This window comes from Buceros rhinoceros, unplaced genomic scaffold (genome assembly GCF_000710305.1).
Source record: "Buceros rhinoceros silvestris isolate BGI_N320 unplaced genomic scaffold, ASM71030v1 scaffold12042, whole genome shotgun sequence".
Classification (NCBI taxonomy): domain Eukaryota; kingdom Metazoa; phylum Chordata; class Aves; order Bucerotiformes; family Bucerotidae; genus Buceros; species Buceros rhinoceros.
Window position 1 is genome coordinate 6,360 of NW_010399565.1, and position 71,185 is coordinate 77,544.

Below are 71,185 nucleotides of genomic sequence, written 5' to 3' on the forward strand. Positions count from 1 at the left end.
GTGGGACTCAGCCACTGTGGCCCAAGCGCAGCTTTGCCAGGGCTTATCCACCCATAAACACCCAGGAGGGAAGGGGATGCACACCCAGACTTTGCTGGGAAAATGGAGGCATAACACCTCTGTAGTTTGCACGTCTCTTAGTGGAGCAGGGGTAAAGCAGGAGCTGAGATCAGATCACTGTGGGAGACTGTAAACAGTCGCAACGCCAGCCTTGTCCCGTGGGTACGTACTATTGGCTGCATCTCCTCCCAGCGATTCGGTCATCCCTAGGAAATGCCGTGCTCCAGTAGCGCATGCTGAATCAGCATCCCTAGGCGAGATGTGCTGGTTGGAGGCCTGGAAAAGACACGGCCAATGCTCTGTAACGTCAGGCAGGGGCTCCCAGAGCTCCTGCCTCGCAGCCGGCAGACATATGCACTCCTGAGCCACAGCGCACTGCTGGGTGTCTCCTCCGAGCACATCTGCCATCACCTGGCTTCTCTTTGCCACCAGGCGAGGGAAGATTCAAGGTGCAGGCTCCGACCTTGCTGCTGGAGGACTGAGCTGCATTTAGTAGGTGCCTGCTTGAGCTCACACACCTCTGCAAGCAGCAACAAGGGACCTCCAGCAGCTACTGGCCTCACAGAGCAAAGGCAAGATGAGAAGGACAAAGACACCAGGTACACAAGCACAGGACACAGAGACTGGTGGCTTGGAAGGTTCCTGGAGCAGCTGGAAGCAGGCAGAGAACTGCCGGCACTTAGCGGCAGCAGTTAGTTCCCTCCACACCGTCCCACTCTTCAGGCACTCTGTGCATTCGAGTCCTGACAAGCAAAGGAGAATGGCACCCACAGTGACATCAGGCTGGAAACCTGCTGTGTACTGCCACAGCCCAGAATGGGGGTCAGAGCCCCCACTGCGCCGGGATTGCCTAACACAGAGAGCGTGGGAGCAACCACTACAGAAAGAAGCGTTTGAGGGAACCGAGCAAGAAGACCCTTGGCTCAGCTGTGTTGGTGACGTGCCCCAAGTGCTCCTGGCTAGGCTGTGGCCCCAGAAGTAGCTCCTGCACTTGGAGGTCTAGTTACCATGCAGGGCTGTTAGCCAGGACTCTGCATCCCATACAGAGGCCAAGGGCACGGAGCTGACACCCTCAGCCACCGAGAGCAGACGTGCTTTGCATCCAGCAGCAGGGACTCCCTGGTCTGGGGTTAGATACCTCGAACCTTTTCCAGCCCACTGTCACCCCAAGCCCAGCCTGGTGGTGAAGGTTGGGCAGTAGATCATGGAGGTGTGGGCTGCGGGGACTGGGAGAAATTTTGCCCATACACTGGTAATGTCAAACCACTGGTGCCTTGAGGTGGCAGCAAGACAACGCTGCTGAGAGAGAGTCTGAGGCGCAGATGCACTTTTCACCAGGAGCCCTCCTTACTGCCTGCCGCCTGTCACAGCCACCGTCACATCAACCTGGAAGACAGTCCCTTCTCCAGGAAAAACGGAGGTGGGATATAAATTAGCTTATCCTTGGATTTCCCAGGCCAGGGAGTTTTGCAGGAAGGGCTGAGCTCTGCTGGGCAACAAGCAATGAATCAGAGGCAGTTCAGAGGAAGAGTTAGTACAACACCCCAGGCCCTTATTGCTCCAGCCTTTTGTTGTCTGCTGACTTCACCTTCCTGTCTGGCTCAAGCGTGGGGAAAGCCCGATGACAGCATGTAAAGACGAATCACCCTCCTCATAGCACTTGACTGTACACAGCCGTGAGCCAAAGCCCCCACGTGCCAGAGCTCAGCAACTGTGGGACCGGCGCCAAAGGAGCAGCACCGAGCCCCAGCTGGCCCTGGTGCGGGGCTGGGGTGGCCAAAGGAGGGCTCAGGAAGATGGCAGCTGCTGCTAAGCCACTGCTCTTCCAGGGGCTGGACATCAGGGTGTCGTACGCCCATACGCTGACCGAACTGTTGCTTTTTCTTAGAAACCAGACAGCGTGCATCCAGTGCCCGTAGCCACAAGTGGACTTCTTCAGTGCCTTGCCGAGGAACACAACCCCCAGCACAGAACCGTTTCCTCCTTAGCCCAGATTATACTTATCTCCCGCCCGCTGCGAGCAGATGCTTGCGTGGCACCCGTACGACAGCACTGGAGCTGCCACAACACTAAGCGGTCATTACAGTTGTCCAACCAAGAACCTAAATTTGTAACAACTGCCGCCTTTTAAGCACTAGCAGGCAACCACCCAGAACCACCACCAAGAAAGCTTCATGTTGGTTTCGTGCTTCTCTCAAAACTATTGCAATAAATATTCCGGAGTTAATGAATCCACTGCCAGTTTGCTTTGCACTAGCTGAAATAACTTTTATTTTCTCCTTCTTTAGAGGTGGTTCTAACTACCATTTAAGCCAGGCTTGCTAAATTTTGTTAAACCAAGCAAAAAACCAAGTTAAACTAAGCAAGACAATGGTTTTTTTACATCAGAGAAGCACACTGTCTCTTTTCACAGCCTAAAAGAGAAATTCAAGTCCGGCAGAAGAGCACCCTGAAACAAAGCAGCCTGTCGTTTATTCTCATCGCCTAGAGTAACGCACAGCAGGAACAAGCCATAAACCTGCACCAAATGCAAGCTCTCCATCTCAGGCTTGTGCTGTGCTATTTCAAGGCCCTTCAGGAAAGATCTCAATAGTTAGAAAGTCAGTAAGGCTATGAAAGGACTCCTAGAGTATAGGGTCTGCTTCCCAAGGAGCCAGGGAACCACCGGAGGCTTTTGAACCATCCAGAGGCTTTTGAACACAACATCAGAGCTTTCAAAAACAGGCAAAGTCACATAGTTCAGATGAAACCCAATAGTTAAATCCAAGCGCTTCCAAAGCACAAGCAGTCTGACAGCTACCCGTCTACTTATAGGCCAAAATATTCACACGATTCAACATCTTAATGAACATCTCAGCATGAAGACCAAAACCCACACGACTACCTTGTAGTTGCCTTTGCATATCAACACTTGAAAGGGCTGGAAGTCAGGGAGTAATACTCTGTAATTAGGAAAGGTAAAAAGTCCCGAGACTGAACAGGCTGCTGCATATTGTAATTTGAGGAAGATGCGGATGTTCCCCAGCCAACTTCAAAAAAGGTGGTGACACAACAGGGCCCTCGCTTCAGGCAGGCTCCCTGCCGCTTTGCTGCACGCCTGTGCTTGGCTGCCAAGCCCAGGAGAGACCTTCCCTTTCTCTCCCAGCTCAGTCAAGACAAGTTCTCAAACCAGCTATGCTCCTGTGGCACCAAGCCTCAGTCCTGGGCATCCCCCTGGTACTCCAGGTCCAAGACTCACCGCATCATGCAGCCAGAACCACTTTGCTTCTTAGACCACTGGTCAAAGTTTAAGGATGAAGGTGTTTACTTGAAATGCAGAGTTGTGGTAATGTTACAAAGTTTTGAAGCAAACAAAGATCCAACAAAATACACCAAGATTATATTTCCTAGCCCAGCATCTTACTTACTTAACTCTGGTTAAGCCAGAGGAAAGCACTGCTGGCTTTAAATGGTGCCCCCCTTCCTCCCGCCACAGAAAGAGACTGACAACAGAAAGCAAAAACTAGGACACTTGCATCATACCATTTAAAAATGGGGCTGGGGGCGAAAAGGTCTTTTCCAGCATCTCCTCCCCCAATAACCATTGTTTTCTCACTGAGGAGACAAAACACTGCAGGCAGTACGAGGTACAGCAGCATCTGGAGTGCTGTGGGCAGCCTTTAGAGGACAGGTAAAGCTGTGTTCCTAAGCAGACTGCCCTACCCTGACGCTGCTCCTGAGCCGCGTGAGCGTGGCTCCACGCGGTGGAGTCTGGCCGGGCCAGGGCTGCAGTCCAAAGCAGGGAACTAGCAGTGCACGTGTAGATGTGGCCACAGATTTTCTTTCAGCTCTCCCTCCGGGTTCGTGCACCGAGTGCTGCAGCAGTACACAGTGACTACAACCACTTTTGGCAAAGGTTGTAAGGCACATAAAAGCACGTTTTCATTATGCTGTAAAAAGACAAGGTCTTTACGGTTCTTGCTATGAAGACTTGTAATCCATATCTGCATCAACTGACAGCTGCCCAAACGCTCAAAGTGCATCCGAACCAACGTTACCAAATCTTTCTTTGGCTGGTAGTCTCTATCTTCTTAGAAATTTTATCAGAACTACAGGCTGAGCAGCTGTATTTCTGGAGTGCAAGAGCTGCCTGGTTTTACCCACCACGTACAGACTGAGCACAGCGGTTACAGTCTGGAGGGCTAAAATCAAACTGTGAAGGCACAGGAATAGCTGACAATAAGCAACTCTGGTATTAAAATAGGGTTTAGCACTCCTGTGGGCTGGCAACTCCTCCCACCAGACAAGGGTAGTTAAATCTGTTCCTCTGACACCGTTGGTTTGTACTATGATGCTGGGAGAAGTTTGGGCTGGAACATCTGAGGAATGAAACCCAGGCTGTCCAACATCTCCAACATGTGAGATGGTGAAACCGGGAGTTGCAAGAGAAATTGCTGTGGGTGTGCTGGTATCCACATCGGACACCGCTGTTACGGTCGTCTCCCAAGATGGTGAGAAATGCTGCATCACAAGAGAAGCTGAAGTCTGGGAATAAGTTGAGCTGAACATCTGGTCTGGAATGGCTGTGGTTGGCAGGCACTTCAGGTGATCAACTGTTAGAGCCACGAGAGAAATATTCTGTAGTGCCAGCGGACTGTGACACATCAGGGATGGCACATTTTTAACTACGTCCATGCTCTTCTGGAGCCACTCTCGGAAGCCAAGAATTTGGCAATCGCATTTCCAAGGGTTGTCATCAAGGACGACTTCTTGCAGCTCAGGTAAAGCAGTAAAGAAGTCTCCAGGAAGAGACTGCAGCTTAGTACTATTCAGGTGAACTTTCTGAAGGTGCTTGAGATTATGAAAGAGGTTTCTAGGAAGGACCTCAAGCCTCTTGTCAAACAGGGAAACGTTCTGCAGTTTCTGAAGGCTCAGGAAGATGCCCTCTGGCAAACTGGAAATATTATTTGTATGCAAAGAAAGGCCCCGCAGTTCATTCAGACCGCTGAATACATTCTTGGGAAGAACACTAAGCTCTGGATTAAAAGTCAGCACAAGAAGCTCTAAATTCGTCAAGTTACTGAACACAAAATCCGGTATCGTTGAGAGCTTTGTGTTATACAGCCAAAGGCTACCAAGATGCCTCATTTCTCCAAACAATACTTCTGGAAGAGACTTCAGTGGGTTCTTGTACAAGGTCAGTTTAGACAGGTCATGCAAGTGCAGAAAGAGCCCAGGAGGCAAAACCTCAAGCTTGTTTCTGGAGAGTGTTAGACTTCTCAGCTTATGAAGACAATGAAATGCATCAGGGGCAATGGACTGGATGTTATTGCAATGCAGGAAGAGCTCCAGCAGCTCCTTCAGGCTATCGAACACACCAGACTCTATCGAAGGCAGCCTGTTAAAATACAGCGTCAGCTTCTCGAGCCGGGCTAATGCACTAAATATATTTCTAGGTAACGCTGCCAAATAATTTCTCGATAAGTTCAGTACTTTGAGTTTGGCAAGTTTCTTCAGCGCGCCACTGGGAAGTGCTGTTAGTTGGTTTTTGTTCAAGAAAAGCTCCTCCAAACTAGCTAGCTTGTCAAACAGATTTTCTTCGATGGATTTCAACCTGTTATTTTCAATGATTAATTGCTTAAGCTGTTCCATGTCAGCAAAGACTTCTAGGGGAAGTTCAACCAGCTTATTATGTAGCAGTTTGAGGGCTTTTAGCCTTCTCAAGCCTTTAAAAGCCATGGGTGAAATCAGAGAGATGTTGTTTGAAGACAAGATGAGATGCTGCAGTTCCTCCATCCTAGAGAAAACATCCCGCAAGTGTGTTACATTAGTGTGTGTTATGCGAATTTCTGTCACGTTGCAAGGCAGATTCAATGATTCCAGGTCTTTTATGTGGGGACCAGAGCAATGAATTGCATTTTTTGAAGGGCAGTCACACTTCTCAGGACAAACAGATGCATCCAACTGGAAGAAAAGCTTCATCATCACTGACAAATGAAACACCAGCATCCTTGTTGTGCCAGCAATATTAGCTGTTACAAGAGACAAGAGAGAGTCAGGATTTGGTCACGGGTAGTCAATAACCTAGCAGACAACGTTGTGTGAATGTATCATAAAAGCTGCGAAGTTATGTATGAAATTTCTCTTGGCCTGAAAGCAAACTCTATTTAATAACAAATAACAAAATCTCTATTACTGTTGACTGCAAATATTTCCAAGGTGCTCAGCTTACACCGAGAGGTACAGACGAAGTTTTTTTGTAAATCAAGCATTCCTTGTTTATATTTGTACCAGTCAAGTATAATAAAAGCGTATGAAAATCATGATGAAACTCTTAAGTAGTCATAAGGGAAGTATTTATTTGAAGAGAAAAGCATTATATGAAGTTACACACAGGAAGTCTTAAAGTTACTGAACGGTCCTGCACCCACAATATTTTAATTGTAGGTCACCTGAGGTTTCAAAATAAACTTTGGCCTGCAAAAACAGATAATGAAGTAAAAAAGGGTATCCTGTATTTTAAGTGGCCAAAAGCAAAACAACACACAGCTCTGTCAAATCGTCTCTCAGCATTTGCAAATGATCGCTTCTTGGAACAGCCCAAGAACACACAAGAAGCAACTGGCTATTTTCGGCATAGCCTGAAACACACGCAAGAGCTCATGTAGCACAGGACAGCAGTGAGCCTCTGATAACAAACAAGTCTCGTTCCAACAGCTTAACACAGTGCTGTGTTACCAGCGCTACTAAAAACACGGAGAAATGAGAGGGAAGAAGTGCTATGAAGTTAGCTAGAAAGCTGTAGCAAGAAAGGTAGATTTGCATGAAACGAAGCTGGAAGTTGTGCAGATTCCCAAAGAAAAAAAGGGCAAAGCAATTGGTGTCACTATAACGGTAATATTTAAAAGAGCAAGTCAAACAGAAATCAGTTTAGAAATGCCTCCTCGGTGAAATCAAGTCCAAGTGTATCAGAAACGGGGAAGTCAAGCACCTGGCTGAGCAGTAGAAGCAGCAGCTGGAACTGCTGGGACAGCTGGATGAGTTCAGCAGACTTAACTGGAACAGCCAACAACGTGTCGGTCTGCAGCACTGAGAACACTGGGGAGAGGAGAGCTCCACCCCAGCACACCCTTTTGCAGGGCAAGGATGAAGCTTTCCCACACCAGCCCCTCAAACACATGGATATAAACCCATCGCTTAAAAAGAAATCAGATGGGACAGCAGAGCTTCTTATGTACCTGAACTGCTGGCAAGAACATATCACCATGGTTCAAAAACAGCTGCTGCATCAAAAAAAAAAGGGAGTACTTTAATCTTTTTGTAAAAAGAAATTCTTGGTTAGGTTGAGTACTACCAGCAACGTGGTGCCGCAAAGCAAGCTCTCCCTGGGCTTTCTACAGCTCTTCGAATGAGACTGCAAGCCACCAAAAAAGGCCATGAGGTTTCACCTTTCCAAAGGACTTTCCCATGTCAAACAAGAATGTTTCAGAGCATCTCAACCTCCTAGTAATCGCCCCCACCTCAAAACCAACCATCTCTCAAAAACCAGTGATGCCTTCACCTCATAAACAATTAAGCCAGCCTGTCCTGGATCCTACCTATCCCTACCTCAGCACACTGAAGACAAGCCCATCCCTCTGCACCCAGAAGAACCTCAGCCCACAGCATGCAGAGCAGGCAGTTGGTGAGCCGCTCCTGGGGGGTACACGAGCACAACTCTCCACATGGGTCAAAAAAAAACCCGAGAAATTTCTGTTTCCAGCCCTGACTGGCATCTCAACCTGCACCAACTCAACCCAAGATCACAGAACTACAGGACTCAGCGAGATGAGAGAAATAAGAATCTAGAGGACCAAGGAGGGAAACAAACCCCAGGCTGTTAGGCTACGGACTGCAATTGTGGTCCCTCAGAGGGCGTGACTGCAGACCAGTCTGTCAAATAAAAACCAGACGAACGCTAGACTGTCGACTGGGGATGTCTGTTTCCAGGATGTCATAACAAAAGGTAAGACAGTACTCAGTGACACAAGGTTAGGCACTCAGAAGTGCTGGATACCTTTCAACAGTTAACACACAATGAAACGGTAGAAACTCTTTGCAAGAGATTAAGGCCACAGACGTGTGACTCAGCACTGGTGTGGCCGCACCTCGAATGCTGTGTTCAGTTTCGGGCCTCTCACTACAAGAAGGACACTGAGGTGCTGGAGTGTGTCCAGAGAAGGGCAACGAAGCTGGTGAAGGGTTGAGAACAAGTCCTATGAGGAGCAGCTGAGGGAACTGGGGTTGTTCAGCCTGGAGAAGAGGAGGCTGAGGGGAGACCTTACTGCTCTACCTGGAAAGAGATGGTAGCGAGGTGGGGACTGGTTTCTTCTCCCAAGTAACAAGTGATAGAAGGAGAGGGAATGGCTTCAAGTTGCACCAGGGGAGATTTAGGTTGGATATTCTGAAAAATTTCTTCACTGAAAGGGTTGTTGAGCATTAGAACTGGCTGCCCAGAGGAGTGGTGGAATCACCATCCCTGGGGATATTTGAAAGACCTGCAGATCTGGCACTTAGGAACACGGTTTAGTGGTGGACTTAACAGTGCTGGGTTAACTGTTGGACCTGATGATCTCTATGCCTTAAAGGCATTTTTCAACCTAAACAATTCCGTGATTCTATGATGGGCACAGGAACTCCGTAATCCTATGTACCTCAAACACGGTATTTTTTAAGAAAGATTTTAAATTCTGTAACTGAAGATTTGAGTAGCAGAGAATACAGTAAGGTCCACCTAAGGGTCATAATTATACACTCCTGGGTATTAAAATTTTCTCAAACCCTCACAAGACACCTGGCATTCCAGAGAGGACACCAGCCTGGCTGGTCATTTGCAATGTTCTGGTCTACGGACTTTCCCCTTCTACAAGCCTCTTCCTGTTTCTCAGGACTATGGAAGGATGCCAGCAGCAACACATTAAGACTGTTACTATATCAAAAACCACCTCTCAGTTTTGAACCTAGTTTCACAGAATACTGGGCACAGGGATCATTTACTATGGTGCTTAACTTTTTTACTGTCTTGCAAGTTTCTAAACTCATATGAGCATAAAAAGGGAATTTTGAACTGTAGCTTAGAAACTTATCTGCTTTTTAGAGCCACTTACTAGGAGCGTAGCAGGCAATCAGGCTTCACCATGATCCTGCACTTTAAATGGGAAGTAAACCAGCAAAACGCATCCTCTAGATAACACTTTCCCCCATATTTGCGTAACTTCTGTGAAAGGCCAAAGTGTATTTTAAGCTTCAGAGCAGATTTTGCCTACATTTAGTTGTGTAAGCGACCAGCTTCCATAGGTTGTACACAACTCCAAAAGCAGAATTTGAAACCACTCACAGATCAGTAGAGTCTGAAATCACCCACGCAACAGCGCAAAAATCACTTGTAGCTTCTTCAGCAGTGAGTGGAGTATGTGCTTCAACCAACCCAGTGCAAATCTGGGTAAAGTCAGTAATCTACATGAATTACGATCCGAAATTTCAAATTTGTTAGACAGTTTCACCTTGGTCTGCTACACAAGTGCATTAGGCTTTGAAGGAGTGGACACATCAGCATTAAACTACCAGGTGATTGATATGTACCTCCACAAGGCTGCCCTGACTTTAACCTTCTCGCAGGATTGGAGTCAAAGCGATTTGATTAAGGAATGAATAGTTTCCTGTTTAACACTCTGGCTAAGCAATCCGGGGTTGACCCATTTGGCCTCTGCTGTGCCTCCAAGTATTCTATAGACACAGGCCAACAAAACCTAAAGTCTGAAAGATTCTGAAGAGGAATGCTTTAAGTTATCAAAGTATTAGCTTGAAATTGTGAAATCAAGTTTTTGTAACTAACCAGGTATTTCAAGTATCTTGTCTTTAAGTTTAAATAATGTTCTCTGGCAACGGATGTTTAAACAGGAGAGCCACAGGATCTTCATGTCTCAGTGATTTTTGTGAAGATGACTGCAACAGTGACAGATCACAACCAGGAACATTTGCCGAAGAGTCTCTTCAAGGTAATGTCTCCCATGTCCAACGAACAGAAGGAACATCTGAGTATCAGAAGGTGGAAGCAGGTTACTAGACCTCTACAAGGTCTGGGTTTAGAATGGCTCCCATAAGCCACCAGGGAGAAGTGCGGTCACTGTTAACCCCCTGCAAAACAGCGGTGCTGCCATACGCACTGCTGACACACAGCTCCCATCTTCTCCACCCCCTTCTTCAAAAATACAGAGGCACTGAACAAGACATCCATGACATCCGTGCGAGTAAGTCCCTATTTCTTCAACAAGCTTTGGATCTAATCGTGTAAAGAATAATTAAAATCAATTTCATTAAACTATGAAAAGAAATATCTGTTCATTTTAATTTTATTTTCAAAGAGCTTCAGTCACAAAAATGATTTACAAGTCTATTTACAGTTCTATTGTACATAGTTATTTATGTATGCCTCTTGACAACAGGGTACCATTCTAGAGCAGCAGTACATACTTTAATTACAAAGATGTAGTATCATTTCAGATCTAAAATTAAAAAGGAAGCCGAGCTTCTAGAGAGCGCTGTAATGATGAACCTTTTGATCTGTGTTAGGCTTGAGGATTTCATGACAAACCGAGTAGTTCCTGGTTCACAGAATTATCAAACAAGCTGCAGATTGTTGAAAATAGCTTTAAAAACCTGAAGCTTTACTGTATAAAATCAACATATTCAAGACTCTAAAAATTGTCAAAACCCCACAGCTTTCCCTTAGACATACAAAAACCTAAGTTTACAATTCAGAATTTCATGGGAGAAATCCTACAGAACTTTAGCTCTCTCATTTTCTGATGACCAACATAAGCATTAAAAATTTGCAGCATAAAAAGGACTCCACATCTGCTTAGTATTATACTGTATATGCATACACAGTATAGGGTTATTTACCCAGTCTGGGATGAAAATGACAAAGCACAGCCTTCATGAAGAAAGAAAAAAATAAATAGAATTAAAAATCCAACAACTTTTAAAAAGTGCAACAGTAAAAGTTTCCAATTTAAAGTTACGATGAATATGGACAGTCAGTTCTGTGGGTGTTTTAGCCACTTCTACTCAAGCATTATTCGCAGCATTTTCTTTTTTACAGTAGATTTAGTTCTATAGTACATGAAACTAGAGTTACTGCTAATTGAATCTGAAGGGAAGAGGGAAAAAACCTTTAAAAATAACCCTGAGGGATATACAATTTAATGATCTTGCAATTTATTTCTAAAAAGTAACATTTATTATTTAGCAATTGCTTTTCTGGATAGACCAGTCCTTTAAGTATGTGCATAAATAATATTTAAAAATCAGTAATATTTACAAATCCTAATACATCAAAGTAAAATACGTACAGATTAAAGTCTGCGTACACAAATAATTTAATAATAATTCAAACTCCTCAACATAAGGCCAAAATATACAGCAGGAGAAGTATGACTACCAAGTATCTAGTGGAGCTCACTCACTAAATTGGTCTGTTCACCTGAATTTGGACTTTTAAGATGAACATTAGAGCAGATGCTTTTCACTACAGACTGATTTTCATCTTACTTCAAAGCAGGAACTCGATAGACTAGTGCAGATCTAGTTTGTTGCATTTCTGAAAACCAGAAAAACTAAACTGCTCAAGATGAGAAAAATTATAGGTGGCCAAACTCAGCTCTTGGGCAGGAAGGCATAAATCCCAGTAATTGCAGAAGATACGAAAGCTTATTTTGTGGCCAAAGTTGCAACAACAAGAAGGATTCTTGGAAAAGCTCATTTATTATTCTTGACTAAACTTCAGAAGCAAATAGGTCAGAGCTCAAGCATGCAACCTCAAGAACATTTTCTAACTCTGAACGTATACCTTGAGGAAACTAACTCCCATCTGCAAAATATTCAAGTCTAATAGGCTCATGACCTATGAGCCAATCAAGCGGAGACACTCGGCAATTTCAGTTTCAGTAAGAGTTCCCTAAAATGTTCTCCAAAGACAAGGCCACCTTAGTAAGCTGTTTCCCCGCTCACTTTCTAGATCAGTCTAATAAACCAGAATGAGACTGAAAGGCCAGCTTCAGAAACCAAACAAGCTGAGAGAAATTATCAGTTTAGAGAAAATATGAAGCAAAAGCATATAAAAGGGTAAGACACAAATATTTTCTTTCACTGATGATGGACCAAGTTAGCTTGGCCAATGAAATGGAAAGCAGAAGCTTATGCATTTGAGGATAAGTCACAGCTCCCAGGTCCAAGATGCATAGCTTCACAAGATTTTTCAACTAAAATACTGTTTTCTTTAAATTTGAATACTACTTACGCAGCTGAGAATTATTCTTCATCAATTATTCCACGCTACAAAGTTTTTGTAAAATCAACATTGACAGAAATTAGCCAACTGACTCAAGTTCATGATTAATAAATTTATCCAAGTCCGCAACTGCGGACCCCTTAAAAGTTACCAACGTTGTTTGAGGTTTCGACCTTAAGAATCCAGGATAATGAGACTTTTACATTGCTCTGTTGAGTGAACGCTAAGAAAACCACTTCCCCCTTCCTCCTGCTCCACCCCTCAAAAACAAACAACAGAAAAAAATCAGGAAAAGAGTGACAGCTGGACTGGAAGATAGTACACCATGTGCTCACTATTTATGAGGAGCAAGCGCTAATAATTTAAACCCCCAAGTTCCAGGAAAAAGTCTTCCAAAGCATTTAGCACCACTTTGAAATTCTCCACTGGCAGATTATATTCCACACTGCAGAAACCATAGCACGAGCAGTGGGGGACAATGACCATGCTGCCTCACAGAGCAGCACAAGGGAATTATTGGCCCATCCTGAAAAATTCCTCCTATTAAACCAGTGCTACAACGGAACTGCCTCCACAGGAATTAAAACAAAACAACCCCACCACCACCCCCCTCAAATTCCATCATCCGAGTGCACACACTTCCAAATGACCCCAGCCAGCCAGGGAGTTTGGGGTCCTCCTTCCACAACTACTTTGAAGCACCCGACTTCCTTCTCTGAAGGAGCTCGACAGAACTGTGCCTCCTCCAGGTTCCAGATGCCTTCCCAGTGCCTGGAGGTGTCTGAACCAGTCAGTTGCATCTGGTCAAACAGACTGAGCAAGAGTCAGTATTTTATCGACTTCCCAAAGACAGCTTTTCTGAAAGTTTAGCAAACAGAAGATGGAGATAAGTAATTTGCTGTTTAAAAAAAAAGGGAAAAGTTTTGAGCTTTGCAGGGGAAGACGCCACCTGCCCCTGTGTCTCCGCAGAGCTGTTTTTCTCGTGGTCCTGTGCTTTAGTACCACCTAATGGCAAAATGATGAATCGCTACCCCGGGTGCTTAAGCAGCATTACTGGTGATGCAAGCTTTTTTTTTTTTCTTTTTTTTCTTAATAAATAAAATCCACATAAGCCTTATAGTTCTGCAGCAAGACCGATTTTAGCTCATCTATTTTTTCATAATTTTGTTTCATACAGCTACATATAGTGCTTAAGACACTGGCAGACTCTTTGAAATGCATATGTTCTTAACATGCACAAATCCCAAGCGTGGGCATGTGAAAATATTCCTCCCTCCCACAACCATTTTCCTTGCAGCAGTAACTCTGGCCTTACTACTTCAAGATATATAGGAAAATTATCTGAAGATTTACAAATAAATCATGGTCCACAAAGGGATAATCCAACCATTCTGCTGGACAAAGCAAGGTCTGTGGAAAAATGCATAGCTAAATGTAATAAAACATGAGACAGAAGAAAGTGTTACGATTCTCCAGCCTTCCTTCTTCAAAAACTTCAGAGTGTAGCCAAATGCCTCCTCCTCTGGAGGCCACCTAAGCCCTTCCTTGGCATTAGCCAGAAAAGAAGCTAAGAACCCACTTGAAAGCAATGTGCTTTCTTCGTAAGGACAGAGCATATTGCTTCGACAGCATTCCCAACTCCCGCTGTGGCAGACTAAAGAGCTAAACTTAAAACCCAAACATTACATCTGGAAACACTCCTTACTAGCAGGGACAAACTTAGAGGTACACACACCAAAACTGGAGAACTGTTCTGAGGCACAAAGCTTTTCAACGGTGAATAAAAAACAAAACCAACTCAAACATGACAAGGTTCTCATGTGCCTCTAGTACTACCATGAAACCATCACATCACAGGGTTTATGTGAACACGTGTCCGGGTAAGCAAGTTAGGACAATGGTGAAGACACTCCAGGCAAATAAAGTGAACCTGTTCTAACCGCCCTGCAGTTTAAACCTTCAAATACATCTCATTTCGGAATAATGAAATTGGAAAGAAAGTGGAAGGAAACACCATCATTTTTGTTCTGCCTAAGGTAACCTACATTTTTAAAATGTATAGCCATAAAATGTCTGGCTCTGAACCTTGTATTCAGAGAGACAAAACGGTTGGAAATATCCACGTTAGAATTTGACATTTAGTACACTGCCATTTCCAATAAAGCCTTAGAATGACATTTGGAATACGACACATGTCACCAAGAGCCGCTGTTACGTTACAGTGATGATTTGATATGAACCATTTTCTTGGGATGGTACTTTTGCTTCTGTTGTTGTTCTGGGTTTTGGTGGCCATTCTGGATCAACCAGCAGTTCCTGAGCTAGATGCATATACTTGGCTTTTGGTGTCTTCTTTCTACAACCAAACAGGGAAGAAAGGAAACAGACTCCACAGCGATCCACAGCCTCCTGCAGAAGTGAACAGATTTGAAAAGTGGATTACCGTAAGAAAAAAACAATACAGTGAATGACTAGAAGAAAATCTATTATTTCAGTTTCTAATTTACTATTTCATTGTCACTATAACCAAGAAAATGTAGTACAGGAATTCTTCTGTTGTGTCACCTCTTCTATACTATGACAACAGTGACATTTAGAAAATATGAAGAAAAACCAAGTATTTGTATTATCGTAACATCTAAGGTCACCAACTGCTTTTATGCATATTTTGTAACAGTTTCAATAAACACAAGTGTAACAGGCACCATGAATTTTTTAATTGAATTTAATTTCTTTATTGAAGAATAAAAGCCTGGTCCAGAAAAAGCAGTCAAATTCCCCAGAGTCTCAAAATGCTTTTAAGCAATGAATTGTTTAACTGAAGGCAGGCAGCCAGCCAAAAGTGGCAGAATTTAACTTGCTGAAACTGTGAAACCTAAGTCCTACAGATATTAAAACAGACACAAATTATTGAACTTAAGTCTTCCTTCCTATTTTCCCTCTCCCAGTCCTAAATGCATGTAACTTAGCTAGCTGGAGAAGGGAAACACCATTCCTCGTTCTCAAGACTGGGTCCCTCTTGTGTCTCAGAGCATGAGATGTTTAGGGCTGATGTTTAAATGGAGATAGATTCTATGGTTTTCATCATGCTCTGAGTTTCTATCAACTGGTGAACTGAACCAAACATGAGCCTTGAGCTCAACTTCTATTCTGCAGTGAACAAACCAAATTGTTTTTGAACAGCCTCAAAAAGACAAATATAAATCTGAAGTTAATACATTTAATAATATTTAGTGCTGAGAAATAAACCATTGTAATTCTAGCAAGGACAAATGTACAAACAGCTAGAAGTAATAAGCCAAAAGCTTAAAGAAAAAAACCTAGATTTATGGGATTCATATACATTTCCTTCATGTATTAATGACATAGGGACAGACCAGACCAACATTCATGGTCACCCAAAAAGCAGAAGCTAAATCCTTCACTCTCCTCAACCATCTGAAGCAGTAATGACGTACTTCCGTTTGCCATTGTGTTTCATTTGTACGTGCTATAAATTACTCTAGACCAAATTAACTTAAAGAACTGTGTTAGACCCAGCATCAGCAATTCTGCTTCCAAGCAAATCAAGACATTGCCACAACACAAACAGAATTTGCTAAACTGAAGATAAAGCAAGAGAAGTCTTAAAAGCAATCTTCTGGGTTTGCCTCACAGTTCTTGTATACAGAGCTAAATTCTTAAGTGTCAACAAGGAGAAAAATTATAAAACCAGAAGCCTTTTAATATTCTAGTTATAGAAATCTAATTTAAGCAGTCTTAAGCTTAAGCTAAAGCAACAGATGATTATACACCACAAAAGACAAAACTGATTAATACGCATGCACTCAAATCACGACAGCAAAATACTAGTCTCCAACCTGAGGCGGCTGGGGTATGGTGAGGCGATATTCTCCTTGTTTGTCTCGATTGAACACAACCTTCCAAAGGATCATATCAAGGAGGACATTCTGCGAGACGTTGCAGTGAGTGGGAAGAATTAAAGAAACTAATGATCATTTGTTGTTAGTGTGCACATTACAAATAAAACCTGAAATAGCGTGTTAGGCATAACTAATTCAGCGCCAGGCAAAACGGGGAGTTTACATTACTTGTCAAACATAAGCAATAAACATTTTCATTCTTAAAAGTGCTCACATGAGATTTATGAATATGAACACGTACTTTAAATCAATAGCAATGACCAAAACGGCATCCATTGATACAGGTAAAAATCATAAATATATATGCTTAATGTGTTTCAATACTCTAGGAAACCTGTGAAGCACCACAGACATGAGTGCTTAAAGCAGTTTCCCCTCAAACCATCTCTGACATTACAGTGTCCTTCAAAAACAGTGACATTCCCAGAAAAGCTTCAGTAGGGTGGCAAGGCTGAGCCACCCGTGGAAAGTCTGAAGGAATTCCGTAGGAGCCATTTCAGATCTTGGAAAAGCAGACAAACTGAACAGTACGTTCAGCACATCTGGTTATTCTCACATGGCTGTTGTGGACAGACTTGAGAGCCTTGAACAAATCTGGTAACAGAGGTGTGCACCTGTATCTTCTACAGCCTTGAGCCTATGACTCTGATCTTCGGGCAGATTCCATCTCCAACACCTGACTAACCTCTGCCAGTGAGAAAGGAGATTTTGTAACAGACCAGAATCTCACAGTGCTTTTATAAAGCGTTTGCCAACAAATCTTCAGCCTGTTAGACATTCACTTTTGAAGCCAGTCTGCTTTATGCACGTCTATACCAGACATCAGGGGTAAGGAGGAACATCTGCTAGGATCTGCCTTGGTTGTGCAGTATTTTCTATAATCTGGTAGAAAGAGTAAGCGTGCTTAGTGATCTTAGACTGGCACCCACATGGAAGGAGCAAAAGCTCTACACAGCATTTCAGAAAAACATTCAGGACAACTGCAGTCAGAAACCATTCCTGTTGTAGAAGTAATGGAGAAACCATGTACGATTGCAGAGTGACACAGAAGTGTCAAACTGGCAGCTGTGACAAGAGGTAGATCTAATCCTTCCTGTATCTCATCATTATGAGACACTTAAAGAGGCTGAGGAAGTAGCCTCAGCAGAACAAACTCCAGGTGATACACATACAGAGTACCTTGTTAAAAGAAATATGGAGATGCCACCAGCAGCTTTTCCTAGATACTGGGAATATGACTGTCATACACAGCTACTCTGTAGTGGAAAGGGTAGCGAACACAAATTCAGCAAGGCACCCAAAGACAGAAAGGCAACGAGCTATACTGGAAGCAAAGGAATAAAACAGCCTGCGATTTCTACACTACACATTAGACTCCGTGAGTTGGTATCATGTGAAAAAGCTTCAGAGAGCCTAGAGTAACACTGCTGGAGCTGGACAAATACAGTCCAGAAGCTGGGACAAACACAGGTTGAAGTTCTAAAAGATGAAGTGTGTCTGGTAAAACAAGATGTGGGATTTGAGGATCACTAGACGGTGCTTCTGTTGGACACCTGCTGTACAGCAGGACAACCTATCTCTATCTAAACAAAGCATTCAACCAACAGTGAAAATGAAGAAGCAGGTTTTAAGTCAAAGCAGAAAATCCCAAACAATTAATGTCAAGAAAATGAAATTCTGTAGGTACTTCTATTCCACTACTAAAGCATGGGCAACAAGATAAAGTGTATTTAAAAGGAATGCAACCCATCATCCTACTAATTCCGGTAGTGACAGTTAAGTGACGAAAGCACTGAAAGATACTAACGCAAACCCGCATAGGAAAGAGTGAGGTGGGGTTTGGAATACTGTAAAGCATTTGCTTTCACCCAGTAATTACACTGCTTAGGTAATGCTTAGGAGAAATTCAGAAGTTTACAGATTGATGTGGCATCCCACAAGGCCAGGAGAGGAACCTTATGAACATTTAAACTAGAGGAGAACTACGAGAGGCACGTGCTGATACGTGCATTGACACACTGTACAGACTTTCTGCTGGGGTCCTTACACTCCCAGAACAGAAACACCACCGGATCATCAAAGGCAGAATGATCGCATGCAGCACAAAGTAATTTTTCAGTAGAAGGAAAGTTTATTTCTCTCAGTAACATTTATCACTGGACTGAAATTGTAACCACCATCTGTTTACACTCCATGTATCAACACAAAGCTCCATTCCAGGGAATAATCTTAGTGCTTCAAAAGAGCTGATTTCCCAGTGGTGGTAATAAAAACATCAAAACTGACTAGAAAAAGTAAACAGGGGGAAAAAATTTCTATCTAGGAGGTTTGTTTTAAATTTATCGTAAGACAAAGTCTGCAGCTTCAGAATAACTATTTTGTTTCAGTAGCAAAGACAGCAATATACACAAAATTTAACTTCTAACAAATAAAAAAGGAGGCACAAAAAGAAAACTGTTCAGAGCCTAGTAGTACAAAAAATTAAAGAATTAAAGGCCATAAAGGAAAACATCACAAGCTGGCTTACAATAAATATAGGACAACATAAGAAGGGCACTGGATCTTTAGGAGAGGGGAAACTTGTTAACAAAAGGCAAAAAAAAAATCCATATCGCCACGTTTTAGAAAAGACAGGTTATCACCCATCACGCAAAACCCCTGAAAAACAGGTTCCAACAGGCAGCAGTGTAACAGCATGCATCGCAAGTTCTATTTAGAACAGCATTTTGAATAGAAAGCCTTGACAATTTGTTTAAAGCATCGGAAAGACTTTGCTTGATTTTATTTTTACTAAGTCATGAACGAAAGGGAAAAAGTTAGTCAACTGGGAAGAATATTACTGCTGCAGTAATTGTCAAAGGCCAACGTGGTATGACCCGAGCAAACGCTATGCTGGTTACCTCGATAGCAACCCCTCACATAGTAATGGAAACACTGACTAGAAGCTGGAGAAAACGTTCCACTGTAAAACCAGATAACCGTAGCGTGCAAGCACTAGATAATGTTGAAAGGCTTTTTCATCTTGCATGAAAAAGTGACTAAAGGCTGCAACCAAAATCCAAATGTATTTGGGTCGGAAATAAGGGATCAGTTTAACAGGGAGAAGGACTGACAGGAGTAAGTGACTGACTTTGAATGCAGACTCCTTTCAGAAGTCTTCGATCCCTGGAAACATGCTAGGGGTACCTGGATGAAAGGCAGGGCATGTTTCTGCCCACATTAACTCCAGAATTACAGCAGAAGTCATAAATATTCAGAGTGACTGACTTTGGACAAACTCAGGGCTAAAAAAAGCAGATCTGCGTGAACATTTCTACTGCCGGACTTAGATTAAATTAGATGAGAGAGTTATACAGAGCTGCATTATTCTGAACAGTAAGCCATATGCATGATCCAGCTGAAGATGGGCTCCCCTAAGGATCCTACATAGTTCTTTACTATGTTACGTTGAATTAACACAGGACAATACTCTCCATATGAATGATTTCAACTATTTCATGGCAAATAATTAAGTCTTTCAACCTTCCCCCTCTCTTTTTATTAATAAAAAAAGTTTTCGAATTATGCTTTAAATGCAGAAAACCGTGACACCTTAAATCTAGTCTACAAGGACATTTTTAGGAATACAAATTTAACAAGAATACACTCACACCAGCATGCTGTGAAGAGACCTTCTAAACAAAGGACAAACATGGACTCTGAAAAAATACTCACTTAACAGAGAAGCAATTTTTCCATTTAAATTTCTTACCTCTGTCAGCACGGATACAACTGCATTGAGAACAACAATGACGAGAATTCTTAGGCGCCATTCATATGGCACACACACAAGCTGTGAAAAAAAGTTGCCAGAGGTTAGCAACATACCTATGAAATAAACGCAAAACAGGCTCAGAGTTACAAATTCTCCTCCCCCCTCCACCAAGATGCAAAGTTAAAGCTCTAAAGGGGTCAGGCTTTCCCAGAAGGCAGCCAGTTACCCTAGGAAGTACAGACACCTGCATATCTGCTGCACCTTACCTCAAGAAATGTGTCAATGGATTCAACAGGATGCAGCATGATGAAAAATATGAAGACATAAAGAACTATCACAGATAAAACAAACAGAACTGTAAAAGAAGAAAAAATAATTTCATCAGACCATCTCACAATCAGAGTTGTAGACAGTCTTTCCATGCATCATGGGTTCATTATTCCTTGGAAATAACCTCTTTCCTCCCTCTAAACCACTTCCAGGTGGGTTTTGGCAATACCAGTTGCACTGATACAAATAAAAAGACAGAAGGCCAGACCCAGTTCCTCACTGGCTTACTTGTGGAGCTGAAACATATTTACGTATGTACATCCTACAAACGAAGCGACTATTAACAGGAATTTCTCCATACAGTCAAATGCTTCCCTATTTCTGTCTCCGAGTATCAGAGCGTAAAGGTACTATGTTCTAGTAACACTTACTGCTGAAGGGGCACAACAGAACTGCAAGCAAGCTATGGATAAACGAGTGCGCAGTCACTGGGAGTCTTACCTGGAACTACAGAGGAAGAAAGGACTTACAGTTTTTGTAGCATGGTTGTCTGAAGGGCTTTCCTTCAGAGAAGACAATTGCCACTATGAGGTACTGAAAGCTGGATATAAAAAACAAAGTCGTGTTTTCATAATTTTTAATGTAATGTTCATCATGAAGAGTCTCATTCCCATCGCGTGCAGTGCTGGTGTTGGTGGCATCCAATATGTTACATGCACTACAACATAAAAAAACATTTAACACTGAATTAGGGAGAAGACACAGATAACGCCTACTTGTTAACGCAAGTAATAACAGAACAAATTGCGGCACTAGTAAAAAAAAGCTTATTCTTGAAAACCTACTATGGGTAGTAAGAAATTAGACAAAACTGCAGGAAGAAGGTAGTAATCTTTGTGAATTCTGATCTTTGAGTTTTTATGCTTCCAGCTTGTAAGTTCACTACACAAACTGTTTAGAAACTATCACTGTAAATACACTTTGAAGACTAGTAATAAAGCATTGCTGTCAAAAAAAAAAAAAGATTAAAACACCTCTTCATTTTCAGGAACATGAATTTGATTTACTAAAACTAACAAGAAAACAAAACTTTATAATACAGAAGAGTTACAAGAGTTCTCAGCCATTAATTTCAAATTTCAGTCTCAACTGTCCCAAAGCTGAGTAGTCTTCAAACGCTGCAGTCTGGCTCTGACCCGCTTTTGCATTTCAGCAGTTGGGTAACTCCTATGCATTAGTATGCTTTTCACAAAAAATTCAGCCATACACAAGTTTTATTTACAAAGTCTCTAAAGTGGGTCAGTAAAGAAGAGAGCAATTATTGCCTATAGCTTTCCAGTCATGACTACATCCTGCTTGAAACACTTACTCAGATTCCGTTGTCCAAGGCTCATACCAGGACTGCTGTTTGACCCAAAAAAACCCAAAGGTTTGGAAAGCAAGGCAGATGATGATCTAATAAAGCATTGCTGTCAAAAAAAAAAAAAGATTAAAACACCTCTTCATTTTCAGGAACATGAATTTGATTTACTAAAACTAACAAGAAAACAAAACTTTATAATACAGAAGAGTTACAAGAGTTCTCAGCCATTAATTTCAAATTTCAGTCTCAACTGTCCCAAAGCTGAGTAGTCTTCAAACGCTGCAGTCTGGCTCTGACCCGCTTTTGCATTTCAGCAGTTGGGTAACTCCTATGCATTAGTATGCTTTTCACAAAAAATTCAGCCATACACAAGTTTTATTTACAAAGTCCCTAAAGTGGGTCAGTAAAGAAGAGAGCAATTATTGCCTATAGCTTTCCAGTCATGACTACATCCTGCTTGAAACACTTACTCAGATTCCGTTGTCCAAGGCTCATACCAGGACTGCTGTTTGACCCAAAAAAACCCAAAGGTTTGGAAAGCAAGGCAGATGATGATCTGAGACAAAACGGAACACAGAAGTGGACCTGAGATAAGACCTGATGGAGGCCTTCGCGCAACAAGCTCCTTCCAAGCAGGGTTCAGACTCACTGCAAAGAGAAAGAAAAACCAATTACACGTTATATCATAACGGTTTTCAAGAGCCATCCTGTTCACACTCTGAGGAATGAGAACAGCTTACTCATGGCATCACTTTAAAAATTAGTCCAGCATTACAAGTGTGAAACCACCCTGAAAGATTAAGCCACACTAGAATAATGCCACAGTACCGTCTACAGGCTGGTTACCTCTGGCAACGCAGGGTAGCAGGGGACAATAACAGAAGCCACGAGGCTTAAGAATTTAGTGGTGTCTAGCCAAATTCCCTTTGTCTGGCTCAAGGATTTACAGCTTGTCTCCTCAGTTTTGGTCTGCCATTGCCTCAAAGATGCCATTTCTATTAAACTTGAATTAAAAAAGGAATTCCACTGCTAGCCAGTAAACTGAGTGCTAGGTTCATATGTGGAATCAAATATTTCACTAGATAATAGTTTTTGGGTATGACATTTCGTGGACAGAAGTTCATCTAAAAATAGAAGAAATCAAGTCATTTTAAAATGATGATATTGAAACAACTCCTGCTTTGATTCCAACACCAGTTTCCTCCTGTCAGTGGAGATTTATGACTTCCTGTACTGTGAAGAACTTCTTTTTTAAGATCACACCCACAACCAGCTTTTTGTATGAGGACACTTCACAAACTTCAGATGACTCTCACTCAGTACACACTGGTTTGGGTTTTTTTAATGCCTACACTGTGGTAGCCCTAAGAGCTTAACTGTATCTTACAGCACTTACTCCAAATAGCACGTCATAGGATATTAAAGAAAATTTGACCATGCAAAACCTGCTTCATAGAAGCCAGCAGCATGAATTCAGCACAATACTTACTAGTGAAGACAACCACCAAAATGATTGCCAAATCAATAAAGAGAAACTGGAAATCTCCCAAATTGCTCAGGATCTAGACAGAAATCACACGTGAAACATTAGTCTTTTCTTCACACCAAAAATCGTGTTACAGTGACACTCCCATGGCATTAATTCATTACATTTCACTCTATGAACAAGTCAGTCTCTCGTCAAACTGGCTGCTTCTATCTTCAGGAGTCTACAATTCACAGATCGATTCCTGAAGTATCAAGGTATTAAACAATTTCAGTTTCAAAATACAATTTAGAACACAGGATTTCTACCACACGCCATATTGTGAATTCAATTATATTAACAGGAAATACTCCACTTCGCTTTTTTCCACCTCATACCTCAACTGTTGCAAACTGTTCTCCTTCAATCCCCACATAAAATGAATGCACTGTCCTTTAAACAAAGTTGACTATCACTTCTGTTCAATTTATATGCTTATTTGGACTTCCCACTGTAGAGTTTCTATTTGCAGGCATTAGTTATTGCCTTTTTTAAATAGATACCACCACGTTTTTCATATGATTATATAAAAAAGGCAAAAACCAGTTTCTAGAATGTGGGAGTTTTGTGCACGCGAAGAGACTTGAGCACAATTTGATCAACAAATTGAGCAAAAATTTATATTCAATACCTATCACCTTTCCAGTCTCTGAACTGCATTGATACTGCCGAAGCACTTAGAGAACACTTACGGAATATAGCAGAGTAACACTGATGTACTGGATAATGCTGTATAATGCCATGAACTTAAACACGCAGAAGGAAGTTATTAAAGCAGCACGGCCTTCCCTGTCAAAACAAATGAAATCACGTCACTAGAAAGCTTTCTGTGCAAGCAGTTAAACTCTGCTTAGCAAAACATTAGCTGCAACTAAACACATCAGCAAACCGTTTAAGGGACATGAGGCTAAAGACATACAGAGAAAAGAGGAGTCAGAACGGTACACTTCCAAGTATATCCAAACTGCGAGCATGCCTTCTGAACTGAGCCACCACCTTACTTCAGTGTTCTTTGCACTTCATGTGGTTTTCCAACAGAGGTTTTAAAATGAAGGTCTGCTTGCAAAAGCACCTATGAAGCACCAGTTTACTACAGAGGTTGAGCAAACATGCAGTCAGCCAAAGAGCTGCTGACTTCTGAAATGTAGATGACTTCAGAAATTTAGAAAATTCATTTTCTGCTTTGTATGTATGGTGCTGAGCAGTTACGCGGAGATTTTTACTGCCCGCAGTTACAGACTGCCTTTATGGAAACTAGCAGAGCCACTGAGACATCTAATTCAATACTAACATGTAGAAGCTTGCTCACACCCTAAAAAATTAACTTCACACAGACCAAAAGGTTTTTATAAAATACTAAATCATGCTATGGCAAGCCTTTGATCAGAGCACCTCCGGTAAACAAACAACTACTTAAAATGTATGGCCTGTTCTTCAATTCAGACTGTCTTCCTATACTGATACAGGGCATGCAAATGAGTTAGACACATTTAAGCCCCCAGCAAGTGGCATTACCTGATCAGCTTTGGCACGCAGGCAATACTAGGTGTCCTGGAAGTGAATGGTGATGCCACAGAAGCCTCAAGTTCTGACAGAGATATACCACCATGTGCCCTCTTTAGCGCCTGCCAGTTAACATTGAAACAAAGACATTTTAAAACTTGCTTTCCACTGTAAAATTGAACGGAACAGTTCCGTATGGAAAATACAAATATACTTACACCACAGTCATTAGCTCCGTCTCCACACATGCCCACATAGTAACTATAAAAAAAAAAAACAACAGGCATCAGCATTCTGGACCATTCTCTAATCAGTCCATTTAGCTTATTTCATTAAACACTTCTAAAGTATTTGACTTATTCAGTGTTTGCGTATTAATGAGTGATCGTTAATGCTGAAAGCAATTACTGTTGCCATGATACAGATAATGAAGCGGACAGAAAAGGAACATGACTGAGCCAAGTCAATCAAACCAATAATGGTTATCAGCCCTCTGTCATTCCAGGATGGTCTGAAGCATCTTTGCTCTAGGCAAAGTGACTTCTGTAGCACTTTGTATAGCTGCAAGACCTGACACCAACAGACAGCAGTATACTGACCACATGTCAACAGAAATGATAACGATGAATACTTCTTTAACACACAGAAGACATTTAATTGATGCCAAGCAAGCAGATATATAGAATGTTAGTCAGTTTAGTTATTCGTAATTTATAATTCACAAAAAGTCTGGAACTTCCTCAACTAGCCAGCAGATGGTACTACTCTCATCCCTGCACAGCTAATAGGCTGGTTACCAACTCAAGGAAGTCTTAGCCCAGTCTTTTTCATCTGGCAAAACAGCCAGCAGCATACATAATTTTTTCCTCCTATCACACCAAACACACTTTGTCAACCCTCCTGCTATCTGTGCTTAAGCAAATACTTACTCTACGTTTTGCAAAGCTTCCACCAACTGAGTTTTCTGATCAGGTGCCATGCGAGCAAACACAGTGCCGTGTAACACAAGCTGGAAGACAGAATATTTCTTAATGCTCACAGGGCAAAGTCTGTTCCCCACCAAAAGGGCCCATATTCAAGTAAAACGCTCACCTTGGGTACCAGGTCCTGAAAATGCTCCAAAATCACTGCAAATGACTTTCCATTCATTGCAAAATGGTATTTGGTCATCTGGTGATCCTCAAGGCTTTCATGGACCAATTTAACTGGAATATCCTATCAAAAGTAGTTTAATAATCTAGCTGTAGTATATTTACACAGATGCCTTGTAATTTCAAGCTAATACTCAGAGGCATATTCCTAGAGATCCCACTCTAGGGGAAGCTTCAATGAATGTTACTTGAAAGAAAACCTCATACAATGAAAACACTTATTTAGTAATAAGAAAATGTGGTTCAGTGTTTCAGCTACAAGCAGCTAGAGCAGTCTTAACAGACTGAAAGGTAAGAAAAAAACCCAACATCTCCTGAACAACTAAAATGTCAGATGTCGTATCACATTTGAAAAAACTAGCTTCCCCAGCTGTTTTACTACTCATTGGTATTTTAAGATCTGAAGGTTAGAGTATATCAATTTTAATTTGACATTCAACAGCAGTTTTTCTATTTAAGAGAATAAGATAAAAAGCAAGAAACTCAACAGTAAAACTAACTGCTTACACACCAAGAGCATGCTAATGCTCGTATTACCTCTGAGTTTATGGCTGGTGAAGAACTAGTGCATTTTGCGAGGGTATCTGCATAATGCCAGTTGATCCTGGCAGCCTGCCCATCCTTTGGAGGTAGTGCTTCAGCAATAATGACCTTATCCTGAGGTAGAATCATTCCACAGTCTCTGGCCACAGAGATAGCAGTTAGCATGTTATCCCCTGTTAAACAATTGCATTTAAAAAGGTCTCAGTTAGGAAAGGATCAATAGCATACACTGACATTCCACCTAAGAGAAAAAGCTAACAAAGCCAGTTTTAAACTAGGAGGAGGACTGTCCAATGTACCAGTGACAACCTTTGGGCAAACCAAGCCTATTGACAAAATTCAAAGCCTAACTCGTTAAACCTCTTGCCTACACTAACATCTCTAGAAACTCTGTATGCTTCTTTCAACCATAAAGTTCTTTTCTTGACTAAATCTCAGTGTATATTGAAAATTGGGCAGAAAACACGTGGCCATTTAAAGCACCACTTTAAATACGGTCACAGAAGAGGCAAACGCTGAGTTGTATCGCTAGCCTATCAAAACATTACTCCAAGGTTGCAATACCCATGATTTCAAAAGCAAACATACACACTGCATGGAAAACACTGAGCTCAGACACCTAGCCCGCTTACAGTGACATAAGTCATTCTTACAAAAAAAGAATCTAATACAAAGTGACTTATTATATAACTCAAAATGGTAGGGACCACCAGGAGGCCATCTAGTTCAACCTACTGCTTAAAGCAGGGTCAGTCATAAGATCAGACCAGGACTTTCACCCAGTCTGATTTGGAAGACAACTGAGGTTTTTCATCCTTCGATTCAGTACAAAGTAATTTCTGCATGGAGCTAGGGAGAGGAAGCTACCAGTGAGAACTAATACTGGTGTCAGATCTCCAACTTAACAAAGCAACTTTCACCCTCAAGGAAAGAGACTGCTGTCTGAATATTCTCACAATAATTTCTAAACTTCCCCCTTGCTATAGATACAGTGTAATCCCCACCTTTTGACACCGAAATTTTACTTCATGCACTATAATTAAAATAAGACCAAGAAGAGAGAGATTGTTATCTTTTGAGTATGAACGTTTACATGCTAACCTGTAACCATGACAGTGCGAATGTTGGCTTTATGCAAATCTTCAAGTACAGCAGGGGTTTCTTGCTTTAGCTTGTTTTGCATTATGATTAACCCCATAAAATCCATGTTGCTTTCAATAGCATCTCTGTAGAAAAGGAGGCAAGGAGGACAATATTTGAATTACAATTATTAGATGTAGCTTAAAGAGCCTGACTTTGTTTATCAAAGAGGAATGTTTATTTTTAACCATGGAAAGTAAACAATTTGCTTTATAAAAAGTACCATGAGAGGTATCATCATTCACAATAACTTATACTTATTTCCCTCGTTTTAGTTGAAAACCACTACAAGAACATGTTGGTTCCTCTCGAGCACAATTTTAGCTTCTCTCCACGAGAACTCTTTCTGAAAGAAATTACATTCTCAAAAAGGTTATTGCTAGAAAAAGATGCTCTGCATTCACAGACAAATTTTAAGATTAGAGACGTGTATTCTAAACAAATTTTCAAATTAGCTGAACCTTAACATATAAGCTACCAAATTATGCTATCGAGGTGTCGCTGTTTGAAAAGGGGGGCTGTTCCCCCCACCGAAAGGATGCGACGGACTGGTGTCCTGGGAACCCAGGACACGAGGCTAGCAAGGTTTATAGATATGAGCTAATTAAGTAAAGCAACTAATTAACTTTGGTTTACATGAAAGTCAACGTATTTACAGGTCTTGGGTATTTTACAGGTACTGCAGATTTTCACACCTGAAAGTGGAAAACCCATTTCTCTGCTTTGTACTGCTTTGAAAAAAAAGTACACGTTCTGCACAGAGCTGATTCACAAGAGAGTCAAAACTGGCATCTTCATCATGATGCCACACTTCCAAGTACCACAGGAAAAGATAGCGATACCCACAAAACCAGGACCAGCTGAAAAATAATTAACAGGAAATACTACTCTTTGAAGGAAGAAACCTTTCTAACTTCCAAACCCTTCTGACAAGCTTTGCAATGAGAAAATGGACATGCTGCCTATGGCAGATGAAGAAACGAAATCAAACATGCACAGGGGGGCTTCCACTACATGCCATTATCTTTCATAGACACAGATGATACAAGTATGTTCAAGAGCAAAGAAATTGGATGAGGTTTTCTGCCATGTTAGCATAAATTAAACACCATAAAAAATATTACAAGTTCATTTCAAGCTTAAAGATGTTCCTCAGAATTCATGTTATTGCAGAAAAACTTCCTTATCTTAAATGTCTATGTATTGACTGGGGTACAAATAAAGAATGCACAGAACTACATGCGTCAAGGCAGAAGAAAGCTAAAGAAGAGTAATAATTGATTTAAACAAAAATAAGCATTACATAATTAGTCCAAAGCATGTGGCTTTTAAAGGTTGTTACTTATTAAAAAAGTGAAGTCACTCTTACCTATTAATAGTCTGGACTTTGTGCCATGTAAGCTTAGACTCCAATTTTCTGTGAGCAAGAGCAATAACTCGGAAGCCCTGCTTAGTGTATTCTTCCAGGACACACTCAAAGTCAACAGGAACTTTAAAAAGGTCAAGTTTAGAGTTATTAAAATTAGTCATATTACAGCTGAGCTACACAAGAATTAAAAACGGTTTGTTCCTTTACCTGTTTCCTGCTTACACAAACTGGCAATCACTTCAGGGGCACCTTTCATGTAAGCATCCATTCTCTTCTCCCCCAAAACTCTCGCTATTACACACATACGTTGCAAAACCGAAGAAAATGGAAACTGGCGCACAATTCCAATCTCATAACTGGTCTGTGTCATACAGGAAGGAAGAAAAGGGTTATAGCCACATACGTTCTAAGAAAAGAGGTACATGCTTAATTTAAAAAGCACACTTACCGAAAGCTCAAACAATTCCTAAAAAAAAGAAAAATATAGGTACTGTAAATATTAAGTACTTTTTCAGCTACGAACTATTTCAACATAAATCAGTAGATGAATCTATACAGGACCTTCAATATAAAGTCACGTTGTATTTGCACTGGATTTCACAAAAGCTGAATATAAATATATTGCATCTGTTCGGTATCCTTTAAGTGAGACTTAGGAGGACTTTAGATCTTGACTACTTCATTAGAATTAAGACTTTTCACAGTCCAACCTGGGTCTGTTTAGCCTATGTAAACCATTAAAGTGCTATGGTGTTTTGGAATGAAGCTATTATTATTAACTATATATAAAAAGCAGTAATTTTCAAGAATGTTCATATGTCAACTACTGCACAGTAATTACTGCTGTGCAGGTAAACTGAGTTCTGAACAACAAAAAGACACTTCTACCTACTATAGAATAAGACTCACAACAGAGCAACCAACTTGCTATACCCTCCCACCACGCTGATCTGGATATACAGTCACAACCTTAATTGCACCCTCCTGAAGTATTAAAAATACTTCTAAATGTGGACAGGAGAAAATTTTAAATTTGCAAAGTATATTTTACTTTTAATTGAGCACTTAAAGCATGTATGTCTAAGGTACGATGGTAGCAAAATAATCAATAACGGCTTAAAGGTGTCTTCTCTATCTTTGCCACCAAAGACCATACAGTTCTGATCCCGTACGAATTACATCAGCCAGAACCACAGCATACGGTAAACCGAATTTCTTTTAAAACAAAGGAATAAAAGATTTTTTTTTTCCCAATTTTTATACCATATCTTGATTTGTTGCTTGCTTGGATTCTGGGAAAAGCTGTTTTGAAGGTCGAACCACTGTTGGCATGATTCTGTTATGAAGGGCTGTTTCCTCTTCAGTTGCTTCTTCTAAAATCTGTATTAAAAATATCAACTATTTTATACATTCATTAACTTTGATTTTCTCATAATGTAATTTTCAGGAAAAAAATTCAGGCTTGAAAGTCAGCCCGAGGCGCAATGATCTTTCTAAACAAGATTTTCTGTAAGAATTAAGTGTTTTAATTAAGCAGTTAACTTAAGATCCACTTAGCTATTTTACACGTTTATTACATGTATTGAAACCTTGCCCCACACAACATCAAAAAGCAGTAAATTAGCTCTTCAGATTCTTTCAGTTCTATGAATTGTTGCAAAGAGCACGTTTTAGGAGCATCTTCCTGAGACTCCACAGCATTGTCAAAAGCCCACTGTTTTACAGCTTGAAACAGAATCTAATGGCTTATCCTTTGTGTAACAGCACAGGAAGTTTCACACTACTGATCTTGAAAACATTGTATCTCTGGAAACAGGCAGACACTTACCCATCCTATTGCTTCAAACATCTTCAAATCAAGTGGATCCCCAGAAAGCACCCCTTCAATTTTGGTAAGGGAATGACAAGTTGCCATGCAAGCTACAAACTCAGACTTCAGCAAGCTCTCACTGCAAGCCCTCTCTTCCGGCAAAAGGAAACTAAAACAATGAAGTAATAATATACTTAGCACTGTAATTATTTATTATGAGCCAATTCAAAAGGTTTGTTTAGATTAACAGAAGAAAATTGACTGCACGAGTCTCTTCACTTGTATTTTCAGACATCACAGAAATCAGATTAAGACTCCGGGCTGGAATCTTCAGGAACAGCCACAACTCCTGACTCCTTGAAAAACCATGTGTTAAGTCGCCGTCTAGTGTCATTCCTCATAAAGAGGCCTCTTACCACATTGAACTTGATTAGCTAAGCTAGTTCACTTTAGCAGTGCAAAAAGTCACCACTTAGAACAGGATTAAGGAAACATGCTATACTTAACCGCATCAGTTCTGCAGCATGAACCTAACGAAGTCTCAGACTTCAACATATTAAATTGCACCTGAGCCTTCCAAGAGTTACAACTCTTTTCACCTAAACAGTATTTTCAGTTTCATTCTTACAGCTCACTACAGAAATGCAAACCTGGTAGTGCTTTAATCAGAGTTCATATAAGATTCATATTTGCTACCAGTTCTGAGCTGATCCTCACCGAGCATTTTCCACCCGCTGAATTCCCCAAAGATCCAAGCCATCCTCAGTAAGTGTGCCAGTCTGCAAAATAAATCAAGGGTCATGGCAAGAAGAAAAAGCCTTCAGAAACAAGTAAAGCAAAAATTAACAGCTAATTAACCAAATTAATCCTGAACAATATATTACTTTTCACTTAAAAATCAAGACTTCAGGATAGGAAATACAGCATCTCCTTTGCTTTTTGATAGTAACTAAGTTCTGATGCTGTTAAATAATTTTAAAAAGCATTCAAAGCAGCCATGCTCCTTCTTGGAGACAGGACAAATGAAACAGACCCTTAAAATCCAAAGACGACAGCTCAACACCTCTATATTAAGGAGTTGGGGGCATCAGAAAATAAGTACTAAACCCTTAGTACTATTTTCTTACATAAGGAAAACAGTAACTGGAATATATATATTTGCAAGAGAAATATAGCATGGGTACTTAAGATTTTAGATAAAAATCTAAGGAAGAAAATAAATGTTATCTAAGAACTGGCTAAAAGCAATGGATTCTAGCTAGTGGTATTACTGTCTTTCACTTGTTTCTGTTAAGGAATAACAAAATAGGCTGGTTTGGATTTTCATTAAAATAAATGAAAATGACAACAAACAAGTCAGACCTGATAGTTCAGCTTTCCAGAAGCCCGCACACTAAATAAAACTCCCAACTCTCACATTTCTAGGGTGCCAGTACTAAGTTAGGACTTGGGAGTCTTGGGATAAAAACTCGCAATAACAGACTAAATTGAGTTAACAGGTGATAAACACTGAATACCTGGAAGCCAAAAGGACAAAAGTGATCTAACTCACACAAAAGCAATGAATTTTCCTACGGTTGCTAGCCTACACAAATTCCCACCATTTATAATACAATGCCTCTCCAGGTGGCATCGTAAAGTTTCAAAATTCACCTCACCTTATCAAAACACACAAGATTCAGCTGGCCACAAATATTTATCCTTTGTGGGCTGATGCAGAAGATGCCAAGTTTTTTCAGCCTTCTTTGTGCATAAACGATGCCAGCAGTCATGGCAGCAGGGAGTGCTGGAGGCACCGTGATAGTGATAATGTCAAGAGACTCGATGATGATGGTATGAGCTGGAACCTGCAACAAAGGTCAGAGTTAAAGAGCAAGAACTCACCACTTAAAGATTCTCTACCCAAACAAAGTGTTACACCACTCTTACCAAAAGCAAAATCCACACGTTGCCTTCCCCAGTACAGCATGTTCTGGATTGCCCAGAAAGCTAGTACAATCTTCACCCACCATCAGCAACCATGATAATCCAGTTCTAAATAGTCTGTAACCCCTAACTTCAAGTTTTCAGTTTCCCTCTGTCTTTCAAAGAGCAACTGAATAATGCAAAATTTTTGGCGAGAAAAAAAAATTACAGTTACCACGTTATCAGTATCTTGCTATGGATTTTTTTGCCTGCAGCACCTTCTAAATAGTCTGTAACCCCTAACTTCAAGTTTTCACTTTCCCTCTGTCTTTCAAAGAGTAACTGAATAACGCAAAATTTTTGGCGAGAAAAAAAATTACAGTTACCACGTTATCAGTATGTTTCCCTCTGTCTTTCAAAGAGCAACTGAATAATGCAAAATTTTTGGCGAGAAAAAAAAATTACAGTTACCACGTTATCAGTATGCTAGTACAATCTTCACCCACCATCAGCAACCATGATAATCCAGTTCTAAATAGTCTGTAACCCCTAACTTCAAGTTTTCACTTTCCCTCTGTCTTTCAAAGAGTAACTGAATAACGCAAAATTTTTGGCGAGAAAAAAAATTACAGTTACCACGTTATCAGTATCTTGCTATGGATTTTTTTGCCTGCAGCACCTTTTAGATGTACTGTATCCTATTTCTTCCAACTGGATATCAGGCAGATGGTAATCTTACATATAATCAAGATAGAAGTCTAGTAACTGAGTCAACAGAAATTAAGGTAAACTCAAATTTCACTGTAACATATTCATATACTGCTTCTCTGCTGAATTTTGTTCTCAGTAAGCTTGTCTCTCTAATTCCATTGATAGGAAATAAAGCAAAGAAACGTTTTTACTTAAAATTGAATTTCTCATCATCTGAAGTGTGTTGGAAATCATGGTCAACCCTGTTCTAAAATACGGTGGTTCTGGACCAGAAATTAAAACATACCTCATTTAAGATGCTATTGACAACCGTGTAAAGAAACCCAATGCCTGCCACCACTACCAGAGACAGGAGAAACAAATAGGCATCTCTGTAGAGTTTAAAATCAGTTGGCTTTGGATAGAGTATGGAGCGAACAAGCTGTCCTTTAGCAGTACTAAAGCCTAAAAATGAAAAGGAGTACGTTAATAAAAGTATGAACAGGAGCAAAGCTATCCAAATTCATTTAAAACCTCAACAAAACCCTTAAGCTACTCATTTCATTACGACTGTTTCTCAATATACAGTAACAGATGTTTTGCAATACTGTAATTAAGGTGATTCAAAAATGTACGTGCACATCATACTAAGTGCTTCACTCCTACGGCAAGGACACGCAGCTCATGCAAATGACTCCCTCTTCTACAGCAGCAGTAAACCCTCAAACGGTTTGGCCTGGAAGAGTTTGTTGTACTGCATTTTGTCCCTCACGGCACAGACCTAGCAGGTAAATTTATTAGTTGTCTAATTAAGCCAGTCCTTGCAAAAACAAAATTAAGTTATTATTCAGAATCCAACATGAAGAACTTAAACTGCAACTCCCTGTAGGCTCCCCTGACAGCCAGAAAGACAGATTCAAAAAACCTACAGAGCTCAGAGTCATCTTTTGAAGAAATACACCTCTTAACTGAATTTTGAAAACTAAACTAGGAGACAGGTCTTCTAAGGATCTTGGCGTCAGACAACCAACAGATACCCCGAGATTCTCCTTGAACCTTTGCCTCAACATGTAAAGAGTTCAATAAAGCGTCCAATTTTACATCCCCAAAACATTTTGTATCTGCTTAGACTTCAAAGTCTGTTACTACAACCTCAGTGTCAATGTCGGGTCTGCTGGCATTAGTGGCAGCTCCTTAACAGCTTCTCAGCCTGCAATGCCATCATGGCAAAGGCTAAGCCCTCCACACTGGTATCTGGCATGCAGGATTCTACCAGAATGAAGCAGCTATTGCATCAGTCTTATCAGGATGAGCTCATCACAAAAAGAACAAGGCGTGAAGCCTCCAGGCTTTAAATGTGCTTCTGCAGAATACAAATCGGGGGCCTGTTCAGAGAAGTTCTGCATGTCAGTATGTCCATAAGTATTTAGTCATGAATGCTTCGTAATTCGACACAGCAGTCAAAAAAAATCAGAACTTTTTTTTTTAATGGTTTTGGAGAAGGTTCTGTAGCCACATAGGCTAGAACACACCACGGTAAAACAATACATGAAAACCTCACGTGATGTCTTGCGAATACACTGGATACAGATAGCTTCAATGAACAGCTCTGTTCTCTAAAAAATAATTACCAGTTCTGAATTCTTTACAATTACAGCAGAAGCCACACTCCAACATATCTGTGAACTGAGTTTCGGGGAAAAAAACAAAACCAAAAAACCACCATTTAGTTCATTGGTATTATATTTCATCTGTAAGAATTTCATGTTAAAGGTTTACCTCTGAAGAGGACTGCAAGTACCGTCCCAGCAGATCAATCTTACATCCTGATTTACAAGATTAAGACTACATGTCTTTGCATACAACCATACGGAGTTCTGCTCTCCTAGAATCCTTCCAAGGATTAGATTTTCTAGTTTCTTCATCTTTGTGGCATCCCCCTCCCTCAGATAAAGGAATTTTCACTTTTATCTCACTAAGTAAGAATTACTTCAGTGTTTACTATCAGACATCTTAGGAGCAAGAAGCTACAAGCACTGTGACATCTACCCAGTTTTGCAGAGCAGGAAATTCTCTACTCGCCTAAAAGTCATCTCTGTAAACCAGACAGGAGAAGAGAGGATTTTATATCCCTTTGCTCCTCTGCATATAGCCAAAGCAGGAAAAGCCTACTTGTCCATGAGTAAGGTCTGAACAAAGCCCACAGAGTTAAATTCATCCTGTTCACAACACAGGAGCTAACTCTGACCTGTCATGGGCAAAGAGCAGATTATAAAAACGACTTCACATGTCAGGGCAGTAAGACTCAGTGTATTGGAAGTAATCACAATTCTTGTAAGAGTTCCAGACTGCGGTTTCAGACTTTTTTTTTTTCCAATTCTTCCTACAGAGTAGAAGAAATAATTCTTCAGCAGCTCATTTCTGATGCTGTTTTGGATCACCTGTCTGTATATACAGGTCAGGCTGGGCACATAAAAGTTCTTATTTAAGAAGCAAAAGAAGTTGAGATGAGCGTTATTAAAAAGGATGATGTGTTCAAGGGAAGGGAAATATTTTTCTTTGAAAAAAAGCCTCTAGAAAGACCTTAATGAATTTAATAAAAATCAGAACATCTACTGCTAAAACAAGACTAGTAGAAGGTCAAGAGAGGAGACAATTGTTTTTAATAGAACATCTGTATTATCTAAAACCAAACCTTTAACATATTGGTATGAATAAGCCCTTCTGTACAAAGGGCTAGATTGAACACATTTAAGCAAGTGGTATGTGCTTTGATAAAACTATGGCAAAGAAAAACACTGGACATTGCCAGTGACTGCACTAAGAAAAGCCATTCCCCACTCTACCCACCCAATCCAATGGTATGCCAAACCTTTTCAAAGAGGCCTATGCAGTTCAACCATAAAAGAGATCTAAAGGACCTGAAAACGCTTTCAGTTAAGTTTCAATCATTGCTAAAGGGATTCACTTTCTTGCTTGCACTCTCCAAGCCTTTTGCTGTAAGACTTTTAGCGAATTATTTGGGGTATACTCATTTATCCACGCTTAGCAACATTCAACACAATACTCCAAAGTATCAGTTGGTGTACACCTACAAAAGGGAGTAGTATGTTAACAAGCGATAACACTTGACAACCAATACCTGTTCTCACTACTAGAGCTTTGACCAGTTCTCCAGTATAAAATCGGGTTTGAATGACATTGGTTCCACAGAACAACGTATGCCGTTTATGGACTTCTGGACTGTATATCTCATCTCCCATTGCTTTTGGATATTCCGAAGGATTTGGTAGGTTAATCTTTGTGACAGGAACACTTTCACCTTAAATAGAAAAAAAGCCTCTAAGCAAGATCTAATAAAAATAGACATTTTTTTCCTTCACAACTGAAAGTATTCAAGTGTTCAAGCAGAGCAATATAATCTCACTCATCAGCACAGCAGATGATTTGTGGAAGACGTCATCTTCTTTACAGCACATTATTAGGTAGTCTCTCACCCATTAGCTTCAGCTTACGAGATTCCTTATCCAAATCCTGTTTAACTCTATTTGTTACTCACCAATACTGCTTTTGTGCCTCTTTCTTCAATCAGATAGGTGTAAGATACAGTTCATTGAACAAAAACAGGACAAGCTTCCTTCCCCTGCTGCAAGGCGTCACCCCATCTTTACTCAGAAAACCCAGAAGCAACTTTGGTGACTGAGTACGCTCAAGCTAGGGCTGCAATCCATTTTTTTCAGTTGCTAGCAGCAAGAGTCTCAAGTATATTCAAAGAAATTAACAACATAAATCACAAAATCTCAACTACAATTTTTTAAATGCTGCCAGTTTGGACAAATTATCCCAGGAATAAGAAAAAGTCCATCCTGTTCAGTGAAGCACTCTTTCAAATACATCAGGTCCCTGGTTTCAGAGGATGCAGGCACAACTTGAGTACTAATTTCTGGTTTTAAATACAGCAGAACAGTCTACTCACTAACTTCATTCTTGAAAGCAGCTAAAAAGTCTGGGCAAAAGATTTCTGAAGAAACATACTGCAAAGCTCAATCTGCACTGAGAACACCAAGTCAAAGAGGCAGGAAGACAAACTCTCAAAAGAGCTTTTCAACAAGAAACCATCACTCATTTTTGGACTTGTCCAGCAGTACCAGGCAGCTGTTGCAGATAAGCAGAACACAAACACTCACCTATTTGGAAGCATATGTAATTGCAAGAACACACCCATTTCAAGCAAAATAAACATATCCACTTCTGCTAGACCATACTGCACACACACAGGTATAAACTAATAGTTCTAGACACACAAATCTGAATCAAGTTCACTTTACCTGTTAACATGCTTTCGTTTACAATGCAAGTACCACTGAGCAGCACTGCATCACAGGGCATAATTGTCCCATTAGATGGAATCAACATGATATCTCCAGGCACAAGGTCCGTGGAAAGGATTTCTTCTATTTCTGAGTGTTAAAACGCAAACAAGTTTACCTGAAAATAGCCACCATCTTCAAAACCTGATAAAGATGCAGGTGGTGACAATTAAGAGCACAAGTCCAGAAATCAATTTGCAGCCCCCACTGGGCAATAACGGAAACCCAACGCATGCATGTCTAAGCCAAGAAAGAAACTACAATGACAGTACATACACTGATAGATAGGGTAGATAGTGAGAAACAGGAACCTAGAACCTCATCTAGAACAAACCTGATTCTTGCTGAAAATACTATCAAAATGGATAATCCTGAACAGATCACTATCCTGTCTAAATTCCACTTTGCAACTTCTCCTTTCCCCACACAATTTTGATAAGAAATGCAAGCATTTTGAGCTGATCAAAGAAAGAGACACACTTAATGAAGAGTTTAAACTCAATTTTCCAAACGGCCTGTGAAATTTACCTTGGTTTCCTCTGCAGACAGAAACCCTGACAATGCTGTGAGCTGCTACCATGTCATGTAACATAACGTATTGCTGCAAAGGGGAGAAAAACGGTCATTATTTAAAAGCACAGCTTGTCATCTTCTAAATGCAACTCTATCTCTACAACTAGAAGTGATGAGATTCTTTACTAATGTTCTTTTACAACAAAATGTTACTCAAAACATTCTCCTGAACATAACTTAAGAAACCTATGGGCAAATAAAGTTTGAGTGCAACAACCTGTACAGGTTCCTGCTCTGCACAGCATTCCGGAAGCAAACATACACTGTCACACAAAACGTTATAAAAACATTTGGTCACTAACATGCGTAAGTAAAAATTGCAGTAGTTGTATGAACTTGGATTAAGGTAGGAGGATTTTTTTGCCTCTGGTCTGAATTCAGAGCCTGCAATTTCAGGATGGTTACTTCTTTGACTTTCATCCCCTACAGCTAACTCTATAGAGAAAAACACATCACCGATTTAACAACCCACATGTTTGGCTGGTGCTCAATTCTGTTGGACTTTTTCACACAGGTGGCAACAATACAAGATGGAATCACTACTGCCAATACAACTAGGTATGTAAACTTGTGTCCAGGTTTTAAGTGAGGTAGTATTTCTGTTATGAGGTCAACCTACTGATTCAATAGCATGAAAAGTCAGCACAGAAGGGTCTTGAAAGCAACTGTAAATCCAAATTCTTTCAGCTCAAAGAGAGAAAATCCTTAACAATATTGTAACCGTAAGCTTCTGAAAAATTCTTAAAGAATTGCTGGCTATTTCACATCAAAATAAACCAATGAGTAAAAAGCTGAAAAGACATATCTGTTTTCTTTGACCTTACCTTTCTAATGGTGTAGAGTGAGCTGACAATGGATATTACAGACATGATCACAATTGCTAATGCGTAGTAGTGATATTCATCAGTGATCCACAATATCACACTGAACAACTGAAAAATGTAGAAAGGGTTGAGAACCTGGAAAAGAGACAGAACATCAACATTACACCAGTCACGTGTTGTCCATGAGAAGAGTCAGAATCATTATCCTCCTCAGAAGAGCTAAATTTTTCAGTTCTTTTACATGACTTTTGTCTGTTTTGCCAAACTGACACCCCCTCCCTTTTTCTCTGCTCCCTCAACCCCTCTAAAGCTCAGTTCTCACTAAAATAACACGAATATATACTTTTAAGACTGCATGCATTTTCCTGTACTACACCTCAAAGCAAAGTCACTGGAACATCTGATACACCTTAACTTACAATTCTTAAATTAATTTGGATGTTGTTATCTATTTCTTACTAGCAAATGCACTGACACCTCAAGTTCTTACTCCATTAGCTCATGTTGGAGTTCAAGAAGATCCTATCATGCATTACCATAGCACACGGATAACAAGTCAATTATTCAAATCCACTCGATACAAGGAAAACAGAACAAATCCAACATTCGATGCATATGTTGTAATGTATAATCCTGGGCTGATAATGGGGAACACGGTAAGTCATTTTATGTTTGAAATTAACAACAAAAAATAAGCGGCATATCCTCTCAAAGATTTCTAAACACATTTTCTAACGTCCCTGCTAAGGCACCAGGTTGTGCACTCTGAAGAGTTTACAGCTAAGGCCTCTTAAGTTTGGAAAGCTCAAAAATAAAAGGTCCATATCATTTTTGCTTTCAAGTGCTGGGCTCTGGGGGAAGGTTTCTGTTTTACACTATTATTTGAGGACCGGTCCAACAGTCATTGTACCTAAAATAACTTTTAATTATATACTTTTTAACTTGTTAAAGATCTTACCTCCTTAATCAGAAGCTTAAAAATGGAAGGCACTTTCACAGCAATTTCATTTACTCCATAGAATGCTTTTCTGCATAAAAAAGTATCAAAAGACAGTTAAAATTTTTATTAGAAATCTTATTCACTTTAAATTAATTCCATTAATAGGAGAAAGTATAAAATATTACTTAATCTGTGGCCCTTTTTATCATATTGTTTCAGAAAACATTAATCCAGTGAGATTTTCCAATCCAAAAATAATTATTTTAACTTCAATTTAAACTGTAACTTCATTTTTCGGTTCGTTGTTAAGATTTCCCTGTAAACTGTGTACAGGTGCAATGTTATTAAAAAACACATCACTCAAAGTCAATATGGGGTTCTCATTAACCGAAGCTCAAACAAGTGTTAACTCTTACCCTGCAGTAAGACGTTGTTTTCATGGATCTGTATCTTATTCTTAGCATGAAGAAAGGCAAATCATGAAGGGGCAGGGGGGCAGCGGGGCAAGAAACTATCATTAACCGAAGCTCAAACAAGTGTTAACTCTTACCCTGCAGTAAGACGTTGTTTTCATGGATCTGTATCTTATTCTTAGCATGAAGAAAGGCAAATCATGAAGGGGCAGGGGGGCAGCGGGGCAAGAAACTAACCTTTGATGGGATCTGAGCTGGTTACATGACACTGACATGAGGAAGTCCTTAAAGGACATTCTTAAGGAAAAAGCTTTTATTGTAAGAAAGACAAAAATTGACAGAAATCCCTGAACTATGTACCATTAAAGTTACATTTTAAAGGTTTTTTTCAAGACCAAGTTCTTCTCTACCTTCTACCCTTCTCTATCATCTCAGCTGCCTCCCTTGACAGGCATATTTACACCATTAGCCTAAACCAGCACGTTAAAAAAATCAGTATCATTCTCCCAAGTCATTTCTTGCCATCCAGAATTAAAAGAAAAAGTGGGGGAACGCATGTAGCCCCAACCAACCAGAGACAGGTCCATGTAAGCTATGGGACATTAAGCTACTAAAATTAAAGCCAAAGTCCTGAGACTTAGGAACTTTCAGCCTGATCTTCCTAATATAACAAAATAGTTACAGTTTAGGCCAGGTTTGCTGCTTCCTGGCATTCAATATTCCTCATTAGCCACCCAACACACTATCCCCTCTCTCACAATGACCACTAGCCAAGAATGGGAAAGAAAACAAGCAGCAGCAGTGATGTTCCTCAGCATTCCCTTCAAGCCTTCAACAACCTGCAGCTTGAGACAAATGAGCATCTTTCCAGCTGAACTGAGAATCAGTCTATTTGCCTCTGAACCCATACATGCCCTTCAACAATGACAGTAAGTTACAGTAACATTACATCACGTAATGGCGAGTTATGTGGAAAATAACTACTTTATTTTACATTATCTGCCAAAGCTCACTATGCACCTGCCAACGTGGCTGAAAACATAACTGCTTGCTATTCTTTTTGTACACTGTTTTATTTTGGAATGTTAAGTAGCAAATAATTTCAGAAAGAAATTCTGAAGTACTTTAAGTAACAGTTCAAATCCTCACGGTCAGTGTGGTTTGAGAAAAGACAACGCAATATCAGAGTCATGATGTACAGCTAAGAAAAACCTGGTGTAAGAGCCTGTCTGTAAACATTCATCTCCCGGCTCTCTTCTAGTTCTGTTACTACGCTGAGCACCATTAGTGGAACAGAAACAATTCTCCCCTCAAACACTGTGATATTACCTGTAATCATGCATTCCCTTTGTCAGTCCTCTGCTGTGTTCATTATGAATTGATGAACAGAATGTAGATTCATCAAGACCTCTACGTAAAGGAAAAAGTCCATGGGTTATTTAAGAAACCTGATATTTAAAATGAAGTGTTCAGTAACTCAGAAGAGCTAGGTCTTTGCCAGGACATATCCTGTTTTATAAAAGAACAAAGTCTATGGATGAATGTTGTTCTAGCTATTTTTGTCACAACTGCAGATACCAATGAGATGTTAAAAGCAGTCCTCTTGCTGACACATCTTACTCTGAAGTAGACATGACTATCCTGCAATCAAAATGGAGATATACTTTAAAAAAGGAGATAAAATACTATTATAACTGGTATTCAAAGGCCTATAACAAGTGAGCAAGTTTTATAAAACATTATATGAAATCAGGATGGATTAACATTTCTTCAAAGAATCTTAATTTAAGTGGGAATAGAAGCATTTGAGAAACAATTACTAATCAATTTATCAAATAATTCCACAGTGAAGCTATTTATCAAAATTTTGTCCATGACTAGGTACAGTACAGTCTACATTTTAAGTACTTCATTATCACCGGAAGACTCATCTTCACTCACTTTTCCACATGCTGTCAAAGCAAATGCTATAATTTAGAAGATCTGCCTATAGCAGAAGCACACCTGAAACATCATGATCCTTACAGCTACGAGGTCATTTTAACTATCAGACTCAGTAATTTGGACATATCGTGCCCAGTACTCAGGCATTTTCTAGTGGACATACTTCAGGTACACAGGAAAATATCACCACCTTCCAAAAGGCTATCAGAGGTGACGTGACAAAACCAGCACTATTCACAACACAATTTTTTATATTGGATCTTATATTAAGTTATCTACTAAAAAGGATTTAAAGTTGTTCCAGTGAAGAAAAAAAACTCTGTACTGTGCATACACAGTAACAATTACGTCCATTCTCTAGACACAGGGAAAGCTTTAAACATGCTCACTACTGCAAAGGCCAAAACCACATTTCTGCCAACTTCTCTTGAAAGAACCGAAGGTGAAAATGTTAATGTGTTAATCTGGCCACAGGCTTACAAGGATTTCTTAATTTTTTTCAAGTTTAAAAGTTTTAAAATTACAATTTTTAGATTAATATACAATTCTCTGTAATTAACTGTGTCTTTCCTCTCATTCTATCCCAAATAACTCAATTTTTCTTTTCCTGTACTAAAAGGAATGTTAACATTGAGTTTCAGAAGGGTCCCTAAAACTACGTGCTTTATATGCAAACACGCACAACTATGTGTGCAATGTCCATGCAAAGAGTAAGCTTCTAGCAGGATCTATCTGCTATTTACAGTACCGCTACAGGACTGAATTCCGAGGACATTTAAAAAAATCCCTGTGTGCACACAGTTTATGACATAAAGCACTCATCAACTCAGCTGACACTAGCTAAAACAAAACAGACATACAAGGTCAAAGTTGCATCCTCTTTGGCTGGGTGGCCAAGTCCGAATCAGTTTAAGAACAATTACACTTGCATTTCCCGTGTTTAAGAGAGTGATCTTAATATTACGTTATAAAAAGAACAATGATATGAACTCAAGCTCTCATCACCAAATGAGCTGCCCAAGAAATCTTAACTGGCCTCCCTTCTGTATAGTGCTGCGCCTTTAATTATGTGATCAAACCGTTCTGTCTCTGGATACTTGCATAATTAACTGCACAGAGTGAATCTACCTTTGTGACACAGCGTTGGGCTGGGATCACGACTACACCTGTGTTTCTTCCCTCACTGCCTTTACTGCCAAGCCCTCAGCCTCATATACCATCTCTTTCCAAACACTGACTTGATTCTCTACCAAGTACTTGGGTAATGCCAATTTCTGTTTTTTACATAAACCAAACAGCAGATTAAGAAAAAGTATCTCGATGACGAATTTTTAAGACTTCTTTCAGCATACTTATCACTCGTAAGTTCAGCTGTTATTTTGCAGGTGGTGTCCAGTACTTCACTACATGATCATACCTAATTCCCTTCAGAGAGAAGTTATAGTCAACTCTCATTCTTGTATGACCTTGTGCACCAGTGACTTAGCACTCTGCCAGTATTGGGTATGACCCAGATCCAGCTGTTCCTCTTCTATTATCCCATTGCTAATTAATGGTGTCCAGGACAGCTACAGTACCTGACTAAACAACCGGTCAGATCCGGTCATTGCTAATACATTAAACCAATGAAAGCTTGGCATATCAGCAAGAATGTGATTGAATAAATGCTCACATAACTTCACAGGCATATCTGAGGTTTTTCTGGGGCTTATAAATTGGCTGAGTTATCAGAAGAACATCAAAAGGCACAGTTGAACAGCCAACAAATGCCAAGGTTTAAGTCTTGCTTTAAATGTTAAGGAACTTTTTTTTTCTAGACAAATGGAGTTGTATGATTTTTACATTAATATAGAAGCATCATTTTGAGGGGTTTTTAATCTCAACTGTGGGAAACAATTTTGCAAAAATTAAATTAGCAACACTACAGACAGAAAAACAGGACCCTGTAATGCCAAATGACAAGCGTCTCTACCTGCACCACTGGTTCATGGGAGGCTTAACATAAAAAATGCATACAAAACCCTTCATTACTTACACATGAACTGAAACAATTCCACTCTCCCAGAGGAGAAGTGACCGGTTTTGTAACTGCTTGTATTATGATCATTTCTTTAAATTGTTGTCATTGCTGTTAACTTTCCGTATGACTTGCACATACTTTTTTTGAAAACGTAATAAACATTTGCAGAGTATGTTTCTTCTTACAGAAATTTTGGCTATTTTTCTTTCCTTCAGTCACTGGTCATTAATTTTTTCTGTATGTAGTGCTTGAACTTCCCCACATCATGGTTCAACACAGTGAACATTGATTTAAGTTAAAAGGAGATTATATTTCTGATCTGAACTTCTTATTTTAACATGCAATTGTGAAGAACGGAGACGCTCGTGTTCGTTTAGCTTGTTAACGCTACGAGATGGTCTTATCAGTAGCATCAGGAAAAAGAACTTCTTCAACCCTAACGTCATGTAACAGTGCTGCTCGATAAAGGAAGACACAGCACATCATATCTGGAGAGCGCAACCAGTACTGCCCAAGAAAAGACATTTTCTATCAATGCAAGAGACCTGGTTTTGTTTCTAAAAACTAACAAAAGAGAATCAAATTCAGCTCAGCTGGACTAAAATGTAGTAGCAGACCTACGGAAAGGTGAGCAGGAAGGTATTCGGTGAACTCCCCCTTTCCTAGACACTCCTTTTGGGCCTAGCTCAGCAGCAATGCAGAAAATGTAAGTTAGTTATTCCATCAGAAGGTGTTTATAGAAGGAGAACTACTCTCTGTAGGTGCTCCCATTCTCACGTAACACTCCACGAAGAAGCCAAACGCCTGCAGCCTGTCACCCTACAGGAACCATGGTCGACTAAGGTCGATAAAACAAATAACTTCCTTCTGAAGTCACACCGAGTTAAGATTAAGATCTCCTTGCTCTCACTATAGTTCAAACAAAGACTCAATGACTTAAAACAGGTCAGAATACGATATCAATTTTTACCATGTTCTTAGGCTCACTATTGTCTTTTTAAAGAAATTCAGTTTTTAAACAACACAAAAAAGTATCCTTACCGTACAACATCGAAACTCTGAAGTGAATCATTCCAGAAATACTTAACACTGTGATGTGTGAAATAACGAATCTGCAGGGGCAACAGAGATTGATATTAAACTCACACCGCTCAGCACCTCTCTTCTGACTGACTTTATCCCGAACAGCGATAGAAAGTGAATTTAGGAAAACTTCACTGAAAAATGAATACACTTCTTTCAAAATTAATCCTTCAGGCATACCTCAATTTCCAGTACCAGGTTACTGAGGAAAAGACTTGTGCTCCCCCCAGAGAATGAGTTATCCTTTTAGGCCAAAGTAGCAGCTCACGTGCACTGTATTGTGTGTGTTTACCCTAGGTACCGCTGAGATCTCTGGACAATTAGCAAGCATAGTACTGCAGGTTTACTTACAGGCAAATATTTTTTCAAATCGTTTTTATTCTCTTCTGCAGCAGGTTCACAGAAATGAACAGCGTGGCCGTTTGAAACCTTGTGTACAATAGGGTTCAGATTCTGTAAAGGTTTGGCTCCCAAAGAAGGCATAAGGCGAACCTTTGCACAAAACCATATCTTGAATTCATCCTTAAGAAGAGGGGAAAAAATGAGTTGGTTGAAACAGCATTTAAACAGCATTTTACAGCAACAGCTGTAGCAAACTATGTCAACAACGATGACAGTTTAGCAGAGCCCACATATAACTACAGAAGACATCTCAAATATCAGCTACCTTAAGAATACATTTTCTTTCAACAATTCTAAAAGCATAGTTTTTGCACTGAACTATTTCTTTTTTTTTTTTTTTTAAAGCAACGAGTCTTGGTACTTGCATTTTGACATCTTCAGCCCTTCACAACTTGATTCAGTTGTTCTGTAGTAGAAGGAACTATGGGATCCCTATGTATTCAGCTGCACCCACCCTGTAACTTCAAATAACTGAGAACTTAACACAAGGTCATAACCAGGGACTGTACACAGCAACTGTGGAGGAATAAAACCATTTGAAATCAAACCACGCTTGGGTCCACAGTTACATTTTGACTCAACAAACGTATCTTTGGGAGGGTAAACCTGAAAACCACGTTCTCAGGTTATGAGAACAAAGTATCTGTCCTGTGATTTTTTATAACAGCAGCATTCAGGTATTTAATTCTTAAAATACAAAAACGAAGACTTTCTATTTGCTACATCCTCTGCCAACACCTGCCAGTCTTCCCACACAGGCAGCAAAGCTACATACTGTACCACAGGGCACATTTCTGCGGTACTGTAAAACAAAATCATGTCCTCATTGTGGACAAAGATTTCTGTATTTTAGCAAAACAACTGCAAACAGCGAAGCACACCCTCCTGTAGACTTACAGTTGTTCTCAGCAGAACCACTTCACAGTCTTTAAGTGTAGTCCTTTTGCACGTTGCTTTCACACGCCACTGGGGCATCCAGTAGAGGAGGAGGAGAAGAAAGCCACCCGAACAGATCACTCCTACAGTAACTAGCACCAGCTTCCAGCGACACAGATCATAGCCATAGATCTCCTGCATGGAAACAGAGACAAATAATGAACAGTGACCCTCTTAATTACTCTGGCTCAGGAAGTCAACATTAATTTTCCATAAAGTGCCATATTTAAGGTGAATCAAATTTCAAAGCCATTTTCTCCTTTTTCTTTTTTGGGGGAAGGAAAATTTTAAAAAACTTAATATATGGAATAGCAACAAAAAGGAACATTGTTTTGCTCGGTCAGAAATACAAACATCAGTAAAAGCCTGAAAAAGACAGAACATCCACATTGTTTAAAACCTTTCATTAAAACTCTCTCCACTGCTCCCTAAGGACTCAGGCTGCAACACAACCTGCCTTAACTCTCAGTGAATAGCCAGATTTTTGACCATGATGCAGTACAAGTTGGCGACACATCGCATGGTTTTGTCAGATGCTGACTTTGCCATATCAGCATTTATTAGCTAGCATCCATAGTTTTGGATTACTGCTGCTAGCTGAATTTCATACTTTCTAAACAAGCCTGTAAATACATATATCATACACTACTTTTTAGTAGAGAAACTGGTTTTTATTGTCTGCCGTTTAACAAGAAAGGCTACTGTGAAACATTAGAAAGTGCAAGCCACACTGTCAAAGGTTCTGTAACTTGCATCAGCTGGCAAAATCCTCTTCTCCCATTAAAAAAAAGAAACAAACACAAAGGATTAAGTGTGCCTTAGTCAACAGCAAGTACCAACTTAACCTGATGACAGCCAAGAACAGACAATAATTCACTGACTTACTAGATGCTGTGTTACATTCCTGAGTTTCACATTACATCATTAGATTATATTTCCTGCTGCAAAAGGGCAAAGAATTTTCTTACTTAGTCTCACCCACACTGCTCATATTGACACCAACTTCTTGCAAATTCTTTTTTTACTTTTCATTAAACAGGATTAAAAGTTGTTTAAATTCCTTTCCTAAGAAAAAGCTTTCCAAAAAACTTGTTTTGCAGCCTTCTCTGCTGACAAAGAGCAGAGACAAAACCCATTATCTGTTACCTCCAAAACACTGGAACCAGCGTTCACTTCCTATCAATAAAAACACGTGGGTGAAAGATAGTGGGAGAGGTTAATGCCTCTTTCGGGGCAAACCAAAATTATTTCCTTCAAAAAACATTTACTTTTGTGATCAGACCATAAGCACCTCCATTTCATTTTTTGTCGTAAGGTATATTTGCCTGCTCTCCATATCAGAGCTGGTCTAGGGAACAGCAGCTTCTCCTAGAAGTGTGCACAAAAACGAAACAAGGACTTCAATTCACAGGAACCTACCATCTTTTTAAAACAAAAATCCCTATATAACCCAAACAGCTTCTGCTGCCTCTACAACAGGCTAGAATTTTAAAGATAAGCTGCCACTATTTTCCTGCCAAAGGTAACTGCTGCATCTTTCAGGACAAATGGTAGGAGATATCATTGCTCCAGTAGGAAGCAAAGTTTATGGGCTACCAAATACCCATAAATCTGCTTGCCATGGTTCACGCTTAGGGAGTAGGTCTTAGGTGCATAAATACAAATATACAAAAGTATGCAGAGTACAGTTGGATTATGGAGCATTAACTTGTTTAAAACGACAAGAAAGCTCAAAGATTTGAAGGCGGGGGGGAAAGCTCAACAAATCAACCCACAATCCACTTTGCTTCCTTTTTCCTTTAAGGAAAAAAATGTTAAGTACCAAAATCTGTTATCTATTGGACTACTGACCTCAACGTAGCCAACCCAGGACCTTAGCAAAGGCTTTGACCAAAAATATTCCCTGTCCCAAGACTAGATTTCTTAATACCAAAAAAGGTTATCAAGGATAACCTTCTAAGATTGCTAAACTGATTTAAACTGAGACAGTCCATTCCTGATATATGTAAATATGCCCCATTTAGAGAAAACCATGAAAATGTGTTTCCTTCCCTGTAGAAATACAGATGAACAGAATTTATTACCATCTCATCTTCCTCTGTTTTATTGACAAATTTCTTTTCTTCTTTCTCCATGTTTATTATGATATGGAACTTCTCGACTTGAGATATGGAAGACCTTTAACAACAAAAAAATTAGAAACCGAAGAAACATTACTGATTTTATACCAAAGCATTAGGTTGCTTTGAGTTATTTTCCGTAAATGCATACACATAAAAACACACTGACAACATACTAATATAGATCTTAAATTTACACTGTTACTAGTTTCCAGTAGTAACAAACCAAGGAGCTCTAGTAAAGCTTTGAGATTGAACACTGGATGGTTACAAGTGAAACAGCAGGCTTTAAAAGAGGGAAAAGAGTTTGTATTTAACTTGTATTTAACTCGGTTACATTCTACCTGCAGTAAGCAGGTTTTGGTACATTCTAACGTAAATTAAACCTGTTTAAAAAAAGCTTAGAAGTAGGTCAAGATTACACATTTCTGTCATTCTATACATAATAGCTCCAACCAGATGCTTTCAGAAGCCAGGCTATCCTTCAAGATGAAAGGTATGACACCCCTAAGATGTGCATTCCTCATCTCAGCAGAAAAATAAGTACATGCTAAAAAAAGGTTTAATCCCCAGTTCAATATTTCCCAATTGAGATGTGCTTAATGGTCAGTCTTTTCCCTTCCTTCCAATTATTCTATCATTCAATTGGTATTGGTAATCTCTCATAGCTGCAAATCTTTAGAGATGCTTTGAGGATAGATTAGGAGCACAAGTTACATGAACAGGGAAAGGCGTGATAAGAATACGAAGCTGTCTATGAGATGGACATAGTGCACACAGATCCTTATTCCAACAGCGAAAACTGCAAGTAAAAGGGTACAACACACTATGAGGTTCATCAGAAGTCTCAACATCACATAAAAACTGGAGATCAAAGATAACAAGTCAAAGCTAATTTTTTTAAATTAAAACTGCATCTAACCTTCACTTTGGCACCCCTGTACATGTTAATTATATACAATTAATAATTAATTCACCCACACTGTACTTCCACAGGACCACCTACTGTAGTTAAAACCACTGAATAGCCAGTGCTCACCTGCCAAGACAGGGATTAACCATCATTCTCTGCACTGACCTTGTACAGCCTTTCATTTTATTTACTGCACATACGGAACTCAGAAGACAGTGCTTACTGCCACACTATATAAGCAGTCCTCAAGTATTAAGGACTCACTGTCATAGCACAGGTATTGTAGTTGTCATTTTTCAGACAGGAAACTGTTACAAAAAAAAAAGGCAAAAACAATCCACTTCATCTCAGCTGCTCAGTGAAGTCTAGGATGTCACTATCTAAAACACTTAGTATTAGGCAGCATTATGATAAAAGCACAACCATTTCCAAGTTCTTTGCTGTCATTAACCCCCCAAACATTTTCACAAACCAAATCACCAGACTTAAGTCAGATGCTCTCAAAACCATCCCCTGGATCCACACACTTAACATTCAGCAGCCAAGCCAACTCCAAAAGATCCTTCCTCCCAACTCCTGCAGTTTATCAACGCCATCACATTCTCATGTGATTTCTGCAAGCTACCACCTCCTTTCCAATGACACCAAGAAATGAAGTGGGAACCCAACAGAAAGTATTTCTTTTGCTGCCCAGATCTGGGTCTCCTCAGAAATCTATTCCCACTGCTGAATAAGGTCCTAGTCGAAGAAACACACACTCGAAGCAAAGAACTGCATCACAACACAAGGCTCAGTCACAGGTGCAAAACAACTCAGCGCTTGATAAATTGAGTGCTTGATAAATTGAGTGCTTGATACCGTTTGTATATTGTTCTGTACAGAAGGAAGCTGATTTAGTAACAACTGTCTCCTTTGATAGAGACACCAGCTCACATGCTCCTTGCTTTGTTAGGCTGAAAATTTTCTATTACTAGATTCTATTACTGAAAATATTCTATTACTATTTTCTATCCAACACTGAACTGTGAACACCTTTCTTACTGCAGATTAATTTGGAAGTGAAGGCAAAAGAAGTGCATCACTGATACTTCCTTACCTGTAACACAAGTCATGCAAATTCTAAAATACATTTTTGTTTAAATTGTCACTTTTCTTCAATAAACAACTTTTCATCCTGGCAAAGACAGATCGATGAAACAGTGAGAGCTCCTGAGAACAATCTTTGAATTATTAAAAAACAACTTTACGCACACTGTACAAATTACATCTTCAGTCAAGAAGTCATACAGCCAGAAAAAGTTGTGTGCATTTACAGAATTATATTTCTAACAGAGTACACACCTCCATGAGAGAATTATTAGATTTATCATACTTGAACTAGTCTGGTCTCAAACAAACATGCATTTCCCTGCTACAGTGTACTGCAGTATCAAAACGGGTGCCTCCAGGCAAAACTCCAACCTTAAACATACCTAGCAACAAACGCACTCGATACAGGAAAGCACCCTCCAAAGAGATTTCCATATGGCAAAAACATTAGAACAGGCTCCTTATGGGACGCCACGGCAGCGTGAGAGAGAAGTGCAATTGCTTTAATTTAGGGCTGTTCCACAGCTAGGAAGGAGCGTCACGTTGTGGGTCTGAAGAAGCACGAAGGGAAATCTCAGCACTGAGAGCACCAGCAGTAATTCCTGTGATTCAATGAGTTCTCTGAACAGCTGGGTAGAATCACAAGGGGAATACATGAGGAGAATTAAGAGTCTATTTTTGACTCACATCATTAGCTCCATCTGCATTATTTTATACAGACTCATTTACTGAACAACCTTCAGCTAACACACATTCTCAATATTTTTACATACTGCCTGTAATTTTCCACATTAAATTCAAATCTCTAAACTTAGAAAACATTAGAGTTCTTTGCTTACTTGATAGGTCATGAAAATCATTACTATTCAGCAACGAAGACCAGCACTCTTTCTCCAATCTTATGTCTTTTGGCACATCATCAGCCCAAACTCATAATCAAGAGTTCAAGCACATAACTAACTGCTTTGGGTTTGTTTCACCCTGCCCTGCTCAAAACTGGGGATGAACACCACCACCATGGGCTCCACAGGGCTGCCCTCTTTGAAGGTGACTTCAGTCTGCTGGGTCAGACTGAAGAAAGAAGTAGCAATATCTCACCAATTCAGAAGAGACATTAGCAATCTGCATTTGATCTTTACTTCTTTCTATAATATGGTGGGAAATTAAACACTTCAATACTTCAAATATTTAACTAAATATTTAAACATAAGCCTCAAACTTTTCAGACCACAAGGAAGCATGACATTTTACTGGAAGTCAAACTGAAGTGAGGTTGAAATCACTCACAAGAAGCAACAAGGGCTCAGGAATATTCAAATAAAGCGTCTCTGATGCAAGGACTGCCACTCAGCCTCTCTCCAGCACAAGTTCCCTAGTGTGAAGAGCAAGAAGTCCTTTGCCTCTTAAACTAACTGAAAATAGCAACCAAAAAGCACTATTTATTCCTTTTTAAAGCAAGGGGCCAAAACCAAGGGAAATGGAGTAAGTTACTGCTGCTCCACTTACATAATTTATACTCATTGAGCTACTATTGTATAGCTAAGTGTATTCTAGAGGGAGAAAAGCAGGAAGTATCAAAAAAGGTCTGTAAAAGAAATGCAGTTTGCCACTGAGACTAAGAGAATGAAGTTCCTTGCACCACTTTAGAACACAAGTATAAATTTAATAAACGGTATAGCCATCAGCTGAACAGTGTCTGAACTGGAAGCACTTTTACATTTGAAACACAAGCTTAAACAGTAAATCTGCAACTTTGTAAAAAAAAAAAAATGTATATCAAAATTAAGTTAACCTACATTTGCTATTTGCCTCTGTCCTAACGAGTACGTAGCTATGAGTAGCTGTCAGAACCTGACATTTCAGATGTAAAGGGATATTATTTTGGAGATAAAGTAGATCACGAATTGGATCACTGGAGAACTTGCAGCAGTATACAGACCTTAAAACTACACACATCCCCCAAAGTGAAGAAAACGTTGCACCTTTTCTGAATTACTACACCAACATCTATTTGTTCATCTCTCCCGACTTAATAACCAGAATACCAAGCAGTTCTACCAAAATATTTACAGGCAATAAACATCTGCAGGAACAGTATAAGAGGTGCAAGCAAACTCATGGCATATTTGTTAAGGAAAGCGTTGTTCAAGAACTACAGCAAGTCTCAATCAGTTTGCCTGAGGAGTTCTGCCAGCCACACCTGTAAAGGACAACTAGCTTATCAGAATTCAGTTTTCTAATAGTTGGCACAAACTACTTCAGTGTAATTTTCACCCTTCAAGTTTGATTTGAGGGGTGGGAAGCAGACACCCTCCCTCTGTTCGCCTTAACATGCATCCCAGGTCCATAATCCGTGAGAACTAATTCTGCTTTAGCATGTACACAATGCTGCCATCGGAAGTTTCATAATTTCAAGAGAAAAATTCCAAGGACTGGAAAGACTACAGGTACAAAAGAAGAAACTCTGGAGATTTCCTGGGTAATTTAAATACCAATTTTCTCAGATAAAGATACAATTTTGACAGCTCAAGTCTTTAGTAAAATCCAGGTATGGATATGCATTAAAAAATTGAGCTGCTACAGACACTTATGCTCTGTATTCATTCATCTGCTTATAATACGCACATAAATAATCCCACAAACTTTTATCTTAAACATTCCCGATTTTATTCTTTTCAGATATTCATAAAAATCCTGAGATAACTACAGGAGTTCCTCTTACCAACAAGCAGTCCAGCAGCTGTCCTCTGCACTTGCTTTTGTTATCACGAGGTAGAGAGGCAGTTCTTAATAACTGAGACCCTATCTACAAGGGAAGTCCTGACAAATGAACTATTTTGTCTAAAATCTAAAAAAAGTCTCCAAGGGCTTTTCAAACTGTTATCAAAAGATTAACATATCAAAGAAAATTTGGCACTGCTTGGAATGCCTTTTTTTTTTTCTCTCTTCCCTCTAGTGTGGCCAAACAATTGCAGGACTGTGGCCGGGCTGGCCGGAGGCTGCACTTCCAGGCATCAGCCGCCCGGTCCAGCTTCTGCTATTCAAACCCCAAAAGCCTCCCCGGGAGCCTGCAGACAGTTCCAGGTCTATGCACGAGTCCTGATGCTATCTGCCCAGCTAAAGGCACACACGCTTCTGACCAAACCCTTCCTCGTATTTACAGCTGCGGTGAGGGAAGACAACAACATTCATTTTGAGGAGCTAATCGATGGTAAAGGTGCCAGTTAAGAAATAGGCACATTTTTTACTCTCAGCACTTTATGGTTTATCCCAGAGCATAACGAAGCAATCACATGCACCAAATCAGTCTGCCTCTGAGACAAAGTGCTACAAAGCTGAAACAGGTCACTTGGTCACTACTCAAAGTTGGTGGAAATCAGTTACTTTTCTGTACCACGCAAGGATCAACCAGCACTGCTTTGGTAAGAACACAAAGGGCAAATGGAAAGAGCTAGCAAGGCAGACGGGAAAAGCAAGAGATACGCATGAAAGAGGCCGACTTTTAAACCCACCTATGTGCAAAGATTAATACAAGTCAGTCTTCTTGGCTCCCTAAGTAATTACTGTCATTAAATAAACCAAGCACCATAAACTTCTACAGGAAGAGAATTAAGACAAAAAAGACTCACCTGTCCAGACAGAAATCAAACACGAACCATACCCCTGAAATCTGATCTAGTGCCTTAGTAAGTGACCCACCTGCCTCTCCTGGGTCCAAAAGGATCTACTATGGTATCTTTAAGGGCTACTGAAAGACTAAAAATAATTTTCTGGAACTTATTGACAACAAATATACTCTCCATTAAGAAACACTTCACAGCTCAGGAGTTGAAAATGAAGTTTCTAAATAGCTTGCTGTCACTGCAAGTCTTTCAGATTTCTGAATTTAAAAATACCTTAAAGTGCGTTCTTAGCTGTAGATAGTTCCTACTGCATAGCAGACAGACATCTTATTCAACTGTACCCTGACTAGCTGTCAAAGCAGAGGAAAACCCTTTCTGAAAATACAAGCCAAACATTATTTCAGTCACTCAGAAATTAAATGTTTGTTCACTTTAGAGCCACACTTCCAATCTTTATCACAAGAAGGAATCAACCTAGGAAGGTAATGGAATATGAAGACAATGTTCACCACCAAGACTTTTGTGCGTTCCAGGAACATGCCATTGCCACACACTGAAAGCAGTTACCAAATCAAGTCCATTTTTTCCACATGTTATGGTGAAGGTTTTCAGTGTTCACACAATGGACCTATAGGTGGTAAGCAACTGCTTCACATTTACAGAACGCCAACGAACACCCAGTCTCTGCCATACAGGCAGTTACGAAATTAAAAATTGAAGAAGTACTCAAACGAGAAGGGCAACAACAGGCCAGGAAGAGGTATGAATGTATCTGCTGAGAATACATTTAAGTTTCAAAATACCTTCAGTTCCTTCAGAAATATGAAAATGCAACTTGGGCTAGAGCTGACCATCAGCAGAAGAGCACAGCAGTAAATTTTACAGAGCGATTGCCAAAGGAGAAATGTATTCTTCTGTCCCTCCATAGAAGCCAGCCTCCCACATAACTCTACAAGGGCTGTGTATCAGGTCCTGTGCAGGAACACTTGACACATCCAAGGAAATGGTGCTTTAGAAGGCAGTTCTACACTTGTACCTCAGGCCAAATGCCAAGTTGCTTTGAATATTAAGTGTATTTCAAGATTTGAAATGTTAGAATATGCCCACATTCATATAAAACAAAGTACCTCTTACCCAGCTACTAGCAGTAAGAAACAGTGAAAACATTTCTTCAAAATTACTCCAGAAATATCAGGAACTCTTTTCCCCCAGACGTCAGAAACATCTCTCGGCAGGAAAAAAAACAAAAAAACACCACCAACAACAAAAATCTGATCCTGACACACAAGATCTCCTCTGCCGTTCTGCTCATGAGACCTCCTGGTCTACACAACACTACACTTGACAGCAGTCACCATTCAAAGCTGCAGTCAGTACCTCACTTTCAATGCATGAGTAGTATTTTATCTGATGTCAGAACTGCTGGCAGCCAAGGAAAGAAGTTCTAGGTACAGCTTAACAGACCACACTCTAGAAAGAGCACACTTTCAAATGGAGCTATAAAAATAGAAGGAAAAGTCTTATCAGCTATTACTTCTTGAGTTTCTAGCTCCTGCCTATGCCAACTGCCAATGAGTTCCACACACAATACCTGAAAGGCTGAATCTAAAACACTGACTTCATTCAAAATGTGCTGTACCAATAAATAAATGGACATGGAGACAAGGATAAGAAGGTATTTAAAAAAACCCACATTTTTTTAGGAGTATTCTTCTCAAACCATATCACATAACATGCTGCACACTTTAAAAACCAAACAGTAAAAAAAAAAGCAAACATGAACAGAAGAATTCATGCTTTCAAGAGCTGAAACCAAACCTTCTGCCCATAGTGTCACGGACCGTTACTTTCCAGTCCTCCTTTACACAAGAGGTCCCATTTCAGCATCTGTGAAAATAAGATACTATTTCCTAAAATTTCTCCACTGGCTGCTTTTGGAAAGACTGGCAGCACCTGCAACCACTAAACCTTAGAAAAAGGCTACTTTTAAACAGACTTCCAATTACAAGCGTTGGAGCTGATTTTAAAGGCTATAAGGATGCCCTGCGGAAGTCCACATGATGACATCTTGTCTCCAGTCTGGTATCAGAATTCATCTATCCCTCACTCGTTAGTCTGGCTATATCCTCAAAGGAAACATCTTCCTAAGTTCCTTTTTATGGATTCTTAGTCTTCAAGGAACTCTTCACCACAGGTGTGCCTGTACTAGGCATTTCTGCACCTCTAATGAGCACCATTGTTGCCCCATCAACAGTGACAGCTTCCACTTAATATCCAGGACCACAGCCATGATTTGGGGCAGATGGAATTATGCTACACCCTGGACTCGAAGGGATCCATACATCCCAGCTGCAGCACAACACTAGAGCTTTGCCGTATCACCCAGCAAGCCTGATACTATGCGAGAGAGCCGATCCCTGAAACACAAAAGCCACGTCACTCAGGAAAAGTTTCAAAACTGAAACAGACCACTTTGTACCTGATACACAACTTAGCCAAAAGTCTGGGGATATCACATTTTTGAGACCATAAAAAACAAAGGTTATCACATTTTACTTCAATACACACTATGATGAGCTTGCACATGTAATCTAAAGTTTCCAGTATTATTTTAACAAATCAAGTTTGTAGTCCACATTACAAACTCAAAAGATACTCTCCTTGAGAGGCACCTTCATCTGAGAAATGCACCTTACAGGAATGGAAACGGATGCAATTTACAGTTCACCCATACCTTGCAGCTGAACCCTTAAATACGAAGTTATCCATATAACGTACAATAAAAGTTTGGGTAAGACATACAAGCTAAAAGAACCATGAAAGATCAAAAATGCTCCAGCTATATCTTGAAAGGGGTTAGGGTTATAATTTGTACTACAAACAAAGCTTAACACTTTAGTCAACTAACCAAGCTCTAACAATAAGGATGACATAATAGTTTAATGAATACATGGAAATTTTACAAGTACACGAGCTAAATTTTAACAAAGCCCTCCACTCAATACCTATTTTATCACTTCCCATCTTGGGCTTTCTGTTATAATGCAAGCTTTTGTTTCTGTGTTTAGGCTTAAGGAAGACCATTGTATCCAACAATTACCAAACCAAAATTGTATTTACATTTGTAGAGTGTATTCTTTGTAAAAGTATACTTCTTGCGTGCTGTAATAGCAATTGCGATGTTTATAGTAGAATACATGCTACATTGAGGAAAGATAATTCCACATCTAACAAACTCAGAATCGCAATTCATCATGATAAAGTACTACAGCCAATACTATGCTTGACGCTTACTCTTTAACTGGTCTTCAGATTATTTTCAGACTATTTAAGAATCTACACATGCACAAGTTGAAGACATGTTAGAGGAGAATTTCAGAAAGTAGTCAGTCCTATCAAGGACAACTAGTGAAGCACCTCACCACCTAACCTTCCTGACATCTCGTTTATCTTACTTCAAGCAGCAGCTATTTACATTAATGAAAAATTTCAACTGATAGATCAAGTACCGAAAAAACCCACAAAATTGCCCAAAGCTTGTTCCCACTCTCAGACACACAGAAATAGTCTTTCCCCATTCCCTTTTTGGAGTTCTGGACCTCCTACCTGGCTGCCATGAGGGAAAGAAGCCCTATCCCACAGTCAGGGAATCCAATAAAGCATACATTTATTTTAGATGCTTATTGTTTCTTTCCTCTCTTGGAAGACATTTGGGTTAGAATTCACAGAGCTCTACAATAGAGACAATGGAATGTTTTATTTTTTCTTGGAAGAGAAAGTTAAAACTGTTTCAAATACCTTGGGTAAGGCATGGCGCCATTACACCCAGCAGGAGTTTTCACCAGCTGAGCACTGAAGCTGTTTCCAAAAAGACGTTCCTTTCTTGCATGGGGCATGAACTTTACTCAGTCCCTCTATTTGATTAAAAAACCCAAGACTATTATGGTTAGATAATGGAGATGGCAAAGATGCCCCATCCCAGTACCAAGACAACCACAAGTTTTCTAGCAGAGAACTGGGAGTCTGAAGACCCAGATCCAGCAACAATGGGTCCTTTCAAGGAAGCATTTCCCCTCAGGGGCTGTGCCAAGAACCCAACCTTTCCTGTGTGGCTGCTGCCTTATTGTGTGATGTAGAGTATCTGCTTCCTGGGATATATTTGCTTTTACAGTATGGATGCTCAGTAAAAGGAGGCAATGACTTTTTTTCCTCTTCCTCTAAATTCTTGGAAAATATTTTTGAGGTTAACATAAGAACATTTGAATCAAATTTCTGTTTGCCTACATGGAGATCATCAAGCACCACCAGACTAATCATAAAAGATGAACTTTCCTCTAAAGTTTAGACATTTAACATTTGTTTCCTCAAAAGCACACAGAGCTGGTATAGAGCTATGACTACAGCATAGTTCGAGACCCATACTCATCATCATAAACAAGCAACTTATAATCTGAAGTTGTGAGGTAAAACTTAAGATTCTTGAAGTTCAGCTATGTGACTGCTAAACGCACACATTAGTATCTTCCAGATTAACAGAAGTAGCACCAAATTGTACTCACCCCTAAAAATTTACTTTGTAAGAAGATCTACAAATACAAACAGGTTAAACTTCAGCACTTAAACTTTGGTTTTCTAATGTTTACAACTTTTTTAAACAGTCACAATAAACTGATACAAAGGCTTAAGTACGTGGCACATCTATTTCAAGGAGGAGCTCTTCTTGTGTGCAAACAACCTACCAATCAATAGAAATACTACACATGACAGAAATTGCTAAAACTCTAAATATCATTTAACACCACAAAAATTAAAGCTAAAAGGCTGTATCAAAGAATTTAACACAATTTAAGATGTCAGGCGGGACAATTAATTTGCCTTGATCAAATTCTAATAACTGCAGTAAGTAACAGAAAAATCTGCACACAGGTTTCATTCCAAGATCAGACTGCTGTGGAAGACCATTTTCTTATGCACAGGAATTTATACGACCTGACAGCTTAGATCCTGAAAATGATTAATTTACTCTCAGCACTACCATAGGAGGTAAGATGGGAAAACTAAGGGGGTAAAGTTCCACCCTCTATGTCCATGAACAGAAGTTTGACAAAAAGACGACAAGACATGCAGGACTAACACTTAACATCTCCATGTCTGTAATGCAAACTTTGTCCCACATCCACCAGCTGTGTCCCAGGCATTCAGAATGGTCCTACAAACCCAGAGGAGCTTTATCAGTTTAGTGAACAGTCATCCCTCAGAGAAGGACTTCTACAATCTGTGGAATTAAAGGAACTCACAGCAGCCTACTACAACATGTTTCATCATTGCCTTAAATAGCTCAGTCCAAATGGTACTTTGCAGTGCTTGTGTATCTCTTGGGAATTATTTCCACAGCACTGGCAGTGGGAGACATCTTCTGTATAACAGAAACGGACTCTGCAAAATTCTGTCACACAATCTCCCTTCGACTGCTGCAGCCTTCTCAGCACTGATGCCAGGCAATAAAGGTCTTCAGGCTTGCTTCTCCCAGTAAGCAACAGCTTTTAGTTATCACTCCATTTGTAGCTAAATTTTATCCTGCACACTTACCTAAGAGGAGAAATTCTCCTTTAACATATCACATCTAGAACAATTAGATCCACATTTGAGCTACCTTTTTCAGAATTTTTCTTTCTTTCCTAGCCTATAAACATTTTTATAACAGTAGTAAGAATGTAATTGTCTCTGTTTTCTCTGCTGTAAGGAGGAAAGTTAGTTTTCTGAAAACCAAGAAACAAAACGTTGTAAGCACTTTAAAGGTATCAAGCATTGACCTCACTAACTGAAATATTACCATTGTCTAGCCAAATAGTCAGAAGCAACCTCTTCTTAGATACCTCCAGGTCAGATGCTCTACTTCAGATTTCCCCCACCAGCCTTGTTTTTTCATAAATATCAGGTAAAAACAGAGGCCAGCTTCTAAAGTACCGTTCGGGACTGCCACAATCCTCCATATGCATTATGTGCAAACACAGTTTTTACTCTACACCCTTCGAATGAAAGTAGCCGAAGCACAGAAAGCCTGGCTGAAGGCTAACAGAGCTGCAACACCACAGTCTCTGAAAGGTCTGATCACACGTGCTTAGCCCAGCACCCTGAAGAGCAGCAGTCGAGGAGTCGTCACAGGCCGTTAGTCCTATAACGATACTTCTCAGTAGACTTTCTCCAATGCCAGTGACTTGCAGTTCAAGAGCTCCATCAGCCAAATACCATGTCATCTTATTTAATACTAAGTGCATATTTCTTATTGTTTTGGGGCACATCTTAATCTTGCCAACATCCTGCAAAGAACTCATGTGGAGTTCATGGGGAAGGATTATTATTTTTTCCTTGTTTGATCCTCCATCTACTAGTTTCAGCTGAAGTCTCCTATTTCTTGTATTTGAAGGAACAGTGAAGTCATGCCTTATCTACTCCCTCCCTGCCACCTATGATTCTTTCATAAACTGTTTCATCCCACACTCTTTGGTCCTCTCCTCTCCATGCGGAAATGACTACCAGCTTCCCTTTCAGAGGTCATTCCATACTTCTGATCATCCTTGTCAGCATCTTTCACAGTCCTGCTTTGCATCTTTCTTAAAATGTCTCATCCCCCACGAGAATTTGCACGTGGCAAATGCCACATTAATGCCCCAAATCAGAAAAGAGTACACTACACAAATAGCTAACTAAGAATAGTTAAAAACCGTTTTTCAAGAGCAGAAGTGTCTGTTTTCTCTCATATATACTCAGACGTTAGAGGAGGAGAAGTCACACATTCCTAGAAGTGCTTGCTGGCTACTTTAAGTGCTGATGTTAAAAAAAAATGTTAATAGAAATACTAAATACCATTAAGTATTTAACAAAAAGATACATTCCACATGGACATGGTTCTGGGCAATTGGCTCTAGCTGGCCCTGCTTGAGCAGAGGTGCTGGTCAAGACAATCTCAAGAGGTCCCTGCCAACCTCAACCATCCTGCGAGATTGTGATTCCACTTATCATGCCCAGTACATTTTCATAAAAGAACATTCAAACAACAGTGGATCACAAGATGAGAGATTTAAAACAAACATTTTAATGACTTTTCATAAGCCATCGAGGAATTAAGCTGGAATTAAGTACTAAATTCCTCATCAAGTCCCAGATCCCTGAAATATCTCTAGAACATGTGAAGTTCCCATCAGGACTACCCCCAAATGTCATTTCTGATGAGCACAATTCTCCCCAGATTTCTGTGTTTACAGAATGAAGCTAATGCTTCTATTTCAGATGGTGCCACAGCATCCAAATCCCCACCCCGGTCTTACACTTCAAACCCCACAATAAAGGGATCAAGGGCAGAGCAGAGAATATAACCAAAAACACTTCAAAAAGAAAGCAAGCAATGTTTTTTTAGCCTGGCTTTCTACGCAAAGGAAAGGGGGTGAACATTCACAGCTTACATAAAACCAACCAAAGGGCAGCTCTGTCAAAGTTGACATCTCACCCTGAAGCTTCAACTGGATCATAAGACATAAGCATTAACTGAACCCCTTGCAGAGTCCTCAAATCTGTAAGCTGCTTACAGAAACTACAAGCCTTTACCCAAGATACCTGGCAAACCACCGCGATTAATACAGTTGGAAATACACACGTCCACCTTTCTGACAGACATTAAGTACCATCTTACACACCAACCACCACTCAGTTTTTAAAAATGCCTTCGTTTATCAATGTAGAACAAAAGGACTTAGGAAAGACCCATTTTAAACACTACCACAACTCACTGTATGAATACACCCTTTGGTTTCTCCTTGGCCACAGCACTCAGGAAAGGAATTTCACAAGCATCTACTTTATCCGAATGGAAGAAAAACAATCAAAAAGGTTTTAAAAAAGACTGAAGCTCTGAACATTATCTTATTTCTACGGAACATTAAGAAGTGAATCAGCCACAATATACTGTATTTTTACTATCTTTCGAGCTGAAGTTACAGGTATCAAGCCCATTTTCATAGTTGTATTTAATAGATACACTACCACGCTTTCAAAATTAAGAAATACTAACTTAGCTAAAATAGAAATTAGCATCCTAAAACGAGGATGTTCCCTGACAGAGGAAAACACAGATATAAAACACACACTTCAGGAATCCAGCAAAGATAAAACAGCAGGATACAGTGAAACACTGAGCAGATGATTCACCACAAAATACTGCCCCATGACCTTAGCAAACTCAGCTGCCTAGGTATAGCTCAACGTCCACAATATCAAAAACTGCAACATGCAAGGGCAATGAGCTTTACAAAAGGTTAACTACTTCAATTCAGCAATAAATCAAGAGAAAGCATTTTCTCAGGGTGCACACCAAAATATACTAAACCTGATACAGCTTTTGTTGACAGTAGCTAATCAACCAACACAATTAACAGTCTGATTACAGTCTGTGTAAGTTCTCCTACCACATCCATCAATGTTATACATAACAAATGTTACCTGACTTCAGCTGGACAGACAATTATGGCATTTAATACACTGTTGCTTCCCAGACATCTGCACCATGGGAGGGTAACAGCAAGCAGAAAAAACTGAGGCACTCTACGTTTGTTCAACATCGCAAAATGTGGACTACACGAATTCAAAATACTTTGCACTGAAACCTGAGCAAAACACTCCTATGATCCATTCCACCAATGGAATTACGTGGACCAGCAATCTCCAGCAAAGAGGCAGCAGCAATTTAACACAGCAGATAATCACTACTGAAACAAGCACAGGCTCAGAACTGGTGTTACAAATGCTACTAGCAAACCAGTACCAGCTTGAGGTACAAAATCCCTTTCTAACATATGCTCAGAATGCAATTACACCAACAATCTCACTACTGAAGCCACCTCTCTGGGGAAGGGATATTGCTGGACAAAGGAAAGAGAGCCATGGGGAAGAGCGCTATGAGGATACCTACCTCTGCACGCTATAGAACAAGGTCTCTGTCAAGCCAACAAGACGCTGAGTTATTTGTCATTGTGCTCTTGCCCTACCATTTGTACTGTGAAACGTGTCCTTACATTTTTACCTGTTTATTACTATAGTAAAACTATTTCTGCTGGAAAAGACATAGGCAAAAGAAAATGCAATTTATATTACAACCAAAAAATAGAACTTGTAGATGAACTAACAAAACTTAAGAAGTCAGGAGCCCACGTACGCTTTCAACATGTAGAGACAGCACAACAGTGGTTTTCCAAGTGCTTCTGTTCACTCGGACAGATTACATCTGCCTCTGCTCCAGACACATGCCCTTCTCCGCGGTTTGATCTCACCCAAGCACTAGGTAACTGTCACAGCAGTACAACCGTACAGAACAACAAACAGGCAGAAGCTGTGTTTCATCCATACACCGTTGGCATTTAAAGTCTGGCTGTCCAAATCAGACACAAAAACATTACTCCTTTCACAATGCAGGTCTTTGATGGTGCCAATATTAAAGCTCAGTAGATTGCCTCTAGCAATAAAGCAATGCAGGAAAATAATGTCGAGACCCTCTCTTGAAACACTAAACTTTTTTGTGGTCCTTGCCAAATGGACCAGCTGAAGACAGGGTTAATCCAAAGAATGCACTCTGCAAGACTGCACATTTGACAGCCCTTTTATGTTCCTGTTTGAATTACCAGTTGGTCTGAACTTTTTGCTGGCTTGTCAGATGTGGAGCACTGCTATAGTGACAGAAGCACCACTTTTAGACAGCAGCACCCTAAGCCAAAGACTGCTCAAGCCAATGGAACAACTGGGCTTTGGATCAAGCCTTCACAACTTAGTGACGATGGCAGGTGTGTTAAGATTCCTCCACTCCTCTAAGAAAAAAAACAGTTCCCCAATTTGAGAAGCAAAGGGAAGAAAAACTATCCTTCTGCTCAGAGAAAAAAAATCCTCTAGCAATTCAACAGTAATAGGACTTCAAGAAATTCATCTGTAACCAAAAGTTATAGAGGTCAATAAATACTCTTACAGGGTGAAGGTAAAGTCAGGCAGGTAATGCAACGTAACTGTCAACGCACCAAACAACCTCCACATTGGAGGAGGCCAATCCTTATCCACATCTTTGAACTTTCAGCTCCTGCTATCTACCACTGCATTGAACGTATCATCCCAAAGATAAGCTCTTGCTATTGTTGATGTCAAACACTGTGCCAGATCTAAAGACCAGAGTTCACAAGGGTAACTGTACTTCACTGATTTGGAGATGTGGTACGACAGCAAAACGCACAAGATTAATATTAATGTTTCCACACATTCCAGTTATCTTGCAAACCAATCACTGAATAGAAGGAACAGTTGGATCCTTTGTTTTGTCACGCAGTCTACTGCGGACAATCAGAAGAGAGCTTGAAAATGATGATATATAAAATAGCATGGCTGTATTTACAGTTGGACTTTGCACTTTGAAATCTGTCTGTCCTCACTCAGGCTTCCTGTACTGGTGAATATGCCAAAGTATGTGTCCTTCAAAAAGATCTTCAAAGCCAAAGGTGGAATTTCTAAGTGTGGATCAGAACATTAGGATTACCACCTGAGTCTAAAGCAGTAATCTGAAACTACTGGACTACTACAATGATTGAAGATTCCTCAGTGCTCTTCTACACTGAAGTTACATACACACATTGTCACCCTGTAGCACTTCCACCAGGGATGTTTAGAACATCCTGAGACAGCCCAGGAAAACTTGCTCCACTTTCAAGAGGCAGCATCCCAGAGAATAGTCACATTCAGAACACCACAGGTTTCCAAACCAATACAAGCACCACAGTTCTGGACAGTTGAATCTGTGCAAGGTCTAAACTCACATGGTATGACCAAGAGTTGGACAAAAAGAATCCTGTGTATTTCCTCCTCCTTGGCCTGAACTTTACACAAACTACAACTAAAATCCTATAGAATGAGATGAAAGGGACATCAATAGAGAGTTAAGTCTATTCCACAACCTATACCAACCATACAGTCTCTCTCAACACAGGAACTTGTTCTTAAACAGACTTAAAGTACCATTTTTACTGTGAGAAATCTAAAAGCTTACTCAGTGTTTGCCATGATGAAAATTAATGCCATTTCAGCTTGCCCATCACGGTCACTGAAAATAGCATCTCCTTCTTACAAATCTTTTAAATACTTAAAATCGCTTACATTCCCCTGAACCTCCTCATCTCTTGCCAAAATAACTCTGATTTTCTTCCATCTTTACAAACCTGTTTCCTCAAACTCTGATCAATTGCAGTTTTTCTCCTCTGAACTCTTTCCAAGCAGCCCAAATTCTTCTTGGATTTTGGCACCCCAGACAGATGCTGTCTGCACACTGAGACCAACAGCAAATAAAGCCGACGGATTTAAACTTTACATCTCACAGACAATACTGCCGTTTAAACACCCCAATAAGATCTGCCTTTTCTGCAACAGCATGACACTGACTCATGTTCAACTTGTGATCCAGTACACCCCCAGGTCCTTTTTCTAGTACCTAACTGGCTATTTCTCACCCTACATTTGCACAGCTGATAATTTCTGCCTAAGTGCAGTACTCTGCATTTGTCCCTACTGAATGTCATTCTGTTTTTCAGGTCATTTTGAACCCTCATCATGCCCTCCAACACACAGTGCCTGAAAATTAAATTAACACATTTAATTAGCCAGTTGACTGATGCTTTCATTAAAGGCAACTGCACCCAGGGCAGAACCCTTCAACATAACCTCTTATTTCAACAGTGAATCATAATTACTGTTCTCCGAATAGGATCTACCCAATTTTACACATTTCCTAGATTACTTTCCTCAGATGATGCCTCCATTTACTTATGAGTCCATTAAAAAGGAGGAAATCTTATTAAATCAATCAATCAGGAGACAAGACCTCCACTGCTTTTGCTACAGCCACAAAGCCTCTGCTCTGCAGTGAAAAGGTATTAGACTTTGGATGCAATTAGTTTTCCCACGAATCAGTTCATGCTGTTATTCTTCTCATAGTTACATTCCAAGCACATGAAAATAGAATGTATCCTTATTAACATCAGCTGATGGAAAAGCTGAAGTGAACTATCAGACTTCAAGTCCTCTTCCTCAGCTCTCTTCCATTACAACTCTCTGAAGACTCATCTTTTAGTACTGCTGAATATTTCTAGATAACGTTTTGCAATTTTGAGCTGTGTTGAGAATCATACAGTGAAGCTCATCAGGGCCAGCTGACGCAGGAACATCTAGTCGAAGTATACACTAGTGTAAAATACTACCTCCTCACAAGCATTCATAAGATTAAACACCTGCATGACACTATGTTAGAGAAGACAAGCAAAACAGGCGCTGAGCACTGTAAATGTTCTGCATCTTTTGAAGATATGTACGTTCTGCACCTTTTGTAGATACATACGTTCTCCCGTGAATCAAGAGAGGCATTTTCCAGTCTTCCTCCTGCTATTAACATACTTCTGCAGGAACCTTGCTAGCTTTTATGCCTCTTACTCATTGCAATTCCATTTGCACTTTGGCCTTTCCAGTATCTGCCTCTACTATTCTTTCACACAGGTTACTCATAACGTGACCTACTTTCACACTCTACATGTATTTTTCTTCTTGTATCTGAAGTCAGTAAAAGCTTGTAATATAAGCTGGTCTTCCTTCTTCCTCTACTTCTGAAAAGCCTTCCTATTTTGCTGTTCTGTCTCCTACCTTGATAAGTATCATAAGCTCTGATTTTGTAGCCGTTTATCAGCCTTCATTTTGGCATGCTCTAGCTAGAATAAAACCTAAAGGAGTTACCATTTTTGTTGCTGCATGTACCTCCTAAACTGAAAATGTCACCATCACATAATTTTGATAAAGGTCAAAAAAGAAAGTTAGGTATTTTGATTCTGAAGGATGGTCTTTTGGTGCTAAATACCACATAAAATATCAATTCAACTAAGCAGTAATGGACTCGCTCCCACTTGCAGTACCTGGTCCTCTTCCAAAGAGCTGCTTTAAGATGAACAATGCAATGCCACAATTCCAACAAACCAGAACAACAAAAAAGAGCTAAATCCTTTCAAATGGAAAATAAACAACTTAAAAAATGAAAATACAGAACAGATGCAAAATGCAGCTAATTCTGGTAGGACTGATAGGATGACAAACACAAATGACACTTCAGAGCAAGCAGCTGGACTCCAGGGCCATGCAGACCCCAACCCGTACACAGCGCTCTGTGCAGATGGCGCTGAAGTTATACATTGTAGAAAAGGAGCAGCAAGAGACAGCACTTCAGATCTTGAGTAGCTCACGCCCATAACTCCTGAACAGGAACTGTGAATCACCCATCCTTTTTTATTTAAGTCTGCCTTTCAGCTACCAAAGATCAAAGTTTACAGTCTTACTTCAATCAGGAATGAAGGTGTCAGGCTTGAGGCTATAACACTACGGTTTACTATGAACTGGACTTTTGTTCTCTGCTAAGCAGATTATTTAACAAAGGAAGTAGCTTTTTTTATGAATGAAAGCTATTTTTAGCTCAATGTGTAACAGTGAAAGGGAAACACTTTAGCATTATTGTTATTTAAAATATTTTTTTAGATGTCTAACTGGGAAATTAGGATTTTTGAACTGGGATTTGTTTTGTACAAACTCTCCCATGCTAAACATAACAGATCTAACCGCTAGTCAGAATGCTGAGGGGTTTCGCCACTCAAAGAACGAAGAATCTACCACAATACCATGCCTACATATCCAAAGCGGGTTTGGCCACACTAGATGCCAGTAATGTAACTAGATGTGGCTATCTCTGCCCAAAAAAGCTACACTTCCATAAACACAACAGGTCTCCAACGCAAGCCTTGGAGCCATTCAAACCACGAGTCTAAACGCACGCTGCAGGAGCAAACACTTTTACATTACACCGATACTGTTTGGGCACTGACAAAATGAAATCTGAAGAGGCCCTTTTTTCTAATTTCCAAAACTCAAGAGGTTTAGGCAGAACTAAAGGACTTTGTTTTACAAGGTATTAAAGGAACGAAACCTCCTCCCTCCATGTCAGCTACCATCAGGTTCATACCAGACAGACATTTACGTACTAAGGACAGTGACAGAACAGCTGTTAAAGATGCTTAAGCGTATCACTCAACTCAGGCATTTTTCACACCAGATGTACACACACCTTGGACAAGCCAAGTCTAAGGAATCCACTGTTGGTACTTGACAGAAATAAAGCAAACAGTATTTGAGAGTTCCGGAAAAAAAAATAAGCGTGCAATGGTCAAGATGCTTGACAAAAACCTGGCCTTTCCATGTCAGTTCCCAGTTCTAGGACAGATTTCCTCTACGACCTGAGCTTTAATAACAAAAAGGTTTTCTACTCCCACAGAATAAATGGCATTTGTCTCCATACCACTGAAAATCCATGTCTTGTCAACTGTTTTATAAACCACACAGAGGACAGTGAGAACACTACCTTGAAGGCAAATGAGAAAAATTAATCTGAGGGCTTCATGTCAATACAGATTTTTTTAATTTCTTTTTTTAAACCATTTATTAGGACCTTAGCAAAACAGCTTGTCTGATGCAGCATGCCTGTCACATCGCACACTAGCAGAAGAGGACTGAATCATAAAGTTTCTCAATCATGCTCAGCCATCATGATGCAACTTCCCGCCCTGCTGGGCAGCCCCCACGCTCCTTTGCCAGGCACTGCAAGCTGCCTGATCAGGCAGCAAGGGCCCTTTGTCCTTCCCTCTTCAGGTCAGGGATGAATTACTGCCTGCCAAGCCATCAAGCCCTTTCTGGAGAAGAAAGGAATGAATGAAAAAGAAATCCAGAAACAGACACTTGATTCTAGAAGATAACAAAAAAATTACAGGGTGAGAGCGTAATAAGCTCCAAGTCTAGAGAAGACTGCTGGAAGACACCAAGAAGCACCGAGACCAGCACCACTGCTCCTGAGCGGTATTCAGGACAGCGGCAGCTGCTGTCCAGCAGCTCTGCTGGCGACAGCATCTGCAGAACTGCCCACATCCCTTTCACTGCTTTCTCCTCCTTGGAGCATGGACAGACAGCTTTGGCCAAAACCAGTTTAACAAGAAGATCTCTCACCCATTTTCTGACACACTTTAAAAGTACTTTGGAGCACATAAATTTTTCCTAGCTGACCTAGGCACTCACACTGCGATGCTCCATGCTGCCGGAAGCCAGTGTTCTTACTCACAGGTGGCTACACCAGCAATAGACATTATTTCTCCAAGCCATCTTAAGAAGTCAGCAGAGTTAAGTCCATACCAATAAATTTCCAAGTCAGTCACACAGTTCAAAGTTTACAAACACCTCCTTTAAACTTTGTAAAATTGTATTTGTAATTAGCCAACAAGCAAAACCAGCTTACAAAATGAGCGCTGTGTGGCCCTTACTGTCACGCCACACACCAAGACAAACACTTCCTCAGTGTAAATGCAGCCGATATCTACTGCTGTCACCCATGACACTGCTACGTGGACACAGAGTTTATGAGAGCCTGACTTTCATCAGAGAGTATATTTAAATAATGACCAAAAAAAAAGCGGTTTCTCCACAGGTTCAAGAAAATCAATACTCCACAGGAGATAAGGGTGTTGTACAAAAGCCAGTCTTACTTTAATAAAAGGTAAAAGTAGTAACTCTTTCAGATATTATGGAACTGATGGCAGAAAAATATAGCCAACCTGTCTGAAGAGCCAGTGTGTGGACAAATCTCATACATACAACGGCTGAGTCACCTACAATAAAAAACAATACAGTCAGCAGAATGAATAGCCTAAATGAAACCAAACCTTAATTGCGCTAACTAAGAAAATACCTACAGCAAGGAAAACACCTTAACAAGCTCTTAAGACTGGAACAACGTTCTCAGCAAGCTCAGATGAAGAGGCAGCATCAGTCGGTATGGCCAGACAAGTATCAGCGCTCGTTAGAAGAGTCTAGAGCTAACCATCTCCTGTTGCTGAGGCTCTCACAGCTGAGGGAGACAAGCTTCCTGAGGGTACCAAAAGCTCCTTCAGCCACAGCACCTGTGGGGATACACAGATCCCAGCGGGACAGCCAGAGCACTGGTGGAAGAAGTCAGATCTTAGAGCCAGTACTGCAGACACTCAGGTTCTTCTTCTACACCTTAAGTATCAACGTGGTTTTAAAAAAAAAAAAAACCTGCTCGCCCAATTCCATGTCAACGCTCATGGTTCAGTTCACCCAGCAGCTGCTTATCCCTGAACAGGCACTAACAGGCCCCTCTTTGGGAGGAGGCAGTGGTGGTCTGCGGGCTTTGCAGCGTGAGACTCCATCGCCACAGCTCGGCTGATAGCACAGTACTCTGCAACCTCTGACAGCAGCAGCGCAGCGCACCGCACTGACTCATCTGCTGGAAAATGGATGGTGAGGCGCGCCGGGTCCTCGCCCTGCGCCTCGCCGGGACAGTTTCTAACCGGCACTGACACTTCCCCGCGACCGCGCCACGCAGCGACGTGTGCCCAGGCGGCAAAACGCTCCATGCGCCGCTGTTCGGTGACCAGCACCCGCAGGCAGCGCTGCTCGCCGGGCAGAGCAGATGGAAGCACAGCATTGGGACTCCTGCCCGC

General features: G+C 40.3%; 2 protein-coding genes across 2 annotated transcripts; both read right to left on the bottom strand.

Annotated features, from left to right (window-relative positions):
* Positions 1-4,122: 4,122 nt before the first annotated feature.
* GP5 (glycoprotein V (platelet)) lies at positions 4,123-6,048 on the bottom strand. The gene has a single exon (XM_010131536.1). The coding sequence runs from the start codon at positions 6,046-6,048 to the stop codon at positions 4,123-4,125; it is 1,926 nt and encodes a 641-aa protein (XP_010129838.1).
* An 8,533-nt stretch (positions 6,049-14,581) lies between these two features.
* On the bottom strand, positions 14,582-48,956 carry ATP13A3 (ATPase type 13A3). The gene is made up of 31 exons (XM_010131537.1): positions 48,906-48,956; positions 46,783-46,956; positions 45,820-46,005; positions 45,442-45,512; positions 41,766-41,846; positions 40,042-40,111; positions 39,084-39,218; positions 38,215-38,287; positions 37,645-37,776; positions 36,459-36,638; positions 33,624-33,781; positions 32,380-32,568; positions 31,439-31,500; positions 30,740-30,890; positions 30,175-30,291; positions 29,360-29,377; positions 29,119-29,272; positions 28,912-29,032; positions 27,504-27,628; positions 26,397-26,575; positions 25,801-25,923; positions 25,638-25,717; positions 24,927-24,969; positions 24,721-24,830; positions 23,898-23,994; positions 23,170-23,242; positions 22,151-22,328; positions 20,848-21,035; positions 20,314-20,402; positions 20,045-20,125; positions 14,582-14,779 (listed from the first exon to the last, which is right to left on the bottom strand). The coding sequence occupies exons 1-31, from the start codon at positions 48,954-48,956 to the stop codon at positions 14,582-14,584; spliced, it is 3,687 nt and encodes a 1,228-aa protein (XP_010129839.1).
* Between the last annotated feature and the right edge of the window lie 22,229 nt (positions 48,957-71,185).

Bases quoted from the DNA above. Each gene is read 5' to 3' on its own strand.
- GP5 (XM_010131536.1), bottom strand. From the start codon at position 6,048: ATGCTGGTGTTTCATTTGTCAGTGATGATGAAGCTTTTCTTCCAGTTG.
- ATP13A3 (XM_010131537.1), bottom strand. From the start codon at position 48,956: ATGGAGAAAGAAGAAAAGAAATTTGTCAATAAAACAGAGGAAGATGAG. The intron at 24,970-25,637 runs GTAAGTATTTGC...TTTTTTTTATAG, and splicing joins GAAGCTTTGCAAAACGTAGA to TTACTATGTGGGCATGTGTG. The intron at 20,403-20,847 runs GTAAGTCCTTTC...CTTCTTTTACAG, and splicing joins ACAACCATGCTACAAAAACT to TTCTGTTTGTTTTATCTGTG.